Raw genomic sequence first — 72,089 nt, forward strand, 5'->3', positions numbered from 1 at the left:
ATTACCTTTTGAGGCTTTCCCTCCTTATGGAGGGTGTCAATGATGGTTTTCTGCACAACTGTCAGGTCAGCAGTCTTCCCCATGATTGTGATTCCTACTGAACCGGACTGAGAGACCATTTAAAGGCTCAGGAATCCTTTGCAGGTGTTATGGCTTAATTAGCTGATTAGAGTGGGACACTTTGAGCCTAGAATATTGCACCTTTTCACAATATTCTAATTTTCTGAGACTGTGGATTTGGGGTTTTCATGAGCTGTAAGCCATAATCATCACAATTATGACAAATCACGGCTTGAACTATCTTGCTTTGCATGTAATGAGTCTATCTCATATATTAGTTTCCCCTTTTAAGTTGCATTACTGAAATAAATGAACTTTTGCACGATATTCTAATTTTTCGAGTTTCACCTGTATGAGAGAACAGTGAGTCCTTCCTTCTCATTAGGTGGCCAAAGTATTTGAGTACTTTGGCTACCTAATGAGAAGGAAGGACTCATTGGAGAAGAGTTTAATGCTGGGAAAGATTGAGGGCAATAGAAGAACGGGACGACAGAGAATGAGGTGGCTGGATGGAGTCACTGAAGCAGTAGGCGTGAGCTTAAATGGACTCCAGAAGATGGTAGAGGACAGGAAGGCCTGGAGCAGGCGTGTCAAACTCAATTTCATTGAGGGCCGCATCAGCATTGAGGTTGCCCTCAAGGGGCCGGTTGGGTATGGCCAGGGTGGGCGTGGCCTACTGGGTGGGCATGGCTAGAGTGCGTATGGCCTACTGGGTGGGCATGGCCAGCTCTACATTGTTCGCATCAAGGGTGCCTATGTGGGCCTGGGTAGAAGTGGGACAGATCTGAGGGTCTCTGGCAGGAGGAGGGTCTCTGGGCCAAGGCAGTGGGGGCCATTCCCTCACTTTTTCCAGGATGGCTTCGCGGGCAACATGAAACCACTTCGCGGGCCAGATCCGGCCCCCGGGCCTTGTTTTTGACATGTCTGGCCTAGAGGAACATTGTCCATAGGGTCGTGATGGGTCGCACACGCAGCTAACAACAACATAAGAGAACATAGCAATAACTTACACCTTGTTTATATGTTTTACTTCTGTATCTTGAATATTTTTTCAAAATAAAACATCTCCACAACCCTTATCGGAGTAGGAAAACTTAAATTGTCTAGAAATCATACTTTTAATGGATCTTTTGAGCTCACGTCAATCAAACTGGGTATGGTTTAAAAAGAACCTGTGATAAACTGATGATAGTGGCTGAATCAGCTCTGACCTGAGTTCTGTGTATGAAAACAAATTTTAGCTGCTAAAGGAAGGGATTTGCTCACAAACACCAAGATTTTGCAAGGAACAGCCAACATTCTGGATGCAGCAATCAGGCATCTCAATGGAGCCTTCCAAAGAAAAGCAGAGACGTAAAAGGTAGAACAGCCAGAAAAAGGGCTGGGTCTAGATACTTGGCCCAATACCAGAATAGAAATACTGAGGCAACAGCAAGAGGTGTCAGATAAACTCTAATAAAGGTTGTTTATTCACCTAAAAGATGGCTGAAGAATAATGTGATAATTGTGTTTGATATTTTGGAATATTTGAAACAAGAGGAGTCCTTTGACTCTTTGGAGTTAGCAAAAACTACAAGCAGGATTAGAATAGAATAGGATAGAATAGAATAACAGAGTTGGGAAGGTCATCTAGTCCAACCCCGTGCCCAAGCAGGCGACCCTACACCATTTCTGATAGATGACAGTCCAGTCTCTTCTTGAAAGCTTCTAGTGATGAATCCCTCACAACATCTGAAGGCAAGCTGTTCCATTGGTTGATTGTTCTGTCAGAAAATTTCTCATTTCTAGGTTGAATCTCTCCTTGATCATTTTCCATCCATTATTCCTTGTCTGGCCTTCAGGTGCTTTGGAAAATGACTCCCTTCTGTCTGTGACAGCCTCTCAAGTATCGGAAGACTGCTATCATGTCTCCCCTGGTCCTTCCCTTCACTAGACTAGCCATGCCCAGTTCCTGTAACCGTTCTTCATATATTTTAGCCACCAGTCCCCCAATCATTTTTGTTGCTCTTCTGTGCACTCTTTCTAGTCTCAACATCTTTTTTTTAGCGTGGAGACCAAAATTGGATGCAGTATTCTACGTTGTTGTCTTAGTACCTCAAGTGATCTTGATTCCGTTAATGCAATTTAGGATTAAATTGGCTTTTTTGGCTGCCCCCACACACTCTTAGCTCATGTTTAATCGATTGTCCACTAAGACTCCAAGATCCCTCTCACAGTTACTACTATTAAGCCTGGTTTCACCTTGTTCTGGTTTGCACCAGAAAGGTAAATTATGCATGCATATCTAAGAAAGTCTAATATTTATTTGGACTCAACTGGTCGTTGAATGCGATTTTAAATACCGTATTTATTGGCGTATAACACGCACTTTTTCTTCCTGAAAATAGGGGGCAAATGATGTGTGCGTGCTATACACCAATATAATTTACGTTTTTCCCCCTGAAATTTCCTTTTTAAAATGAGGTGCATGTTATACGCCGGTGCGTGTTTTACGCCGATAAATACGGTAATTATATGTAGTCCTCAATTTACAGCAATTCATTTAGTGATTGTTCAACATTACAGCATCACTGAAAAAAGTGACTTATGACCATTTTTCACATTTACGGCTGTTGCAGCATCCCCGTGGTCAACTGATCAAACTTCAGATGCTTGGCAACTGACTCATATTTATGACGGTTGCAGTGTCCTGAGGTCATGTGATCACCTTTTGTGACCTCCTGACAAGCAAAATCAATGGGATAGCCAGCTTAGCAACAGTGTTACTAACTTAATTGCAATGATTCACTTAACACAAGAAAAGTCGTAAAACGGATCAAAACACACTTAACAACTGTCTCGCTTAGCAATGGGAATTGTGAGCTCGGTTGCAGTCATAAACCAAGGACTACCTGTATTTCTATTGAAGCTCTTCCCACACTTGCATTATTGATATAGTTTCTCCCATGTGTGGATCCTTCTATAGAAAGTGAGAGCATTACTCCTTGCAAAACTCTTTCCACATGCCATGCACTCACGTGTTTTTCCCCTCTATATGGAACCTTTTATGGGAATTGAGATCACAACTCTTTCTAAAGCCTTCTCCACATTGCACATTTATATGGCTTCTCTCCTGTGTGGATCCTCTTGTGGGAATTAAGATGACTGCTATGAGTAAAGCTCCTTCCACACTGCATGCATTGATATGGTTTCCCCCCTGTGTGGATCCTCTTGTGGGAATTAAGATGACTGATACAAGTAAAGGTCTTTCCACACTCCACACATTTATAAGGTCTTTCTCCTTTGTGGTTCATTTGATGTCTTATAAGAGAATAGTTATAGCTGAAGGACTTTCCACACTCCGTGCATTGATATGGCTTCTCTCCTATGTGGTTCCTCTTATGGCAGGCAAGATTACTACTGTTCCTAAAATCCTTCCCACACTCCATGCATTGATATGGCTTCTCTCCTGTGTGGATCCTCTTGTGGCAGGCAAGATTACTACTCTTCCTAAAATCCTTCCCACACTCCATGCATTGATATGGCTTCTCTCCTGTGTGGACTCTCTTGTGGGAATTAAGATGACTGGTACAAGTAAACGTCTTTCCACACTCCACACATTTATAAGGTCTTTCTCCTTTGTGATTCATTTGATGTCTTATAAGAGAATAGTTATAGACGAAGGACTTTCCACACTCCATGCATTGATATGGCTTCTCTCCTGTGTGGATCCACTTATGGCAGGCAAGATTACTACTCTTCCTAAAATCCTTCCCACACTCCATGCATTGATATGGCTTCTCTCCTGTGTGGATCCTCTTGTGGGAATTAAGATGACTGGTACAAGTAAACGTCTTTCCACACTCCACACATTTATAAGGTCTTTCTCCTTTGTGATTCATTTGATGTCTTATAAGAGAATAGTTATAGACGAAGGACTTTCCACACTCCATGCATTGATATGGCTTCTCTCCTGTGTGGTTCCTCTTATGGCAGGGAAGATTACTACTGTTCCTAAAATCCTTCCCACACTCCATGCATTGATATGGCTTCTCTCCTGTGTGGATCCTCTTGTGGGAATTAAGATTACTCCTACGAGTAAAGGTCTTTCCACACTCCCTGCAGGTATATGGTTTCTCTTCTGAATGTGTCCTCTTATGCAAAATGAGATGATCAGATTTATTAAAGCTCTTTACACATTCCCTGCATTTATTTTTTTCTTCTCCCATATCAATGCTTGTATGGCTAGGAAGCCAACTGACCTGAGGAATGACTTTTTTAATTCCACTTTGTGATTTCTTTGTTTCATCACTCTTTGGGTGCATCTGATCTGCAAACTTCCCTTTTACCTCTTTTGATTGGATCGCTTGGCATTCTTCCTTGCAATTCTTATTCTCTTGCCCATGAAAGCCTTGAAAAAAGAAAAATGAAAACTGTAGCAAGAACAGGAGAACAATCAAATCTTTTCTTCTGAAATTTAGTCAAGAAATCATCAATACATTTAGCCTCTTTTGTTGGCAAACATGAAGATTCCAAACTAAGATTTTAGCAAAGACCAAGTGGATCTTTCCAAATGGATCCCTACTGATCCTCCTATATCACAATTGGACTATATCACAACAAATGTAAGAGACAACCCTGATTTAATATTTGACCTGGGACTATTGCATGGTGTCACAAACTCCTGAAGTGCATTGGACGCTGTATCGTGCTGGGTAAGAAACATACCCACCAGCTTCCAAACGTCAGTGAAATTCTCATATTCATTTCTCTGCAGAGCAGAATCTTTCAAAGCCAAGGGGAATTTCTGGATGGCAATAGCTCCCCATCCTCAACTTAGGCTGATGGCAAACTCAGTAAACAAACATCTCTGAGAAGGGAACATCCCTCTCAGGGCTCATCCATCCTTGGTTATAGCAGCTCATGCGCATTGGGGAGTCAATGACCACGAGTGAATACCAAACCCTGGTAGACAGAACCTTGATCAAAAGAGGCCACACCATCCCTATATGCAGCCTGTCCCTCAGATTTTTGCAAATATCTTCCGTGGCCTGGAAATGACTATTTTGTATTTTATGAGCAGAAAGCATTTAAAAAAAAATCATTTCCGTTAAGTAGGGAGGCTAGGCAGGTTTTCAGTTTTAATTTCAATAAATTTCCTTCTTCCATAAAGTCAGTTTGGCCAGGCTAGAGACTGGGTGACTGGGAGTACTAGTTCTGCCTTAGGCATGAATGCTGGCTGGGTAACTTTGGGGCACTCTCCCTCAGTTCAACCCAGGTCACAAGGTTGTTGTTGTGGGGAAAACAGCAGGAGCAAGGAATATTGGGATTGTCCGCTGCCTTTATTATTTACAAACAATAAAGACAGGATATAAATAAGCAATGTTTGTTACTAGAAATATCACCTAAGCCCCCCACCCAATGACCTCTCTACCTTTCTGAGCACAGATAGGGATTCTTACCCAGAGAAGCCAGATTCCTGGAATTCTCCAGCATGACTTCTCCGTGGAGTGCTTTTTGGGCAGGATCCAGCTGAGACCACTCCTCTGTGGAAAAAAACACGGCCACTTCCTCAAAAGATACAACATCCTGAAGAAGAAAAGAATTGTCCTTATTAACAGATAATCCCAGAATAATTTGATAGTTTTCTTCCACTAACTACAAGGGAAGAGCTTGTAATAATATATGTCTAGGGAGATTCTCAATCTGGTCATGATTGTCCCAAAGATGCTTTTCAAAAGGGAAAAAACAGTATATTTCTTTATAATGTTATGTGAAAATGACCCTGGGAGATAGAAGGAAGAGCCCCAATGCTCACAATTCTCTGGTCAATGAAATCTGAGAGTGAAGGGGTGGGGGTTGGGGCCGGAAAAAGCGTCTTGCAAAGCTTGAAAAAGTGTCTGAATTTTCTCCTCCTTACCTGAAGTAGTGGTTCAGCCAATCCTTCAGCTCCACCACAAAGAGGAGGTGACTCTAAAAATTCCAAGGACACCTTTCTACTCTCTGTGAGGCATAGAAAAATGGTGGATGCACATTTGTTAAAGAGAGAAATTGCAATGAAGTACAGCAAAGAATCAGCTAAATGTTGAAATTTCACATCACACAGAAAAAGCATTTGTTACCTAGCGTGGTACCCTGACTTCGACCTTTCTGGAAGCTCTCCTGGAACAGTAGCTCATGAGAAGATCTGAATGAATCTTTCCCTGCCTTGGGATACTCAGTTACAGCTTCCAAGGATTTCTGGATATGATGTTATACGAGAAACAAAGAAAGAGCACAGAATTATCACATTGCACCTTCAAACTAGCAGACCACAATGTCCATTGCCAAAAGCCCAAAACGGAACGAAAGAATTGCCCCCAATGCATCCTCTGGAGGAATAGAACAAATGGCCTTAGGAGTTAATAATCCCAGAAAATTCTGCCAGAAAAGAATTGACAAATACAGAGTGATTCTCTTTAGAGCTGCTAAGGCTACATTCTCAAACCTGCAACTCTTCTTGAATTTTTTCTTCCTTCTGACTCAGCAAGAAGCCTTCGGCCAGGGCCACCGCCTGGGAACTGGTCTCTGCTCCACACTCCCGCACCCATTTTCCCATCTCTGGGGGAAGGACAGCCAGGAACTGCTCCAGGAGCACCAGGTCCAGCATCTGGGCCTTTGTGTGTCTTTCTGGTTGCAGCCATTGACAGCAAAGGCGGTGAAGCTGACTGCAAACATCTCGGGGACCCCTCCCCTCCTGGAACTGCACATTTCTGAAGTGACAGCATTGGAGCTCTGAACTGTTGGCTTCCTCTTCTTGGCTCTTCTGCCCAGGAATTGCCCCATTCTTCCCACAGCTCCAAGACTGAGCAGCTGGGGGGCCTTTTCCAGCTCCTGCATCTGCTGAGCACTGTCCCTTCATCTTCTCTCTGGTCTCTAATCCAACTCCAAAATGGACTGATGGAACTGCACAGGTCTTCCTAATCACAAGAGGTCTGGCCGAATCTCCTAAAGGCCATTCAGCCCCTCTTCCCACACAAGATGCTTAGAACTCCAAAGGAACCACGAAAGATTTCCAACTTATATCTCTGAAATGGAAAACAAAAGAAAATTCCAAAGATACAGTGTTACCAACTTAACTGAGGACACACAAAAACCGTAATAAGAAATTCTTATGAATAATATCTGGGAAGAGGGGGAAACATTAGTAAGTAGGTTGACCTGTCTGTGTGTGGAAAAAATTCTGTTGGTGGATCAACTTCTATCAAGGACTAAACATTATAAATTTAAAATATGTTTTTGATTTCTTATTCCTACTTATTTATTCAAATAATTTTGATGGCTGCTTGCAGCGTGAAAACCAACCTCTGTAAAATCCAGATCATATAAATGTCTCAGGTGACAATCAGCCATTGAGGTGAGTGGCTTTCTAAATTGATTTAATAGGTAAATCAATCACTATTTGAATTTTCCATAAAGCTTTAGCCAGCAGAACCCCATTAAACTCCTGGCCCAAACTGCTGTGGCTCCCTGAGAAATCACAATCAACAAACCACCATTCAATGCAAACAGAATAATACCGGAATCAATAAACCAGCTATGGCTTAACATGATGTTTTCATTCAGGCATCACCTGGAAAGAGGTTCCCCACTTTTAGCCTAATCCTGAATGGCTCCGACCTCTCTGGCGATCCTGATTTTCTTCCCGGAGGCAACACAGCGCGTCCGGAGCTTTGATTTTTTTTCCGCTGGCTGGCCCGTGTATGTACAGGTGGGGCAGGGGAACATGGGACCCCGAACTCCCCCCTTTCCACGATTCCGAACCTGATGAAGTTTTGCTTGTCTCCACGTGCACGGTCCAGCCCACTTACCGAACTCCGGAGTCAGGTTTTGATCTCCATCCGTGCAAGGCTCCCTTGCAGCCTCTTGGACTCCTGGTTTTAAGGTTCACCGTAAGGCTTGCAGCGAGGGAGGCGGAGTTGGGAGACCACCCTTGGACTCTGCAAGAAGGGCTGAAGCACTTTCAGCCTTTTCTGCAAAATACTATACGCCTCTCTCCACCTGGGGAAAGAGCGCATGCTCAGTTCCCTTCTGTAGCTGGGGCGGGTGAGTGCTGCGCTGCCTTTCAAAAAGCTTCTCCAGGCGCCCCCTGGTGGATCCTGCGCGCAACGCTAGATGGACACTAAGGGCTTAGGGGAGATTATCATGTTCCATGTGGGCCTGGGATGATGAGATGAAGGAAAGAGTCCCTTTAACATTGTCTTTGTCCAGCAGGCAGCAATTTCTAGACTTTCCTTTTTTTAAAAAAAATGTCCAAGAACCATCTTGTGAATATTGACAAAATCTCTGTGGCAGCTGAAAAGAAACAGGAGCCTCTCTTTGAAGCCCAGGTTGTGTGATGTGGTTGTTGGCAAACTCAGTCCTGAAGTGAGGGAAGATAAAGGAGCTGGCAGAGTCACAAAATAGGGAGTAAGGGTTAGGAAAATTAAGATTTGTAGTGATTTTTTTTAAAATTTAATGAGTTCTTGCCCCTGGGTGGTTCAAAATAGCAAGTGGCGGCAGCAAAAAATGAGAATAATCCTGAAGAAATTATCTTGCCTGGAAAAAAAAGAGGCATCAAAAGACAACAAGTTCCAAAATGGAGAGAAAGTTCAAACTCATGGAAGTTTTAGAAATTTTACCTCAAAACAAGGGACCATGATGGAGAAATGAGTGGGAGAATGGTGTCTCATAGGGGACTGGAGAAAAGGTGGAATTACAAAATGCAGGTGTGGGAAGAATCCAGAGAAAGAAATATTTTGGGAAATATTAAAAAGGCAGAATATATTTCCCCAAAGGATCTTAAAGGCAGAAACCAACACCTTCCCACCCCACCAAGTCTCTTTGCCCCAAACAGAAACCAGAAATGCAGATGTGATAATCTTGTCAGAAAGATTGGAGCCAGGAAGCTTGGATTAGAAAGACAAAGATCCCTAGAATCAACAATCTGTCACACACACACACCCCAAAAAATAAATCCAACAGTCATCAGCCACAGCCTCAGGGAAGCAGAATATGACCTTTGGGACATAATAGGATTAATCCACCACCATCAGCATACCAGAAAGCTACACTCAGACTCAGGTCAAAGTTCATGCCAAAGGAACAACTCTAAACAAAAGCTCAAGAAGGTATAAAAACCCACCAGTCCCTACTTCATGTAAGCTTTCCTGGAGCTATCTTTCTGTCTGTCTCTCCTCTTCAATAAAACTACAAACTTCTTTCTAAAGCAGTCTCCATTTTCTATTCCCGGCTTGGACTGGACCCTGATGAAGATTTTTCTTTCAACACAGGAATGCAAGAAAAAAAAGGCTTCATTTTGGTTTTCATTAGGGTATTCAGCTTAGGAAATATGAGTGAGACAATGTAAGTCAACTGGACTAAACAGAGTACTAATCTTCTAGTGAAAAGAACTGAAAACTCCCACAGTTTGAAGGGATTCGTCTGCATTGAGAAGTGACAGTGCAAGAACAAGGAGATTTATCTACATTTATGAAATAAAGAAATTGGGAAATAGAATTAAGAAGCAATTTTTAAAAAATGGAAATAACATCTCTCTCTTGCCAAAAGCCTGGCAAGAGCCCATTTTTCTCAGTGTTCTGTAAAGGGAAAAATTGATGTAGTGGCTACAAAACCAAAATTGATGTCCTTTCACAAGTTTGATCCAGAACCATCAATGAGCAGTGCGTCAAGACTGACTTGCACTTTCACCTACATTTTTGCTTCACTTGCAGGGAGGCGGGGGAAACGGATGGAGTGCAAGGGTCAGGGATGGTCCAAGTAATGGCTTGCTTCTGTGAAACATTGCTGGCATTTCAAGGACACACCGAGCAGATGTCCCAGGGTGGCTGGCTGCTTCCCATAACAATATGAACAGGAATGATTGGTGGACGTTATGGACTGTGAGTTGCCCATAGGGAAAAGGGAGGAAATAACTATGCTTGCTTTTGCACGGGAAACCCAGAGCTGGTTTTGCTTCTTCTGTGCCAATGTGGGGTTTTTTCAGTAAAGTTTTATACTCTTGGAAAAATAATGTTCCAGGAGTTTCTTTTTCTGGATTTGCCAGCTGGTCAGTTGACACAGTGCTTGAATAAATAGCTTCAAACTAGTTCGAGTCTCTGAAAACCTGAAGTATTCCCCCCCCTTCAAATCCTTCCAAAAGTTTTCCTGTGTTTTTAATTTTTAATAGACTAGAAAGAATTTTAAAAGGTCACATGAATACCAGTGACATTTAATTTTATTCATTTCCTCCATTGCCACTGATTTTCACTCACTTGGCAAAAATCAAAATCAGGATTTAAGATTCACATTCTTGTTTGGAACAGAAATACGATTTATGTGTGCATACCTAAGTAGGTCTCGTATTTATCTGGATTATTACCAGTGGTGGGATTCAGCCGGTTCGCAACCCTTCGGCAGAACCGGTAGCTAATTTTTTTGTTGCCCAGGCCCAGAATGGACTTCCGGAAGCGACATCCACACAGAGAACCGGTTGTTCACATAGTTGAATCCTACCACTGATTATTACTCAAGTGGACTTTTGCATCAGATTTCAGACGACTGTTTCTACTAACCCTCTTGGTATGCTCCCTCTATTGATATGATTTATCCTGTACAGTGTGCTTCCTTTTATGAAAACTTAAGTCTTTTTCCACACTCCGTGCACTGATATACTTTCTCCCCTGTGTGGATCCTTTCATGGGCAGTTAAGAGCATTACTCTCACTAAAGCTCTTCCCACACTCAGTGGATGGCTTTTCCCATGTGGATCCTCTTATGGGAAGTAAGATAACAATTCCACCTAAAACACTTTCCACAATCTCTGCATACACATGGCTTCTCCCCCGTGTGGCTTTTGATGAGAAGTAAGAGTGTTACTCGTTCTCAAGCTCTTTCTACACTCCATCATTGATATGGGTTCTCCCCTGTGTGGATCCTTTTATGAGCAGAGTATTACTCTCACTAAAGCTATTCCCACATTCATTACATTGATATGGTTTTTCGCCTGTGTGCATCCTTTTATGGGAGATCAGGTCACAATTCCTCCTTAAAGCACTTTCCACAATTCCTGCATTGATATATGCAGTACTGGCTGCATTCACACAATGTGACAGATGAGGCTACAATGGAGTTGGGTCATTTGCAGTTCAACATGTGGGAACCTGGCCCAGGGTCATTGTATAATGTTGCTCTTCCTAAATGGAAACATATCACAGGCAAACATAAAAAGTGGAAAGAACCTGGTTGGTCATGTGTGCAGTTTGGAGCTTTCACATGGGACAGAGACCCTGATTTCTCAGGGATTTTCCATCTGAGTGGATATGGCTGATTTCAGAACGGCTATCTAGGCCAGGGGTAGGCAACCTTGGCTCTTTTATGACTCGTGGACGTCAACTCCCAGAATTCCTGAGCCAGCATGGGGGAACTATGGCGCCCTCATGACTTGTGGACTTCAACTCCCAGAATTCCTGAGCCAGCATGGCTCAGCTTGGAAACCTCTCCCTTTCCCCTCAGCATGGCTGGCTCAGGAATTCTGGGAGTTGAAGTCCACGAGTCATGAAAGAGCTAAGGTGGCCTAGCCCTGGTCTAGAAGTTCTAAGCCCACCAGCTCCCACTACACCCTGCTGATAAAGAAAACTGGATTGGAAACCTACTTGGCACAATTGACCTTTAGCTGGCAGAAGCTGTGAACTGTCAGCCTGAGGGAGGCCGAAAAGCATTCCACATTGTTAGCCCTGAAGGAAGACTGTGGGTGCCCTTTCCTCAGTGAGATAGCCAAAGGTGATGATGAAGTTGGTGGACCACCAATCCATGGTGCTCTGGATGCTTGCCACCTTTTCCCAATTGATAAGAGATCACATAGGTCATGGAAAAAGTCCTCACACAGAGTTCATTTCTAGGAATATTGGTCAAGAGGCCAACCATCCTGACTGGAAACGTGCCTATTTGCAGATAGGGGGATGAATGGCTACATTCCAGCCCTTTTGTCTCTTCAATAGATGAGTCATTTTTTCCAGTTCCTAGAAATTCAAAGTCAAAGCACAATAGGAGCTTGTATATCCTGAAGCTCCTGGTCATGGTAAAGAAGGCAGCCAGAGAAATTTGAATGTTTCTTCTGTCCTCTCCAAAGTTCAGCTGCTAGACATGGTCCCAAGGCCTCCTCAGATTCAGGCTGCTTACTAAGGCTGTCTTCTCTGGCCCTCTGCCCACGGATAGAATACACCTTTGAGCCGGTTCTGCAAAGCCACGCCAGGGGTCTAGAGGCATCATGGAAGAGTCCCAATCTTGGGTCATGTGTCCGAGTCCTAGTTGCCACAGTTTTCCTCTCTATTCTACAAAATCAACATGGCCCAACCAAATGTCTCCCCACACCGGCTGTCCCAGTGAGAAAAAGACTCGACTTGTAAGAATGAGGACGTAAGCATCTGCACACATTCACAGGAATAAAAATCACCATTCGTTGTAGATTTTTGTAATAAGCCGCAGTCAAACCATCCGTACCTGGCGCTTTGTCCACCTTCAATTCCTTAATTGCTATAAGAATTTCTTCTTCTGTTATCAATTGATTAATCCCCTCTTTTTGTTCTTGCGTAAGAACCGGGATGCTAGCATTCTCCAAATATATATCAATGTCTTTTTCATTAATCTTCTCCTTAGCATATAATTTAGAATAAAAATCCACAAAAGCATCCTTAATAAGATCCTGTTGAAACACAACCCTTCCCTTATGCTCAATTTTATCTATATTAGAAGCCCTTTGCTTTTTCCTCAGTCTATAAGCTAACCATCTACCTGGTTTATTAGCATTGCAAAAGGTGTTGTGCCTGGCAAACCGCAAATTGGTTGCCACTTGGTCAGCCATTAATTTGTCAAATTGTCCTTTTAATAGCTTAATAACCTCCTTAGTCTTCACATCTGCTGGATTTAAAATCAAAGCCTTTTCTTTTTCCTTAATTTCATTCTCCAATTCTTTCCTCCTGGCTTCCAAAATACGTCTATGTTTATTATTCATATATATCAACACCCCTCTCATATAGGCCTTGCTAGCATCCCAAACCATGTCCATAGAAGTGTCTTTGTTCATATTAATTTCAAAAAAATCCTTCATCCGCTGTTTACATTCTTCCACATTTTTCTGATTTCTAAACAAATTCTCATTTACGCGCCACGAGCGCCTATCTCTATTCTCCTTATTAATCTCTAGCCAGACTGGACTGTGATCAGAAATAGTTCTTGCACATATCTTCACCTTTTTAATCCTTGAAAAAAAGTCATTAGTCAGCAAAATAAAATCGATCCTGGAAAAAGATTGATGTCTGTCAGAAAAAAAAGTATAATCCTTTTCATGCAAATGTATTTCACGCCAAATATCTCGCAGTTCCAAGTCATCCTTCATTTCAAAAAAGGATTTAGGCAGTCTAGCATAATTAATTTATATTTCATTTCTAACTCTCTTTCTGTGCAAACCCAAATCTCCCCCCTCCCCCATTCTGCCATTCCCGAGGAAAGGAAATAAACATGGGAGTTTATTGCCTCCATTTCCTCTCCTTAGATGTAACCTTTTGTTTATCTACCCTGCCTGCTGCCCATCACAATAAGATCGATGAGAGGCATTCTCTCTCTCTGATCTTAGGAGCAACTAAGAAAGGGGGTGGGGGAATTCTGGTTTGTGTCTCCGGATCGAATGTGAAGGGGAGGGAGTGATGTGCTACGAATGGACTGATGGTTCTCCTTTTCCCACGTGGGGTTTGCCACCTGAAACTTGACTGATCCGGAGCTGACCAAATGAACTGAGGGGTGGGGTTTTGCTCGGGGACACTTTAAAAATATCGATCTGTGAGGAGATTTTTCAAATCCTGTCTATGATACCTTCTATCTTCTATGTCTTAATAAAAGTTCCTGCTTGGACAATCTTGCCTCCAAGAGTCTTTCTTTCTTAAGATGTGGATTGGAGTGGGTTTTGACATAGACCTTGGTTAAGGAACGGAATTTGGATGACAATTTCAATCACTAAGTGATGCAGTCGTAAAGCGTGGCATCGCATAAGCCTATCCCAGTGTGGGGAAGGTGCCAGCGCTTTACCTGCTGTCCATTAATAAAAAAACAACAACAGAGGAAATCCCACAGAAGACATACTAGGGTTTGTAAGAGTAAAAAATATTGTTGTATACCAGTACAAATAACAATATATTTGCTGTAGAAATACTGTAATATAACATAGATGGACAATAATATATAATAACAGCATATTATAGAGAACATTGTATAGTACAAATGTATTAAAAATCGATTATAAAAAAACAAACATAGAAAGAACTTACAAATTGTACAAGTGAAACTCGAAAAATTAGAATATCGTGCAAAAGTTCATTTATTTCAGTAATGCAACTTAAAAGGGGAAACTAATATATGAGATAGACTTATTACATGCAAAGCAAGATAGTTCAAGTGATTTGTCATAATTGTGATGATTATGGCGTACAGCTCATGAAAACCCCAAATCCACAATCTCAGAAAATGAGAATATTACATGCAATCAATAAAACAAGGAGTGTACATAGAACAATATCGGACCTCTGAAAAGTATAAGCATGCATATGTACTCAGTACTTGGTTTGGGCCCCTTTTGCAGCAACTACTGCCTCAATGCGGCGTGGCATGGAAGCTATCAGCCTGTGGCAGTGCTGAGCTGTTATGGAAGACCAGGATGCTTCAATAGCAGCCTTCAGCTCTTCTGCATTGTTCACTCTCATGTCTCTCATCTTTCTCTTGGCAATGCCCCATAGATTCTTTATGGGGTTCAGGTCAGGTGAGTTTGCTGGCCAATCAAGCGCAGTAATCCCACGGTCATTGAACCAGGTTTTGGTGCTTTTGACAGTGTGGGCAGGTGCCAAGTCCTGCTGGAAAATGAAGTCAGCATCCCCATAAAGCTCGTTTGCGGAAGGAAGCATGAAGTGCTCCAAAATCTGGTAGACGGCTGCATTGACCCTGGACTTAATGAAGCACAGTGGACCAACACCAGCAGATGACATGGCTCCCCAAATCAACACAGACTGTGGAAACTTCACACTGGACTTCAAGCATCTTGCAGTGTGTGCCTCTCCATTCTTAATCCAGACTCTGGGTCCTTGGTTTCCAAATGAGATGCAAACGTTGCTCTCATCAAAAAAGAGGACTTTGGACCACTGAGCAACAGACCAAGTCTGTTTTCTTTAGCCCAGGTAAGATGCTTCTGACGTTGTTTGTTGTTCAGGAGCGGCTTGACAAGAGGAATACAACATTTAAAGCCCATGTCCAGGATCGTCTGTGTGTGGTGGCTCTTGATGCACTGACTCCAGCCTCAGTCCACTCCTTGTGAAAGTCCCCAACACTTTTGAATGGCCTTTTCCTGACAATCCTCTCCAGGCTGCAGTCATCCCTGCTGCTTGTGCATCTTTTTCTTCCACACGTTTCCCTTCCACATAACTTTCTATTAACGTGCTTTGATACAGCACTTTGGGAACATCCAACTTCTTTTGCAATTACCTTTTGAGGCTTTCCCTCCTTATGGAGGGTGTCAATGATGGTTTTCTGCACAACTGTCAGGTCAGCAGTCTTCCCCATGATTGTGATTCCTACTGAACCAGACTGAGAGACCATTTAAAGGCTCAGGAACCCTTTGCAGGTGTTATGGCTTAATTAGTTGATTAGAGTGGGACACTTTGAGCCTAGAATATTGCACCTTTTCACAATATTCTTTTTCTGAGATTGTGGCTTTGGGGTTTTCAGGAGCTGTACGCCATAATCATCACAATTATGACAAATCACTTGAACTATCTTGCTTTGCATGTAATGAGTCTATCTCATATATTAGTTTCCCCTTTTAAGTTGCATTACTGAAATAAATGAACTTTTGCACGATATTCTAATTTTTCGAGTTTCACCTGTAGGTTTCACTTTTGTGTTTTGGATATTTTTTCCAAAATAAGACGTCCCCACAACCCTTATAGGAAGACAGAAAACCTGAACTGTCTAGAATCCAGTACTTTTGATGGATGTTTTCAGCTCAAGTCAATCAAACTGGGTATGGTTTAAAAAGAACCCATGACAAATTGGTAGCAGTGGTGGGATCGGCTCCAAGTCAAGGGATTCATTATGTACTGTACTATGCATGAGAACAAATTTTAGCTGCTAAAGGAAGAGATTTTGGCCCTCACAGACGGTAAGAGTTTGCAAGGAACAGCCAACATTCTGGATGCAGCAGTCTTCTCACTGGAGCTTTTCAAAGACAAGCAGGGATATAAAAGGTAGAACAGACAGAAAAAGGACTTGGCCCAGATACTTGGCCCAATACCAGAACAGAAATACTGAGGCAACAGCAAGAGGTATCAGATAACCCAGACGTGTCAAACACAAGGCCCGGGGGCCAGATCCGGCCCACGAAGTGGTTTCATGTGGCCCGCGAAGCCATCCTGGAAACAATGAGGGAACGGCCCCCACTTCCTTGGGCCTGGCCCAGAGACCCTCCTTCTGCCAGAGACCCTCAGATCTGTCCACTCCAGCCCAGGCCCCCATAGGCACCCTTGATGCGAACAATGTAGAGCTGGCCATGCCTACCCAGTAGGCCATATGCACTCTAGCCACGCCCACCCAGTAGGCCACACCCACTCAGGCCACACCCACCCAGCCCCCTGAGGGCAACCGCAATGCTGATGCAGCCCTCAATGAAATTGAGTTTGACACCCCTGAGATAACCTCTAATAAAGTTGTGGATTGTTTTTTTTTTTTACCTAAAAGTTGGTTGAAGAATAATGCCAGAACTGTGTTTGATATTTCGGAATATCTGAAACAATGAAAAACAATCAGGAATATTTGTACATCAGAGAAGGCCTTTTGACTATTTGAACTTAGCAAAAACTACAAGCAGGATTAGGGATGCACTAGAACGGCAATTTATGCATGCATATCTAAGCTGTCTCGCTTAGCGACAGCTTTGGGCTCAATTTGCAGTCATAAATCACACGTATTTCTATTGAAGCTCCTTCTCACACCTCCTTTGCTGATAAGGTTTCTCCTGTGTGTGAATATGGAGGTAAGGGCATAATTCCACCTAAAGCCCTTTCCACGCTCCATGCACTGAGGTGGTTTTTTCCCCTTGTATGGATCCTTTTATGGGAAATGAGATCACAACTCTTTCTAAAGCCCTCTCCACATTGCACACATGTATGCGGTTTCTCAACTGTGTGGATCCTTTTGTGGGAATTAAGACTACCGCTACAAGCAAAGGTCTTTCCACACTCCATGCACTGGTATGGTCTTTCTCCTGTGTGGATCCTTTTATGGGTGGTAAGAGCAGACTTCCACCTAAAAACCTTTCCACACTCCATACATGGATACGGCTTCTCTCCTGTGTGGACCCTCTTGTGGGAATTAAGAGTACTGCCGCAAGTAAAGGTCTTTCCACACTCTATGCATTTATAAGGTCTTTCTCCTTTATGAATCCTTTGATGTCTTACAAGAGAGCTGTAATAACAGAAAGTCTTTCCACACTCCATGCATTGACACGTCTTCCCTGATACGTGGAACCTCTTGTGAGAATTACGATTGGTACAAGTAAAAGTCTTTCCATATTCCATGCATATATATGCTCTTCCCCCTATATCGATTCTTGTATGGTTAGGAAGCCAACCGAACCCAGGAAAGCTTCTTTTAATTCCACTTTGTGATCGGCTTGTCTCATCACTCTTTGGTTGCATCTGATCTGCAAACTTCTCTTTTCCCTCTTTTGAATGGATCGCTTGGCATTGTTCCTTGTAATTCTTATTCTCTTGCCCATGAAAGCCTTGAAAGAAAAAAGAAAGAAAGAAAAAAGAAAGCTGTAGCAAGAATAGGGGGAACAATTAAACCTTTTCTTCTGAAATTTAGCCAAAGAATCATCAATATCTTTTTGAGCTGTTTTGTTGGCAAATATGAAGATTCCAAACTAAGATTTTAGAAAAAGGCTCATTTCCAAGTGGATCTCTAATGATCCCCATATAAAGGGACTGGATCACATCACAACAAATGTAAAACACAACCCTGATCAAATCTTTGACCTGGGACTATTCCATGGTGCCACAAACACCCGAAGTGCATTGGACACTGCATCATGCTGGGTCAGCGACATACCCACCAGCTCCCCAACTTCGATGAAAGTCTCATCTCCACTTCTCTGCAGAGCAGAATCTTTCAAAGCCAAGAGGAATTCCTGGATGGCAATAGCTCCCCACCCTCAGCTTAGCATGATGGCAAACTCAGTACACAAGTGGACACATCTCTAAGAAGGGAACATCCCTCTCAGGGCTCATCCAGTCCTGGTTATAGCAGCTTTGTTATAGCCCATTGGGGAGCCAATGACCAAGTTCACGAGTGATTACCAAACCCTGGTAGACAGAACCTTGGTCAACAGAGGCCACACCACCCCTATGTGTAGCCTGTCCCTCAGATTTTTGCTAATATCTTCCATGGCATGGAAATGACGTTTTTTTTGTATATTATGAGCAGAAAGCATTTTTAAAAATATCCCTTATGTAAAAAAAGGGAGGATATGAAGTTTTCTAATTTTTCTTCCAATAAATTTCCTTCTTCCATAAAGTCAGTTTGGTCAACTGGTTAAGGCACCAGGCTAGAGACTGGCTGACTGTGAGAACTAGTTCTGACTTTACCCTGAATGCTGGCTGGGTGACTTTGGGCCAGTGTCAGAATCCATTTATATCACATTCATAAATGTATGTTTAAAACATTATTCCCCCCCCCCCCCCCGGATTCTGCCATCTCCCGAGGAAGGAGGAGCGGATGTGGATTCAGCCTGCCTTAGGTTATTTCAAAGACCAAGGGAAACCTTTTGAACTGGGGGAACAAAGGGGCGGGTTAGGGAAGAAGGCATCTGGCCTGTGTCTCCATGTGAATCTGTAAAGAAAGAAGGCAATAACCGTTAAGATCTGAAGTTCCCACGAAAGGGATGACATGAAGTAAATGATGGGGGGCTGACCAAATGGGGTTGAGGGAAGGGGGGTTGAACCGGGAACTGTTTATAGTTTCAATCTGTAAAACAATAACAGGTCCTGTCTTGTATTTCCACAACCAAACATGTCCTAGTAAAAATTCCTTTTGGACTAGAACTGACTCCAAGAGTTTTTGTTTTCCTAAGACGTGGACTGGGGTGGGTCCTGACAGCCAGTCTCCCTCAACTCAACCCAGGTCATAGGGTTGTAGTTGTAGGGAAAACAGCAGGAGGAAGGAGTATTGGGTATGTTCGCTGCCTTTATTATATACTTGAGTATAAGCCGACTCGAGTACAAGCCGAGACCCCTAATTTTACCCAAAAAACTGGAAAAAGTTATTGACTCGAGTATAAGCTGAGGCTGGGAAATGCAGCAGCTCACGGTAAATTTCAAAAATAAAAATACAGGTAGATAAAAATAAAATTGCTTTAATTGAGGCATGTGGAAAAGAGGGTCAACAAAAACAATATATTATCAGTATATTCAACAAAAACAATATATAACATTAAAGTATTAACAATAACTTTAAATGTACAAAAACCTTAACTCAATAAGCAACCAAGCTAAAACACAAGCATCAAAATCCTTCAAAACTGGATTCCTCCTCCTCATCTGTATGTCCAAACAGAGCTTCAGCTGTAGCTGGTGTGAGGTTATCATCATATACATTGTCACAGAGTTCGCTGTCATCACTCTCACAGCTGTCGTCCTCATACAAAGCACTGTCTTCACTGCCATCCATAGCATTACTTATGCCACATTTCTTGAAGGCGTGCTTCACCATGTCCTCTGGAATCTCTTCCCATGCATCACGAACCCACTTTGCTATCAGTTCTATGTCAGGCTTCATCATATTTCCACCTTTTGTTAGTTGGGCTTGACCAGATGACCTCCATTCGCACCACATCTTTCGCACACGGTCTTTGAAAGGTTTATTTAAACACACATTTAAGGGCTGTAATACAGATGTAAGCCCACCTGGAATAACGGCTAAAGTAACTTGAGAAGACTTTGCCAATATTTTTATGTCATCAGATGTGTGGGCTCTGAACATATCCCAAACTAGCAATGATGGTTTTTTCTTTAAGGCTGCTCCTGGTCGTCCGTTCCAAAATTCTTCCAGCCACTTTTTTGTTCCATCTTCATCCATCCAGCCTTTAACATGTGCGCGCACTGTAATTCGTGGTGGGAAATTGACCTTTTTAGGCAAGGTCTTTCTTTTAAAAATAATGACAGGCTGCAGCTTAGTTCCATTAGCCAAACATGACAGAACGACTGTAAAATGGTTTTTCTCATTATCTGTGGTTCTGAGTAAAACAGTTTTGTCTCCCAAACTTGCCACGGTTCTGTTGCTTGGAAGATCAAAGGTCATAGGTATTTCATCCATATTCCCAATATCTCCCAGGTCATAGTTATGGATCTTTCTTTGTTTTATGATGAATGAATGGAATGACATCACTTTTTCATCAAGGTCTTTTGGCAACTTCTGTGAAATCTTTGTTCTTTGCTGCAAACATAGGCCATACCTATTCATGAAGCCAGTACACCATCCTGCTGACGCAACAAAATTTTCAATGCCTGGTGCTTTTAATTTGTCATCTTTAGCCATTTGAAGGGCACGTAAGCGAATTCCCATGCGTGTTACGCAGTAACCATTTTGACGACACTCCATAACCCATTTATGCAATTCAGTCTCTAGAGCCCCATATGAAGTTGTTAAACCACGTCGAGCTTTTTTTGCCTTTGGAATCTTTTCCAAGTCAGCTTTCATTTTCCGCCACTCCCTCACTTGTTTTTCATGAACACCAAATTCCCTACTTGCAATACTGTTATTGCTTTTTTCTGCTCTTGACACAACCTTTAGTTTGAAAGCAGCTTCGTATGACCTGCGTTTTTGTTTTGGTGCAGGATTAGAAGTACTGGGATCCATTTCTAACAGGGAAAAAAAACTTTTAAAAAAATGCCATACCATAAAATAAAAATATACCGTAAACCCAACTCTAAAAATACTGTAACTAGAGTACAATCAAAATAAAGCTCTATCTGCTCCCCCCCCCAAAAAAAATATAATTTGACAATATGTATGTGTATATTATGTCATATCTGCAAAGAACTTTTATGTCTGAAGAAAAGAACTGCGGTGTCTTCAAGCAATGCTTTGCAATTGTGACATACAAAAATAAACAATCATTTATTGTAACTGCTTTGGAGTGTGAGCAGCATTTCTGGGATTTAGCAGTGGAAGCTTCAGCTATTTCCACAACCACCTAACCAATTTTACCATAATTAAAATTAAATTCCTTTCAGGAGTGCGATGGGACTGTATACACATAAACACGAATAGAAAACCGGTACTTTTTTACATACAGCTATCTATCTATATATTTATTTTTTTATTTTAATCTACACACACACACACACACACACACACACACACACACACACACACACACATGCATATACCGTATATATATTGCTCGTTTGCGTCCGGGGTTCATGCTAGTCCAGGGGTCGGCAAGCTGAAACAGTGAAAGAGCCACTCGGAACTGGTTCCCTCACAAAAGAAAAAACTGGGAGCCGCAAAAAAGAGTGCACATGCGTACGCATGCGCAAAACAAGAGGCTGATCAGCAGCCGGGTGTATGCGTCCTCCTGGGAGCTCTGGCAACTCCGTAAGGCCAGCCCCAAATTTCACAAGTGGAAATTGAGGGAGATTGCCAGGAACACGAGATCAGTGTTTCTCAGCCCGCGCTTATCTCGCCCTTCTTGCAGTCTCCTTCTCTCTGTTTCAGCTTGCTTTCGGCTACTTTTCTTTTGGGGGATCCAGCCTCTGCCGCCCCCTTCTATCAACAGCTAGATGCCCCGAAAGAAAAGCAGCCGAAGGTAGCAGCTCTGCAAGTCTCCGCCAAGAGAATGGGGCGGCGGAGGCTGGATCCCCCAAAAGACGTCTTTGCTGAGATGAGAGAACGGGGTGGCAAGCCGCCGAGAGAATGGGGCGGTGGAGTGCTCCGCCGAGAGAATGGGGCGGCTTGCTGTTCTCTCGGTGCAGCACGGCAGAGGCTGGATCTCGCGAAAGAAGTCTCTGCCGAGAGAATGGGCGGCAAGCCTCCACCACCCCATTCTCTCAGCAGAGCGCTCCACCGCCCCATTCTCTCGGCAGCTTGCCACCCCGTTCTCTCATCTCAGCAGAGACGTCTTTCGGGGGATCCAGCCTCTGCCATGCTGCACCGAGAGAACAGCAAGCCGCCCCATTCTCTCGGCGGAGCACTCCACCACCCCATTCTCTCATCTCGGTGGAGACTTCTTTCGGGGGATCCAGCCTCTGTCGCCCCCTTTTCTCAGCTGGGCTCTGCCGAGACGAGAGAATGGGGCAGCAAGCCGCTGAGAGAATGGGGCAGTGGAGCGCTCCGCCGAGAGAATGGGGTGGCTTGCTGTTGGCGCGGTGCGGCGTGGCAGAGGCTGGATCCCCCGAAAGAAGTCTCTGCCGAGAGAATGGGTGGCAAGCCTCCACCATCCCATTCTCTCGGCGGAGCGCTCCACCGCCCCATTCTCTCGTTTCAGCGGAGACTTCTTTTGGGGGATCCAGCCTCTGCCGCCCCCTTCTCTCAGCTGCCTGGGCAGCTGAGAGAAGGGGGCGGCAGAGGCTGCATCCCCCGAAAGAAGTCTCCGCCGAGAAAATGGGCGGCAAGCCTCCACCGCCCCATTCTCCCAGTGGAGCGCTCCACTGCCGCATTCTCTCGGCGGCTTGCCGCCCCATTCTCTCGTCTCGGCAGAGCCCAGCTGAGAGAAGGGGGCGGCAGAGGCTGGATCCCCCAAAAGAAGTCTCCACCGAAAGAATGGGCAGCAAGCCTCCACTGCCCCATACTTGGCGGAGCGCTCCACTGCCTCATTCTCTCGTCTCAGCGGAGACTTCTTTCGGGGGATCCAGCCTCTGTCACCCCCTTCTCTCAGCTGGGCAGATGAGAGAAAGGGGCGGCAGAGGCTGGATCCCCCGAAAGAAGTCTTCGCCGAGAAAATGGGTGGCAAGCTTCCACCGCCCCATTCTCTCAGCGGAGGCTTGCAGAGGTGACGGCGGAGCTGCACGTGCAGCTCTCCAAACCGCCGTCGCCCGTTTGGACAACTGCTGCCTTATCAAACATGGATGAAGGCAGCAGCTGTCCAAACAGGGCGGTGGAGGTTTGGGGAGTTGCACACGCAGCTCTCCAGCCCGCCGCTCTCCAAACCTCTACCACCTCGGTTGGAGAGCTGTTGCCTTCGTCAAACATGGATGAAGGCAGCAGTTCTGCAAACGGGGCGCTGGAGGTTTGAAGAGCGGCGGGTTGGAGAGCTGCGCGCGCAGCTCTCCAAACCGCCGCCGCCCGTTTGGAGAGCTGCTGCCTTCGTCCATGTTTGACGAAAGCAGCAGCTCTCCAAACTGGGGGGTGGAAGTTCTTTTTTTTTTGTTCACTGGAGTATAAGCCGAAGTGGATTTTTCAGCCCAAAAAGTGGGCTGAAAAATTTGGCTTATACTCAAGTATATACGGTATAAAAAATAAAGGCTTGTTATAAATAAGTGATATATTTTTAATCAAAAGTAACATCTATGTTTCCGAGCACAGATAGGGATTCTTACCCAGATTCCTGGAATTCTCCGGCATGACTTCTCCGTGGAGCGCTTTTTGGTCAATATCCTGTTGAGACCTCTCTTCCTTGGAGAAATACACGGCCACTTCCTCAAAAGACACAACAATGATTTTTTAAAATCAGAAATAACATCTAAGCCCCCCATCCCATGACTTCTGTATGTTCCTGAGCACAGATAGTGATTCCTACCCAGAGAAGCCAGATTCCTGGAATTCTCCAGCATGACTTCTCTGTGGAGAGCTTTTTGGGCACGATCCAGTTGAGACCACTCCTCCTTGGAGAAATACACGGCCACTTCCTCAAAAGATACAACATCCTGAACAAGGAAACAAGTTTTATTAACAGATAATCCCAAGAATAATCTGACCGTCTTCTTCCACTAATTTAAGGAAAGAGATCCAGTGAACAAAATGGGAATCTTTTGCAGAATTCAGAATGAGATCTCACTGCTTTTGGCTGATGACATAACTGAAGTACATTGGATCAAGTTGGTGGTGTTTGGAATGCCTTTCAGTGTTGCCAAGTAAAACAGTTTTTTTTTGGTCAATTGGTAGTTCGGTCTTAAATCCACTACTTATCAGTGGCTCAAATTCTTCCTAGAGTGGGCAATGCAAAATACTGGCAAAGCCTACCTGACATTTTTGCCAATGGCTTACTTTATCCAATGAGGGACCAACGGGCCCTAACTCCACACCTTGATGAAGGTGTTGGGAGAGCTTGTAATAGTGTATGTTTATGGAAATTCTCAATCACCAGGTCATGGTTGTCCCAAATATGTTTTTCAAAAGACAAAAAAGATACATTGTTTTTGTAATGGTATGTGAAAATGACCCTGGGAGACAGAAGGAAGATCTCCACCTGAGACAATTTCTGGTCAATGAAATCTGACCCTGTAGCAGGTTGGTGGAAAAAGTTTATTAGAAGAGACAGGTAGGATAAGCTGTGTGTATGTTTTCAATGACCTGATCTAAAATGTGAGTTGCTTAGAAATAGCAATATTATACACTGAACTCCAGAATAAAATGAAATCCATCCAAGATTCATGGATATTTATCAATGTTTCTCCTCCTACCTGAGGCAGAGGTTCAAGCACTCTTTCAGCTCCACCAGAAAGAGGAGGGGATCCTAAAAAAAACACAAGGACAGCTTTCTATTCTCTGTGAGAAAGAAAACGGTGGAAGCTTACTTGTTAAATAGATAGATTACAATCAGGAGGAGCAAAAGAATCATCTGGATGTCCAAACCTCACATCACGTGGAAGGCGCTTCTCTTACCTGGCAGGGTGTCTTGACTTTGATCTTTCTGGAAGCTTTTCATGAACTGCAGCTCTTGAGAGGGTTTGGAAGAATCTTTCCTCTCCTTGGGATACTCAGTCACAGCTTCCAAGGATTTCTAGACATGACGTGGCACGATAAAGAAGGGATGAGCACAGAGATAGAAATGAATTATCAATATTAAACCCTCAATCTAGCAGACCCATGTCCGTCACTATAGTTGGAAAGTGAAAATGGAACCATTGCCCAAATACAGCCTCTGGAAGAAGAATGAATCAACTGGCCTTAGGAGTTCACAATCCCTCAAAAGTGCTAGAGAGGCAATTCAGACAGCTCCTCTTTCGAGTTGCAAGGATTGCATTCTCGCACCTGCAAACCTTCTTGCATCTTTTCCTCCTCCTGGTTCAGCAAGAAGCCTTCGGCCAAGGCCACCGCCTGGGAACTGGTTTCCGCTCCACACTCCTGCACCCATTTCCCCATCTCTGGTGGAAGGACAGTTAGGAACTGCTCCAGGAGCACCAGGTCCAGCATCTGGGCCTTTGTGTGTCTTTCTGGCTGAAGCCACTGATGGCAAAGGCGGTGAAGCTGAGTGCAAACATCTCGGGGACCCCTCCCCTCGTGGAACTGCACTTTTCTGAAATGAATGCGTTTGACTTCTGATCTGTTAGCTTCCTCTTCTTGGCTCTTCTGCCCAGAACTTGCCTCATTCTTCCCAAAGCACCAAGGTTGATCAAGTGGAGGGCCTTTTCCAATACCTGCATCTGCTGGGCTTTGTCCCTCCATCTTCTCTCTGGTCTCTAATCTAGCTCCAAAATGGACTGATCTTGCCAGTTCTTACTAATCACAGGAGGTCTGGTCAAATCTCCTAAGGCCAATCAGCCCTCTTCCCTCACAAGATATTTCAGTCTTCAGAGGAAGCAGCTTACATATCTGAAATAGAAAACACAGTGTGTTCAATAGGGTGATAAATATGAATACTGAGCATTCTCCTATTCCCTCAAAACAAATAAATTCAAATAAGAAACCCGCAAACATTTAGAAGTGTTATGTGCTCCTGGCTACTTTCCTTCAGGCAAGCTCGCCTGACCAATAACCAGACAAGACACAGTGAAGGCCTTTTGTTTTGTTTATTGCAATAAGCAGAAGAGAAGTTTTCAAAGCTTGGTTTTCTTCAAAGTTCCAATCCAAAATATTCCCTGTCCCGGCCGCCACATCCCTCCTCTTTCCCCATTGGCTGAGGTACTATGAAGTTATACTCTTTCCTTTCGCTTCTTACACATTTCCTGCTAACCTTTTAAATTGTATTTACATATGCAATAATTAGAAAAATTAGACATTTAAATGCTTATTTTGAACTCTGTGGATATTTATGTCCCCCCTTTTAGAACAATAGGTTCTTTCCTGTTTTTCGATCCAGTGTGCCTTTCCTCTTATCTTGTTCAGCTTGTTTTCCTGTTTTTCAATTTAACATGCCTTTCCTGGCTAGCCATTTCCTCTTACAGCTGGTTTTTTTAATAGTTTGTCTTCTTCCTTTTCCCCACTCTAAGACCCAGCTAATTTTTTGCCTACTATCTTACTTCAGGTTATCCTTTCCTGACTACCATCCATTGTACTTGTTTTTCTATTCAATTAGTTTCCACTGTATTGTAGGTTTAACTATCTCTGAAGATTCATCATATTGAAACATACTTATCAGAAGGAAGGAGTAAGCTCTTAGGAAGACTGACTCCTGCAGGAAATTCAGGAGAGCCATTATGGATAAGCTTCTATCAAGGACTCAAAATATTGGATAAATACATGTAGAAAAAGTTTCAGATTTCTATTGCCTACTTATTTATTCAAATAATTTCAGTGGCTGCTTGCAAAGTTAAAAAACAACAACTTCTGCTCCATCCAACTCATAAATGAGTGGCTATCTAAATCAATGCAATAATTAAATCAACATTTGAACTTCCAATCTGGCCTCTGGGGAATCTCCAGAAGTAAAACATTACTCAACGCACACAGAACTAATACCTGGGTGAATAAACCATCTACGCTTTTAACGTGATGTTTTGATTCAGGCAACTCCTTGTAATGTAACTTCTGGCCAGGAATCAAGGCTGACTTCGAGGCAGAAATCTCCCTTTTGCAAAGCCGACCTCTCCTCCCCTTCCTCCCCACCTGCAGAGGCTTTCCAGAGGAAACAGAGGTTAGTTACATGACTCTCTCTTTCCTAGCGATCCAGATTTTATTTTATTTTTTTTTCTTCCTAAGGGCAGAGCGGTGGGCCCGGAGTTTTGCTTTCTCCCCTGCTTATCAAATCATGCATGCAAAGAGGCGGCGGCGGAACACGGGACCCCGGTATCCTCGCAACTCCGAAACCGATGGAAGTTTTGTATGTACCCGTGCACGGCTCGAGCGCGAGAGAAATGCCCCCACCTCCAACTCACTGAACTCCAGAGTCAGGTCTGCATCTCCATCCGTGCAAGGCTCCCTTGCAGCTTCTTGGGACTCCTGGAAAGGCTCACAGCAGATGGGGGGGTGGGAGGAAAAAAAAAAGCAAAATCGGACGCCGGAGAAAGGACGTACCCACGAACAGCGCTGCAAAAACCCTCTTGAGGTCGGGACAGAGCTTGGCGCATGCTCACTTCCTTCAGAAGCTGGGTGAGTGAAGGCTGCCCAGCTCTTCCAGCTGCTACCGAGGGAGCCCCCTGGTGGATTTTGCGCCCAGTGCCAGAGGACCTGGAAAGGGGTGGGCATAATGTTGCATGGGGGCCTGGGATGATTTTTATTTATTTATTTTTATTTTAATTCCATTTATATCCCGCCCTTCTCCGAAGACTCAGGGCGGCTTACAAGCTTAGCAGTAATGATGATGAGCATTGGAGTAGCAGAAGGAAAAAGTCCCACTTATATTGCCTGTCCAGAAAGCAGGTGGTCTCTCCGGCAGGCGGCAGTTTCTAGATTTTCCTCCGTTTAATTGTCTTAAGAACCATCTGTGATTTTGTGAACGTTGAGAAAATCTCTGTGGAGGCTCGAAAGTCGCTTTCCTCAAGAGCAGCTTCTCAGTAGAGATTCCCAGAGGCCTCAAAAAAGAGCAAAATCCTGTCAGAAGTGGCGGGGTGGTCAAAAGACAAGAAATAGGAGCTTCTCTTTGAAACACAGCTTTGTGTCTTGTGGTGGGCAAACTCAGCCCTGAAGAGAGCAGGGATGGGAAATGGTGGATTAGGAAAATTTGGATTGATTTTTTTCTTTTTATTACAGCTGTCTTGTTAAATTCGTGCCTCTGGATGGCTAAGGAGTGGTGGAAACACCAAAAGCCAACCTGCAATAATAAAAGCAATCCTGAGGAAAAAAATGTGATGAAAAAGTAGCATCAAAAGAAAACAAGTTCCAAAATGGAGAAAAAGCTCAAACTTGTGGACCTTTTGGAAATTTTACCTCAGAACAAGGGGCCGTGATGGAGAAATGAAAAATGGGAGAACAAAATCTCAAATGTGACTAGAGAAAAAGTAGAATTTCAAAATAAAAGAAGGCAAATACTGAATAATAGATCAAAAATAATCAAAATAATAAAGATCAAATAACATGTTTTTGCTGTTATTCTTTTTTATGAGTTGTGTTGGTTGTGCTTTGTTGGGGTAAATGGTCAGGCATGTTTTGGTAAAGTTGCATGGATATCCATTTTGCTGGAAAAAACAATAGTTGGAAACTGATCAAAGAGAGAAGCAACCTGGAATTAAGGAGAAGTTCCTAACGGTGAGGACTATTAACCAGCAGAACAATTTGCCTTCAGAAATCATGGACACTCCATCACTGGAGGTTTTTAAGAAGAGACTGGACAGTCACTTATCTGAGATGGTATAGTTTTTCTTGCTTGAGTGGGGAGCTGGATTAGAAGACCTCCAAAGTCCCTTCCAGATTCTATTCTATTCTATGTACAGAAGCTCTGTTTCCTACAGTGAGTTTGTGCTCCTCTAAATAAAGTTCTTACAGTTTCTCTTGTCAGAGGTTGGATTATTGCTTTGGTAGCAGCCATTTGGTTAGTGTGGTTGGGTTTTTTTTGTACACTTCTAGTTTGCCATTGTGGTTTTTCTGATCAGGGTGTCCAGGAAGGGTAGTGAGTTGTTGCTTTCCTCTTCTCTGGTAAGTCGGATTCCTTTGAAGATGTTGTTGATGGTTTTGTGCATTTTTTCTAATTGGCCTATATATCTGATCCATATTTTGGGTTGTTTGTGGAAATGCTATTGCTTCAGGACTTATAGAAGAGGATGTAGTGCAACTTCTGAGATAACCACAAAATTGTTATCTAATCAATTTTATTTAAATCAAATCTAAACTTTTCCCCAGCCCTTGTCATAATGTAGAAAAGTATAATATGGCCCTAATGCTTTAGGTGAGAATGACCCTGGGAGACAGAAAGATCTCTGTGGTGTGTGTGTGGTGTGTGTGTGGCATGAAATCGCTCAGCAGCCAAAGATCCAGGCAGCAGAGGGGAAAGAGAGCCATGGCCGCCCAGCTCCTCCGCGTGAGGACACATGTGGGGAGAAGTGCTGCCAGGCTCAGTAAGCTGCGGTCCGCCGGAAGAGGATAGAGGAGGAGGGCTGGCTAGGGACGGGCACATGCTACCCACAGGGGGAAATCTGACTAGCCCCAGCCTGGAGGGGGGAGGAGACGCTGAGGGAACCTGAAGGGAGGCACCCTGGTGTGCCTGGCTGGTTGGCAACAGGCTGGAGAGCGCCAGACAGTGGCACTGCCCCAGGACGAGTAGGTGGGGTGGGCCCTCCCGATATCCACGGGGAAAGAAGCGCCAGGGAGGCTGTGTGCCCAGCCCAGCCCAGCCCAGCCCTGGCACGCCACAGAAAGTGAGGCAGCAGCCCCAAGTGCGTCCGTGTGTGCATGCCACCGCCCTGCCAGGCAAGCAGCAGAAGAGTGCTGGTGGGCAGCAGAAAGCATGAGGAGCCCTGATCCCAACACAGCCCCTCCCCACTCTCCCCACCTCGGAAGAGCTGTGGGGCTCAGGAGCCTTCCCCCATAACACCCCCCCCCCCCACAGAAGAAAACCATTAGGAGACACTCTTCTGTTTTAACTTTTTTTCCTTGTCGCTTTTTGGAGTTTTCATCCTGCTTTTGTGAGACAGCAGCATTTGGGAGGGGGTGTAGCTGCCCCGTTTCCCCCCAAGCTATCTGCTGAGCAAGATGCCCTCGTGCCCACTGCCCCACCCACCAGAGACCCTCTGGAACTCCCCCAACCCTACCCAGCCCCCACAGACACCCCTCCCCAGGAGTAATATCGAGCTAGCCAAGCCCACACAGCAGGCCACGCCCCCTGCACCTGGCGATACATGTGGGTTTTGGGTTGCAGTTTGGGCACTCGGTCTCTAAAAGGTTCGCCACCACTGTTATATTCCATGCAGTTTTGGAATTATGGGCATTGGAATAGAAGCGCCCCTCTAGCATTGTTTATCTAAAAAGGTGGTGTCATCTCCACTAGGCAGCAGTTTCAAGATTTTCCTCTTTTCAACGTCTAAAAACTATCTGTGATCTTGTGAACAGTGAGAAAATCTCTGTGGAGATTCAGAAGGACCTTTCCTCAAGAGCAGCTTCTCTGAAGGGTTGTAGAAATACGAGGCGGCCTCCAAAATGACCAAAATCCTGTCAGAAATGGCAAGGCAGTCAAAAGACAAGAAATAAGAACCTCTTTCTGAAACCCAGCTTTTGTCTTGTAGTTGTTGGCAAACTCAGCCCTGAAATCATGGAAATATGTAGGGGCCATCATGGAATGAGAGGGTAGGAAAATTAAGATTTATACTGATGGTTATTTAGTAGTTCAAGTATTACAGCTGTCCTTCTCAAATGCATGCCTTTGAGTAGCTAAGGAGGGTTGGTTGGAAGCACCAAGAGGCAACCTGTAATAATTAGAATAATCCTGAAGAAAAGATCTTGATGAAAAAGAGGCATCAAAATAAAACAAGTCCCAAAATGGAGAAAAAGCTCACACTCATGGATGTTTTAGAAATTTTACCTCAAAACAAGGTGCCATGATGGAGAATGGGAGAATGTGTTTCATCTGTGACAGGAGAAAAAAATGGAATTACAAAATGAAGGAAGTCAAATATTGAAAAGCAAATACAAAGCTCAAATACCATGAGGCAAAATAAAAGACAATAGCTTTATTTAGATGTTGTATAGCAAGAAATAGGGTAGAAACTTTTTGAAATAAGACAGTACTTTTTTTCTTGCTAAAAGAAATGAAGATTTAACTGACTTGAAGAGATTAGTCTGCATTTGACTGTGCAAAACAAAGGGAGAGATTTAGCCACAATTAACAAAAGAAAGTGAAGGGGAGGAAACTTAAGAAGCAGGTTTTTTTTTAAATGGAGTTAACTTGTCCCTTGTCAAAAGCATTGTTCTTTTAAGCTTATTTCTTTACCTATGAAAGCTTCTTTAAATTACTACCTAATTTTGTCAGGCTTCCCTAATGAAAAAAATTGACAAAATTAACTATAATGGCCACAGAAACAAAATCGGTGCCTTGACTTACCACAATTTATCACACTTATGACAGTTGCAGCAGCCTCGTCATCTGATCAAACTTCAGGTGTTTAGCAACGGATTCATATTTACGACCATGGCAATGTCCCTAGGTCATGTCAGCACCTTTTCGCCCTTCTGACAAGCAATGTCAGTGGGGAACCCAGATTTAATTGACAATTGTGTTATTAACTTAACAGCAGTGATTCGCTTAACAACTGTGGCAAGCAAAGCTACTGTATAAAATGGGGCAAAACAGTTAACAATAGTCTCGTTTAGCAACAGAAATTTTGAGCTGCAGTCATAAGCCGAGAACTACCTGCATTTCTATTGAAGCTCTTCTGACACTTTCTGTATTGATGCAACTTCTCCTGTGAGTGGATCCCTCTATGCCATATAAGAGTGTAACTCCTTGCAAAGCTCTTTCAACACCCCATGCATTGATATGGGTTTTCTCCTGTGTGGATCCTCTTATGGGAATATAAGTAACTGCCATAGGTAAAGGTCTTTCCACATTCTGTGCATTGATATGGTTTCTCCTGTGTGGATCCTTTTATGGACAGTTGGTCTTCCCACATTCACTACATTGATATGGTTTTTCACCTGTGTGGATCTTCTTTTGTGGGAATTAAGATTACTGTTACGAACAAAGGTTTTTCCACACTCCATGCATTGATATAGCTTTTCTCCTGTATGAATAACCCTATGGTGAATCAGATACCTACTATTGCTAAACCTTTTCCCATACTCTATGCATTGATACGGCTTCTATCCTCTATGTATGCTTTTGTGGGCAGTAAGTTTACTATTGCACCTAAAGCCCTTTCCACATTCCACATATTTATATGGCTTCTCTCCTGTGTGGATCCTCGTGTGGCAATTTAGTTGATTGGTATTTATTTATTTATTTATTTTATTTTATTGGATTTGTATACCGCCCTATTCCCATAGGATTCAGGGCGGTTTACAGGGCAGTTAAAACCATGAATACAAAAAATAAAAACAATAAAAACAAATTAAATTCAAGCCCCAAGAGTGAATCTAAAACCCAGTTAAATTAACAACCCCACAGTCTGGACCAAATAGATCGAAGAGCCAAGTTTTCAGGTCCCGGCGAAATGAGCGAAGGACGGGGGCAGTCCTAAGTTCTGTCGGTAGTTGGTTCCATAGGGCAGGCGCACCCACAGAGAACGCCCTTCCCCTGGGAATAACCCGCCGGCATTCATTAACCGGCCGTACCCTGAGAAGGCCCTCCCTGTGGGGGCGCACAGGACGATGGGAAGATGATGCCGGCAGCAGGTGTTCCCTTAGATATTCCGGACCCAAGCCATTTAGGGCTTTATAGGTCATTACCAGCACCTTGAATCTCATCCGGAGGGCAACCGGAAGCCAATGCAGCTCATGTAGAAGAGGTGTTATATGGGAGTATCGGGAAGCTCCCATCAAAACTCGCGCGGCTGAATTCTGCACCAGTTGAAGCCTTCGGGTGGTCCTCAAGGGCAGCCCCATGTAGAGAGCGTTGCAGTAGTGTAACCGGGAGGTCATGAGCGCATGAGTGACTGTACATAGAGCATCTTGGTCCAGATAGGGACGCAACTCGAGCGCGAGAGAAATGCCCCCACCTCCAACTCACTGAACTCCAGAGTCAGGTCTGCATCTCCATCCATGCAAGGCTCCCTTGCAGCTTCTTGGGACTCCTGGAAAGGCTCACAGCAGATGGGGGGGTGGGAGGGAAAAAAAAAGCAAAATCGGACGCCGGAGAAAGGACGTACGCACGAACAGCGCTGCAAAAACCCTCTTGAGGTCGGGACAGAGCTTGGCGCATGCTCACTTCCTTCGGAAGCTGGGTGAGTGAAGGCTGCCCAGCTCTTCCAGCTGCTACCGAGGGAGCCCCCTGGTGGATTTTGCGCCCAGTGCCAGAGGACCTGGAAAGGGGTGGGCATAATGTTGCATGGGGGCCTGGGATGATTTTTATTTATTTATTTTTATTTTAATTCCATTTATATCCCGCCCTTCTCCGAAGACTCAGGGCGGCTTACAAGCTTAGCAGTAATGATGATGAGCATTGGAGTAGCAGAAGGAAAAAGTCCCACTTATATTGCCTGTCCAGAAAGCAGGTGGTCTCTCCGGCAGGCGGCAGTTTCTAGATTTTCCTCCGTTTAATGTCTTAAGAACCATCTGTGATTTTGTGAACGTTGAGAAAATCTCTGTGGAGGCTCGAAAGTCGCTTTCCTCAAGAGCAGCTTCTCAGTAGAGATTCCCAGAGGCCTCAAAAAAGAGCAAAATCCTGTCAGAAGTGGCGGGGTGGTCAAAAGACAAGAAATAGGAGCTTCTCTTTGAAACACAGCTTTGTGTCTTGTGGTGGTGGGCAAACTCAGCCCTGAAGAGAGCAGGGATGGGAAATGGTGGATTAGGAAAATTTGGATTGATTTTTTTCTTTTTATTAGAGCTGTCTTGTTAAATTCGTGCCTCTGGATGGCTAAGGAGTGGTGGAAACACCAAAAGCCAACCCGCAATAATAAAAGCAATCCTGAGGAAAAAAATGTGATGAAAAAGTAGCATCAAAAGAAAAACAAGTTCCAAAATGGAGAAAAAGCTCAAACTTGTGGACCTTTTGGAAATTTTACCTCAGAACAAGGGGCTGTGATGGAGAAATGAAAAATGGGAGAACAAAATCTCAAATGTGACTAGAGAAAAAGTAGAATTACAAAATAAAAGAAGGCAAATACTGAATAATAGATAAAAAATAATCAAAATAATAAAGATCAAATAACATGTTTTTGCTGTTATTCTTTTTTATGAGTTGTGTTGGTTGTGCTTTGTTGGGTTGAATGGTCAGGCATGTTTTGGTAAAGTTGCATGGATACCCATTTTGCTGGAAAAAACAATAGTTGGAAACTGATCAAAGAGAGAAGCAACCTGGAATTAAGGAGAAGTTCCTAACGGTGAGGACTATTAACCAGCAGAACAATTTGCCTTCAGAAATCATGGACACTCCATCACTGGAGGTTTTTAAGAAGAGACTGGACAGTCACTTATCTGAGATGGTATAGTTTTTCTTGCTTGAGTGGGGAGCTGGATTAGAAGACCTCCAAAGTCCCTTCCAGATTCTATTCTATTCTATGTACAGAAGCTCTGTTTCCTACAGTGAGTTTGTGCTCCTCTAAATAAAGTTCTTACAGTTTCTCTTGTCAGAGGTTGGATTATTGCTTTGGTAGCAGCCATTTGGTTAGTGTGGTTGGGTTTTTTTGTACACTTCTAGTTTGCCATTGTGGTTTTTCTGATCAGGGTGTCCAGGAAGGGTAGTGAGTTGTTGCTTTCCTCTTCTCTGGTAAGTTGGATTCCTTTGAAGATGTTGTTGATGGTTTTGTGCATTTTTTCTAATTGGCCTATATATCTGATCCATATTTTGGGTTGTTTGTGGAAATGCTATTGCTTCAGGACTTATAGCAGAGGATGTAGTGCAACTTCTGAGATAACCACAAAATTGTTATCTAATCAATTTTATTTAAATCAAATTTAAACTTTTCCCCAGCCCTTGTCATAATGTAGAAAAGTATAATATGGCCCTAATGCTTTAGGTGAGAATGACCCTGGGAGACAGAAAGATCTCTGTGGTGTGTGTGTGTGTGTGTGTGAGGCATGAAATTGCTCAGCAGCCATAGATCCAGGCAGCAGAGGGGAAAGACAGCCATGGCCGGCCGGCTCCTCCGTGTGAGGACGCATGTGGGGAGAGGCGCTGGCAGGCTCAGTAAGCTGCGGTCCGCCGGAAGAGGATAGAGGAGGAGGGCTGGCTAGGGATGGGCACATGCTACCCACAGGGGGAATCTGACCAGCCCCAGCCTGGAGGGGGGAGGAGAGGCTGAGGGAACCTGAAGGGAGGCACCCTGGTGCGCCTGGCTGGCTGGCAACAGGCTGGAGAGTGCCAGACAGTGGCACTGCCCCAGGACGAGTAGGTGGGGTGGGCCCTCCCGATATCCACGGGGAAAGAAGCGCCAGGGAGGCTGTGTGCCCAGCCCAGCCCAGCCCAGCCCTGGCACGCCACAGAAAGTGAGGCAGCAGCCCCAAGTCCGTCCGTGTGTGCATGCCACCGCCCTGCCAGGCAAGCAGCAGAAGAGTGCTGGTGGGCAGCAGAAGGCATGAGGAGCCCTGATCCCAACACAGCCCCTCCCCACTCTCCCCACCTCGGAAGAGCTGTGGGGCTCAGGAGCCTTCCCCCATAACACCCCCCCACAGAAGAAAACCATTACGAGACACTCTTCTGTTTTAACTTTTTTTCCTTGTCGCTTTTTGGAGTTTTCATCCTGCTTTTGTGAGACAGCAGCATTTGGGAGGGGGTGTAGCTGCCCCGTTTCCCCCCAAGCTATCAGCTGAGCAAGATGCCCTCCTGCCCACTGCCCCACCCACCAGAGACCCTCCGCAACTCCCCCAACCCTACCCAGCCCCCACAGACACCCCTCCCCAGGAGTAATATCGAGCTAGCCACGCCCACACAGCAGGCCACGCCCCCTGCACCTGGCGATACATGTGGGTTTTGGGTTGCAGTTTGGGCACTCGGTCTCTAAAAGGTTCGCCACCACTGTTATATTCCATGCAGTTTTGGAATTATGGGCATTGGAATAGAAGCGCCCCTCTAGCATTGTTTATCTAAAAAGGTGGTGTCATCTCCACTAGGCAGCAGTTTCAAGATTTTCCTCTTTTCAACGTCTAAAAACTATCTGTGATCTTGTGAACAGTGAGAAAATCTCTGTGGAGATTCAGAAGGACCTTTCCTCAAGAGCAGCTTCTCTGAAGGGTTGTAGAAATACGAGGCGGCCTCCAAAATGACCAAAATCCTGTCAGAAATGGCAAGGCAGTCAAAAGACAAGAAATAAGAACCTCTTTCTGAAACCCAGCTTTTGTCTTGTAGTTGTTGGCAAACTCAGCCCTGAAATGATGGAAATATGTAGGGGCCATCATGGAACGAGAGGGTAGGAAAATTAAGATTTATACTGATGGTTATTTAGTAGTTCAAGTATTACAGCTGTCCTTCTCAAATGCATGCCTTTGAGTAGCTAAAGGAGGCACCAAGAGGCAACCTGTAATAATGAGAATAATCCTGAAGAAAAGATCTTGATGAAAAAGAGGCATGAAAATAAAACAAGTCCCAAAATGGAGAAAAAGCTCACACTCATGGATGTTTTAGAAATTTTACCTCAAAACAAGGTGCCATGATGGAGAATGGGAGAATGTGTTTCATCTGTGACAGGAGAAAAAAATGGAATTACAAAATGAAGGAAGTCAAATATTGAAAAGCAAATACAAAGCTCAAATACCATGAGGCAAAATAAAAGACAATAGCTTTATTGAGATGTTGTATAGCAAGAAATAGGGTAGAAACTTTTTGAAATAAGACAGTACTTTTTTTCTTGCTAAAAGAAATGAAGATTTAACTGATTTGAAGAGATTAGTCTGCATTTGACTGTGCAAAACAAAGGCAGAGATTTAGCCACAATTAACAAAAGAAAGTGAAGGGGAGGAAACTTAAGAAGCAGTTTTTTAAAAAAAAATGGAGTTAACTTGTCTCTTGTCAAAAGCATTGTTCTTTTTAGCTTATTTCTTTACCTATCAAAGCTTCTTTAAATTACTACCTAATTTTGTCAGGCTTCCGTAATGAAAAAATTTGACAAAATTAACTATAATGGCCACAGAAACAAAATTGGTGCCTTGACTTACCACAATTTATCACACTTATGACAGTTGCAGCAGCCTCGTCATCTGATCAAACTTCAGGTGTTTAGCAACGGACTCATATTTACGACCATGGCAATGTGCCTAGGTCATGTCAGCACCTTTTCGCCCTTCTGACAAGCAATGTCAGTGGGGAACCCAGATTTAATTGACAATTGTGTTATTAACTTAACAGCAGTGATTCGCTTAACAACTGTGGCAAGCAAAGCTACTGTATAAAATGGGGCAAAACAGTTAACAATAGTCTCGTTTAGCAACAGAAATTTTGAGCTGCAGTCATAAGCCGAGAACTACCTGCATTTCTATTGAAGCTCTTCTGACACTTTCTGTATTGATGCAACTTCTCCTGTGAGTGGATCCCTCTATGCCAAATAAGAGTGTAACTCCTTGCAAAGCTCTTTCAACACCCCACGCATTGATATGGGTTTTCTCCTGTGTGGATCCTCTTATGGGAATATAAGTAACTGCCATAGGTAAAGGTCTTTCCACATTCTGTGCATTGATATGGTTTCTCCTGTGTGGATCCTTTTATGGACAGTTAGAGATTTACTCTCAGTAAAGGTCTTCCCACATTCACTACATTGATATGGTTTTTCACCTGTGTGGATCTTCTTTTGTGGGAATTTTTTATTTTTATTTTATTTTATTTTATTTTAATTCCATTTATATCCCGCCCTTCTCCGAAAACTCAGGGCGGCTTACAAGCTTAGCAGTAGCCTTCATTCAATGTATATGCCTGCTTATTAGGGCTTTCACACACACACCCCAAGCGGCATTATTACAAAGTCAGCTTATTGCCCCCAACAATCTGGGTCCTCATTTTACCTACCTCGGAAGGATGGAAGGCTGAGTCAACCTTGAGCCTGGTGGGATGCGGACCTGCACTAATTGCAGTAAGATTACTGTTACGAACAAAGGTTTTTCCACACTCCATGCATTGATATAGCTTTTCTCCTGTAGGAATAACCCTATGGTGAATCAGATACCTACTATTACTAAACCTTTCCCCATACTCCATGCATTGATATGGCTTCTCTCCTCTATGGATGCTTTTGTGGGCAGTAAGTTTACTATTGCACCTAAAGCCCTTTCCACATTCCACATATTTATATGGCTTCTCTCCTGTGTGGATCCTCTTGTGGCAATTTAGTTGATTGGTATTTATTTATTTATTTATTTTATTTTATTGGATTTGTATACCGCCCTATTCCCATAGGACTCAGGGCGGTTTACAGGGCAGTTAAAACCATGAATACAAAAAATAAAAACAATTAAAACAAATTAAATTCAAGCCCCAAGAGTGAATCTAAAACCCAGTTAAATTAACAACCCCACAGTCTGGACCAAATAGATCGAAGAGCCAAGTTTTCAGGTCCTGGCGAAATGAGCGAAGGACGGGGGCAGTCCTAAGTTCTGTGGGTAGTTGGTTCCATAGGGCAGGCGCACCCACAGAGAACGCCCTTCCCCTGGGAATAACCCGCCGGCATTCATTAACCGGCGGTACCCTGAGAAGGCCCTCCCTGTGGGGGCGCACAGGACGATGGGAAGATGATGCCGGCAGCAGGTGTTCCCTTAGATATTCCGGACCCAAGCCATTTAGGGCTTTATAGGTCATTACCAGCACCTTGAATCTCACCCGGAGGGCAACCGGAAGCCAATGCAGCTCACGGAGAAGAGGTGTTACATGGGAGTATCGGGAAGCTCCCATCAAAACTCGCGCGGCTGAATTCTGCACCAGTTGAAGCCTTCGGGTGGTCCTCAAGGGCAGCCCCATGTAGAGAGCGTTGCAGTAGTGTAACCGGGAGGTCACGAGCGCATGAGTGACTGTACGTAGAGCATCTCGGTCCAGATAGGGACGCAACTCGAGCGCGAGAGAAATGCCCCCACCTCCAACTCACTGAACTCCAGAGTCAGGTCTGCATCTCCATCCGTGCAAGGCTCCCTTGCAGCTTCTTGGGACTCCTGGAAAGGCTCACAGCAGATGGGGGGGTGGGAGGGAATAAAAAAAGCAAAATTGGACGCCGGAGAAAGGACGTACCCACGAACAGCGCTGCAAAAACCCTGTTGAGGTCGGGACAGAGCTTGGCGCATGCTCACTTCCTTCGGAAGCTGGGTGAGTGAAGGCTGCCCAGCTCTTCCAGCTGCTACCGAGGGAGCCCCCTGGTGGATTTTGCGCCCAGTGCCAGAGGACCTGGAAAGGGGTGGGCATAATGTTGCATGGGGGCCTGGGATGATTTTTATTTATTTATTTTTATTTTAATTCCATTTATATCCCGCCCTTCTCCGAAGACTCAGGGCGGCTTACAAGCTTAGCAGTAATGATGATGAGCATTGGAGTAGCAGAAGGAAAAAGTCCCACTTATATTGCCTGTCCAGAATGCAGGTGGTCTCTCCGGCAGGCGGCAGTTTCTAGATTTTCCTCCGTTTAATGTCTTAAGAACCATCTGTGATTTTGTGAACGTTGAGAAAATCTCTGTGGAGCTCGAAAGTCGCTTTCCTCAAGAGCAGCTTCTCAGTAGAGATTCCCAGAGGCCTCAAAAAAGAGCAAAATCCTGTCAGAAGTGGCGGGGTGGTCAAAAGACAAGAAATAGGAGCTTCTCTTTGAAACACAGCTTTGTGTCTTGTGGTGGTGGGCAAACTCAGCCCTGAAGAGAGCAGGGATGGGAAATGGTGGATTAGGAAAATTTGGATTGATTTTTTTCTTTTTATTACAGCTGTCTTGTTAAATTCGTGCCTCTGGATGGCTAAGGAGTTGTGGAAACACCAAAAGCCAACCTGCAATAATAAAAGCAATCCTGAGGAAAAAAATGTGATGAAAAAGTAGCATCAAAAGAAAACAAGTTCCAAAATGGAGAAAAAGCTCAAACTTGTGGACCTTTTGGAAATTTTACCTCAGAACAAGGGCCGTGATGGAGAAATGAAAAATGGGAGAACAAAATCTCAAATGTGACTAGAGAAAAAGTAGAATTTCAAAATAAAAGAAGGCAAATACTGAATAATAGATAAAAAATAATCAAAATAATAAAGATCAAATAACATGTTTTTGCTGTTATTCTTTTTTATGAGTTGTGTTGGTTGTGCTTTGTTGGGGTAAATGGTCAGGCATGTTTTGGTAAAGTTGCATGGATATCCATTTTGCTGGAAAAAACAATAGTTGGAAACTGATCAAAGAGAGAAGCAACCTGGAATTAAGGAGAAGTTCCTAACGGTGAGGACTATTAACCAGCAGAACAATTTGCCGGACTCCTTTGAAGATGTTGTTGATGGTTTTGTGCATTTTTTCTAATTGGCCTATATATCTGATCCATATTTTGGGTTGTTTGTGGAAATGCTATTGCTTCAGGACTTATAGCAGAGGATGTAGTGCAACTTCTGAGATAACCACAAAATTGTTATCTAATCAATTTTATTTAAATCAAATTTAAACTTTTCCCCAGCCCTTGTCATAATATAGAAAAGTATAATATGGCCCTAATGCTTTAGGTGAGAATGACCCTGTGGTGTGTGTGTGGTGTGTGTGTGGCATGAAATCGCTCAGCAGCCAAAGATCCAGGCAGCAGAGGGGAAAGAGAGCCATGGCCGCCCAGCTCCTCCGCGTGAGGACACATGTGGGGAGAAGTGCTGCCAGGCTCAGTAAGCTGCGGTCCGCCGGAAGAGGATAGAGGAGGAGGGCTGGCTAGGGACGGGCACATGCTACCCACAGGGGGAATCTGACCAGCCCCAGCCTGGAGGGGGGAGGAGAGGCTGAGGGAACCTGAAGGGAGGCACCCTGGTGTGCCTGGCTGATTGGCAACAGGCTGGAGAGCGCCAGACAGTGGCACTGCCCCAGGACGAGTAGGTGGGGTGGGCCCTCCCGATATCCACGGGGAAAGAAGCGCCAGGGAGGCTGTGTGCCCAGCCCAGCCCAGCCCAGCCCTGGCACGCCACAGAAAGTGAGGCAGCAGCCCCAAGTGCGTCCGTGTGTGCATGCCACCGCCCTGCCAGGCAAGCAGCAGAAGAGTGCTGGTGGGCAGCAGAAGGCATGAGGAGCCCTGATCCCAACACAGCCCCTCCCCACTCTCCCCACCTCGGAAGAGCTGTGGGGCTCAGGAGCCTTCCCCCATAACACCCCCCCCCCACAGAAGAAAACCATTACGAGACACTCTTCTGTTTTAACTTTTTTTCTTTGTCGCTTTTTGGAGTTTTCATCCTGCTTTTGTGAGACAGCAGCATTTGGGAGTGGGTGTAGCTGCCCCGTTTCCCCCCAAGCTATCTGCTGAGCAAGATGCCCTCCTGCCCACTGCCCCACCCACAAGAGACCCTCTGGAACTCCCCCAACCCTACCCAGCCCCCACAGACACCCCTCCCCAGGAGTAATATCGAGCTAGCCACGCCCACACAGCAGGCCACGCCCCCTGCACCTGGCGATACATGTGGGTTTTGGGTTGCAGTTTGGGCACTCGGTCTCTAAAAGGTTCGCCACCACTGTTATATTCCATGCAGTTTTGGAATTATGGGCATTGGAATAGAAGCGCCCCTCTAGCATTGTTTATCTAAAAAGGTGGTGTCATCTCCACTAGGCAGCAGTTTCAAGATTTTCCTCTTTTCAACGTCTAAAAACTATCTGTGATCTTGTGAACAGTGAGAAAATCTCTGTGGAGATTCAGAAGGACCTTTCCTCAAGAGCAGCTTCCCTGAAGGGTTGTAGAAATACGAGGCGGCCTCCAAAATGACCAAAATCCTGTCAGAAATGGCAAGGCAGTCAAAAGACAAGAAATAAGAACCTCTTTCTGAAACCCAGCTTTTGTCTTGTAGTTGTTGGCAAACTCAGCCCTGAAATGATGGAAATATGTAGGGGCCATCATGGAACGAGAGGGTAGGAAAATTAAGATTTATACTGATGGTTATTTAGTAGTTCAAGTATTACAGCTGTCCTTCTCAAATGCATGCCTTTGAGTTGCTAAAGGAGGCACCAAGAGGCAACCTGTAATAATTAGAATAATCCTGAAGAAAAGATCTTTTTTTTTTTTTTTTTTTTTTTTATTGAAAAGTTTTACAATACAATTTTCCATTAAAAACCCCCATCCCCCTCCACCCTCCCCTCCCTACCTCCCCCCTACCTCTTCCCTCCCCCCTTCCCTCCCCCCTTCCCCCCTCCCTCTTCCCTCCCCTCCCTCCCCCCCGCCCCCCTCCCCCCCCCCGGACTTCCCAGAGCTAAATACAAGGTATATATATATAAAAGCAATCATAAGCAACCATATACTAACAACCATAAATTCTAAAATCCATCACTCTCTAACTTATATAAGAACAAACAAAACTTAACATTATTAAATATATATAAAAAAAAAATAGGAAAAGAAAAGAAAAAACTCGAAAGAAGACTTATTCGAATGCTAAATAAAACTTCTTAACCCTATACTTATTCTGGATAAACTCAATCCACTTTCTCCATTCCAAAATATAACGTTCTTGCGAGTAATCTTTCAAATAAGCCGATATCTTCGCCATCTCTGCCAGGTCGGAAACCTTTAAAGTCCATTCTTCTATAGTCGGCAGCTCCTCTTTCTTCCAATATTGTCCTATCAAAAGTCTTGCTGCCGTGACTAAATTCAGCATCAACTTGGAGTCCACCACTGTAGCATCAACAATTATTCCCAACAAAAAAAATTGCGGACAAAACTTTATCCTCCTTTTAAAGATCTTCTGTATATTCCAATCCTGAAGAAAAGATCTTGATGAAAAAGAGGCATCAAAATAAAACAAGTCCAAAATGGAGAAAAAGCTCACACTCATGGATGTTTTAGAAATTTTACCTCAAAACAAGGTGCCATGATGGAGAATGGGAGAATGTGTTTCATCTGTGACAGGAGAAAAAAATGGAATTACAAAATGAAGGAAGTCAAATATTGAAAAGCAAATACAAAGCTCAAATACCATGAGGCAAAATAAAAGACAATAGCTTTATTGAGATGTTGTATAGCAAGAAATACGGTAGAAACTTTTTGAAATAAGACAGTACTTTTTTTCTTGCTGAAAGAAATGAAGATTTAACTGACTTGAAGAGATTAGTCTGCATTTGACTGTGCAAAACAAAGGCAGAGATTTAGCCACAATTAACAAAAGAAAGTGAAGGGGAGGAAACTTAAGAAGCAGGTTTTTTTTAAAAAAAATGGAGTTAACTTGTCTCTTGTCAAAAGCATTGTTCTTTTTAGCTTATTTCTTTACCTATCAAAGCCCAGCCCAGCCCTGGCACGCCACAGAAAGTGAGGCAGCAGCCCCACGTGCGTCCCTGTGTGCGAGCATGCCACCGCCCTGCCAGGCAAGCAGCAGAAGAGTGCTGGTGGGCAGCAGAAGGCATGAGGAGACCTGATCCCAACGCAGCCCCTCCCCACTCTCCCCACCTCGGAAGAGCTGTGGGGCTCAGGAGCCTTCCCCCATAACACCCCCCCACAGAAGAAAACCATTACGAGACACTCTTCTGTTTTAACTTTTTTTCCTTGTCGCTTTTTGGAGTTTTCATCCTGCTTTTGTGAGACAGCAGCATTTGGGAGGGGGTGTAGCTGCCCCGTTTCCCCCCAAGCTATCAGCTGAGCAAGATGCCCTCCTGCCCACTGCCCCACCCACCAGAGACCCTCCGCAACTCCCCCAACCCTACCCAGCCCCCACAGACACCCCTCCCCAGGAGTAATATCGAGCTAGCCACGCCCACACAGCAGGCCACGCCCCCTGCACCTGGCGATACATGTGGGTTTTGGGTTGCAGTTTGGGCACTCGGTCTCTAAAAGGTTCGCCACCACTGTTATATTCCATGCAGTTTTGGAATTATGGGCATTGGAATAGAAGCGCCCCTCTAGCATTGTTTATCTAAAAAGGTGGTGTCATCTCCACTAGGCAGCAGTTTCAAGATTTTCCTCTTTTCAACGTCTAAAAACTATCTGTGATCTTGTGAACAGTGAGAAAATCTCTGTGGAGATTCAGAAGGACCTTTCCTCAAGAGCAGCTTCTCTGAAGGGTTGTAGAAATACGAGGCGGCCTCCAAAATGACCAAAATCCTGTCAGAAATGGCAAGGCAGTCAAAAGACAAGAAATAAGAACCTCTTTCTGAAACCCAGCTTTTGTCTTGTAGTTGTTGGCAAACTCAGCCCTGAAATGATGGAAATATGTAGGGGCCATCATGGAACGAGAGGGTAGGAAAATTAAGATTTATACTGATGGTTATTTAGTAGTTCAAGTATTACAGCTGTCCTTCTCAAATGCATGCCTTTGAGTAGCTAAAGGAGGCACCAAGAGGCAACCTGTAATAATGAGAATAATCCTGAAGAAAAGATCTTGATGAAAAAGAGGCATGAAAATAAAACAAGTCCCAAAATGGAGAAAAAGCTCACACTCATGGATGTTTTAGAAATTTTACCTCAAAACAAGGTGCCATGATGGAGAATGGGAGAATGTGTTTCATCTGTGACAGGAGAAAAAAATGGAATTACAAAATGAAGGAAGTCAAATATTGAAAAGCAAATACAAAGCTCAAATACCATGAGGCAAAATAAAAGACAATAGCTTTATTGAGATGTTGTATAGCAAGAAATAGGGTAGAAACTTTTTGAAATAAGACAGTACTTTTTTTCTTGCTAAAAGAAATGAAGATTTAACTGATTTGAAGAGATTAGTCTGCATTTGACTGTGCAAAACAAAGGCAGAGATTTAGCCACAATTAACAAAAGAAAGTGAAGGGGAGGAAACTTAAGAAGCAGTTTTTTAAAAAAAAATGGAGTTAACTTGTCTCTTGTCAAAAGCATTGTTCTTTTTAGCTTATTTCTTTACCTATCAAAGCTTCTTTAAATTACTACCTAATTTTGTCAGGCTTCCGTAATGAAAAAAATTGACAAAATTAACTATAATGGCCAGAGAAACAAAATCGGTGCCTTGACTTACCACAATTTATCACACTTATGACAGTTGCAGCAGCCTCGTCATCTGATCAAACTTCAGGTGTTTAGCAACGGACTCATATTTACGACCATGGCAATGTCCCTAGGTCATGTCAGCACCTTTTCGCCCTTCTGACAAGCAATGTCAGTGGGGAACCCAGATTTAATTGACAATTGTGTTATTAACTTAACAGCAGTGATTCGCTTAACAACTGTGGCAAGCAAAGCTACTGTATAAAATGGGGCAAAACAGTTAACAATAGTCTCGTTTAGCAACAGAAATTTTGAGCTGCAGTCATAAGCCGAGAACTACCTGCATTTCTATTGAAGCTCTTCTGACACTTTCTGTATTGATGCAACTTCTCCTGTGAGTGGATCCCTCTATGCCAAATAAGAGTGTAACTCCTTGCAAAGCACTTTCAACACCCCACGCATTGATATGGGTTTTCTCCTGTGTGGATCCTCTTATGGGAATATAAGTAACTGCCATAGGTAAAGGTCTTTCCACATTCTGTGCATTGATATGGTTTCTCCTGTGTGGATCCTTTTATGGACAGTTAGAGATTTACTCTCAGTAAAGTCTTCCCACATTCACTACATTGATATGGTTTTTCACCTGTGTGGATCTTCTTTTGTGGGAATTAAGATTACTGTTACGAACAAAGGTTTTTCCACACTCCATGCATTGATAAAGCTTTTCTCCTGCATGAATAACCCTATGGTGAATCAGATACCTACTATTGCTAAACCTTTTCCCATACTCCATGCATTGATACGGTTTCTCTCCTCTATGGATGCTTTTGTGGGCAGTAAGTTTACTATTGCACCTAAAGCCCTTTCCACATTCCACATATTTATATGGCTTCTCTCCTGTGTGGATCCTCTTGTGGCAATTTAGTTGATTGGTATTTATTTATTTATTTTATTTTATTGGATTTGTATACCGCCCTATTCCCATAGGACTCAGGGCGGTTTACAGGGCAGTTAAAACCATGAATACAAAAAATAAAAACAATTAAAACAAATTAAATTCAAGCCCCAAGAGTGAATCTAAAACCCAGTTAAATTAACAACCCCACAGTCTGGACCAAATAGATCGAAGAGCCAAGTTTTCAGGTCCCGGCGAAATGAGCGAAGGTCGGGGGCAGTCCTAAGTTCTGTGGGTAGTTGGTTCCATAGGGCAGGCGCACCCACAGAGAACGCCCTTCCCCTGGGAATAACCCGCCGGCATTCATTAACCGGCGGTACCCTGAGAAGGCCCTCCCTGTGGGGGCGCACAGGACGATGGGAAGATGATGCCGGCAGCAGGTGTTCCCTTAGATATTCCGGACCCAAGCCATTTAGGGCTTTATAGGTCATTACCAGCACCTTGAATCTCATCCGGAGGGCAACCGGAAACCAATGCAGCTCACGGAGAAGAGGTGTTACATGGGAGTATCGGGAAGCTCCCATTAAAACTCGCGCGGCTGAATTCTGCACCAGTTGAAGCCTTCGGGTGGTCCTCAAGGGCAGCCCCATGTAGAGAGCGTTGCAGTAGTGTAACCGGGAGGTCACGAGCGCATGAGTGACTGTACGTAGAGCATCTCGGTCCAGATAGGCACGCAACTAGAGCGCGAGAGAAATGCCCCCACCTCCAACTCACTGAACTCCAGAGTCAGGTCTGCATCTCCATCCGTGCAAGGCTCCCTTGCAGCTTCTTGGGACTCCTGGAAAGGCTCACAGCAGATGGGGGGGTGGGAGGGAATAAAAAAAGCAAAATTGGACACCGGAGAAAGGACGTACCCACGAACAGCGCTGCAAAAACCCTCTTGAGGTCGGGACAGAGCTTGGCGCATGCTCACTTCCTTCGGAAGCTGGGTGAGTGAAGGCTGCCCAGCTCTTCCAGCTGCTACCGAGGGAGCCCCCTGGTGGATTTTGCGCCCAGTGCCAGAGGACCTGGAAAGGGGTGGGCATAATGTTGCATGGGGGCCTGGGATGATTTTTATTTATTTATTTTTATTTTAATTCCATTTATATCCCGCCCTTCTCCGAAGACTCAGGGCGGCTTACAAGCTTAGAAGTAATGATGATGAGCATTGGAGTAGCAGAAGGAAAAAGTCCCACTTATATTGCCTGTCCAGAAAGCAGGTGGTCTCTCTGGCAGGCGGCAGTTTCTAGATTTTCCTCCATTTAATGTCTTAAGAACCATCTGTGATTTTGTGAACGTTGAGAAAATCTCTGTGGAGGCTCGAAAGTCGCTTTCCTCAAGAGCAGCTTCTCAGTAGAGATTCCCAGAGGCCTCAAAAAAGAGCAAAATCCTGTCAGAAGTGGCGGGGTGGTCAAAAGACAAGAAATAGGAGCTTCTCTTTGAAACACAGCTTTGTGTCTTGTGGTGGTGGGCAAACTCAGCCCTGAAGAGAGCAGGGATGGGAAATGGTGGATTAGGAAAATTTGGATTGATTTTTTTCTTTTTATTACAGCTGTCTTGTTAAATTCGTGCCTCTGGATGGCTAAGGAGTTGTGGAAACACCAAAAGCCAACCTGCAATAATAAAAGCAATCCTGAGGAAAAAAATGTGATGAAAAAGTAGCATCAAAAGAAAACAAGTTCCAAAATGGAGAAAAAGCTCAAACCTGTGGACCTTTTGGAAATTTTACCTCAGAACAAGGGGCCGTGATGGAGAAATGAAAAATGGGAGAACAAAATCTCAAATGTGACTAGAGAAAAAGTAGAATTTCAAAATAAAAGAAGGCAAATACTGAATAATAGATCAAAAATAATCAAAATAATAAAGATCAAATAACATGTTTTTGCTGTTATTCTTTTTTATGAGTTGTGTTGGTTGTGCTTTGTTGGGGTAAATGGTCAGGCATGTTTTGGTAAAGTTGCATGGATATCCATTTTGCTGGAAAAAAACAATAGTTGGAAACTGATCAAAGAGAGAAGCAACCTGGAATTAAGGAGAAGTTCCTAACGGTGAGGACTATTAACCAGCAGAACAATTTGCCTTCAGAAATCATGGACACTCCATCACTGGAGGTTTTTAAGAAGAGACTGGACAGTCACTTATCTGAGATGGTATAGTTTTTCTTGCTTGAGTGGGGAGCTGGATTAGAAGACCTCCAAAGTCCCTTCCAGATTCTATTCTATTCTATGTACAGAAGCTCTGTTTCCTACAGTGAGTTTGTGCTCCTCTAAATAAAGTTCTTACAGTTTCTCTTGTCAGAGGTTGGATTATTGCTTTGGTAGCAGCCATTTGGTTAGTGTGGTTGGGTTTTTTTGTACACTTCTAGTTTGCCATTGTGGTTTTTCTGATCAGGGTGTCCAGGAAGGGTAGTGAGTTGTTGCTTTCCTCTTCTCTGGTAAGTCGGATTCCTTTGAAGATGTTGTTGATGGTTTTGTGCATTTTTTCTAATTGGCCTATATATCTGATCCATATTTTGGGTTGTTTGTGGAAATGCTATTGCTTCAGGACTTATAGCAGAGGATGTAGTGCAACTTCTGAGATAACCACAAAATTGTTATCTAATCAATTTTATTTAAATCAAATTTAAACTTTTCCCCAGCCCTTGTCATAATGTAGAAAAGTATAATATGGCCCTAATGCTTTAGGTGAGAATGACCCTGGGAGACAGAAAGATCTCTGTAGTGTGTGTGTGGTGTGTGTGTGGCATGAAATCGCTCAGCAGCCAAAGATCCAGGCAGCAGAGGGGAAAGAGAGCCATGGCCGCCCAGCTCCTCCGCGTGAGGACACATGTGGGGAGAAGTGCTGCCAGGCTCAGTAAGCTGCGGTCCGCCGGAAGAGGATAGAGGAGGAGGGCTGGCTAGGGACGGGCACATGCTACCCACAGGGGGAAATCTGACCAGCCCCAGCCTGGAGGGGGGAGGAGACGCTGAGGGAACCTGAAGGGAGGCACCCTGGTGTGCCTGGCTGGTTGGCAACAGGCTGGAGAGCGCCAGACAGTGGCACTGCCCCAGGACGAGTAGGTGGGGTGGGCCCTCCCGATATCCACGGGGAAAGAAGCGCCAGGGAGGCTGTGTGCCCAGCCCAGCCCAGCCCAGCCCTGGCACGCCACAGAAAGTGAGGCAGCAGCCCCAAGTGCGTCCGTGTGTGCATGCCACCGCCCTGCCAGGCAAGCAGCAGAAGAGTGCTGGTGGGCAGCAGAAGGCATGAGGAGCCCTGATCCCAACGCAGCCCCTCCCCACCCTCCCCACCTCGGAAGAGCTGTGGGGCTCAGGATACTTCCCCCATAACACCCCCCCCCCACAGAAGAAAACCATTACGAGACACTCTTCTGTTTTAACTTTTTTTCCTTGTCGCTTTTTGGAGTTTTCATCCTGCTTTTGTGAGACAGCAGCATTTGGGAGGGGGTGTAGCTGCCCCCTTTCCCCCCAAGCTATCAGCTGAGCAAGATGCCCTCCTGCCCACTGCCCCACCCACCAGAGACCCTCTGGAACTCCCCCAACCCTACCCAGCCCCCACAGACACCCCTCCCCAGGAGTAATATCGAGCTAGCCAAGCCCACACAGCAGGCCACGCCCCCTGCACCTGGCGATACATGTGGGTTTTGGGTTGCAGTTTGGGCACTCGGTCTCTAAAAGGTTCGCCACCACTGTTATATTCCATGCAGTTTTGGAATTATGGGCATTGGAATAGAAGCGCCCCTCTAGCATTGTTTATCTAAAAAGGTGGTGTCATCTCCACTAGGCAGCAGTTTCAAGATTTTCCTCTTTTCAACGTCTAAAAACTATCTGTGATCTTGTGAACAGTGAGAAAATCTCTGTGGAGATTCAGAAGGACCTTTCCTCAAGAGCAGCTTCTCTGAAGGGTTGTAGAAATACGAGGCGGCCTCCAAAATGACCAAAATCCTGTCAGAAATGGCAAGGCAGTCAAAAGACAAGAAATAAGAACCTCTTTCTGAAACCCAGCTTTTGTCTTGTAGTTGTTGGCAAACTCAGCCCTGAAATGATGGAAATATGTAGGGGCCATCATGGAACGAGAGGGTAGGAAAATTAAGATTTATACTGATGGTTATTTAGTAGTTCAAGTATTACAGCTTTCCTTCTCAAATGCATGCCTTTGAGTAGCTAAAGGAGGCACCAAGAGGCAACCTGTAATAATTAGAATAATCCTGAAGAAAAGATCTTGATGAAAAAGAGGCATCAAAATAAAACAAGTCCCAAAATGGAGAAAAAGCTCACACTCATGGATGTTTTAGAAATTTTACCTCAAAACAAGGTGCCATGATGGAGAATGGGAGAATGTGTTTCATCTGTGACAGGAGAAAAAAATGGAATTACAAAATGAAGGAAGTCAAATATTGAAAAGCAAATACAAAGCTCAAATACCATGAGGCAAAATAAAAGACAATAGCTTTATTGAGATGTTGTATAGCAAGAAATAGGGTAGAAACTTTTTGAAATAAGACAGTACTTTTTTTCTTGCTAAAAGAAATGAAGATTTAACTGATTTGAAGAGATTAGTCTGCATTTGACTGTGCAAAACAAAGGCAGAGATTTAGCCACAATTAACAAAACAAAGTGAAGGGGAGGAAACTTAAGAAGGTTTTTTTTTAAAAAAAATGGAGTTAACTTGTCTCTTGTCAAAAGCATTGTTCTTTTTAGCTTATTTCTTTACCTATCAAAGCTTCTTTAAATTACTACCTAATTTTGTCAGGCTTCCGTAATGAAAAAAATTGACAAAATTAACTATAATGGCCACAGAAACAAAATCGGTGCCTTGACTTACCACAATTTATCACACTTATGACAGTTGCAGCAGCCTCGTCATCTGATCAAACTTCAGGTGTTTAGCAACGGACTCATATTTACGACCATGGCAATGTCCCTAGGTCATGTCAGCACCTTTTCGCCCTTCTGACAAGCAATGTCAGTGGGGAACCCAGATTTAATTGACAATTGTGTTATTAACTTAACAGCAGTGATTCGCTTAACAACTGTGGCAAGCAAAGCTACTGTATAAAATGGGGCAAAACAGTTAACAATAGTCTCGTTTAGCAACATAAATTTTGAGCTGCAGTCATAAGCCGAGAACTACCTGCATTTCTACTGAAGCTCTTCTGACACTTTCTGTATTGATGCAACTTCTCCTGTGAGTGGATCCCTCTATGCCAAATAAGAGTGTAACTCCTTGCAAAGCTCTTTCAACACCCCACGCATTGATATGGGTTTTCTCCTGTGTGGATCCTCTTATGGGAATATAAGAAACTGCCATAGGTAAAGGTCTTTCCACATTCTGTGCATTGATATGGTTTCTCCTGTGTGGATCCTTTTATGGACAGTTGGTCTTCCCACATTCACTACATTGATATGGTTTTTCACCTGTGTGGATCTTCTTTTGTGGGAATTTTTTATTTTTATTTTATTTTATTTTATTTTAATTCCATTTATATCCCGCCCTTCTCCGAAGACTCAGGGCGGCTTACAAGCTTAGCAGTAGCCTTCATTCAATGTATATGCCTGCTTATTAGGGCTTTCACACACACACCCCAAGCGGCATTATTACAAAGTCAGCTTATTGCCCCCAACAATCTGGGTCCTCATTTTACCTACCTCGGAAGGATGGAAGGCTGAGTCAACCTTGAGCCTGGTGGGATGCGGACCTGCACTAATTGCAGTAAGATTACTGTTACGAACAAAGGTTTTTCCACACTCCATGCATTGATATAGCTTTTCTCCTGTAGGAATAACCCTATGGTGAATCAGATACCTACTATTACTAAACCTTTCCCCATACTCCATGCATTGATATGGCTTCTCTCCTCTATGGATGCTTTTGTGGGCAGTAAGTTTACTATTGCACCTAAAGCCCTTTCCACATTCCACATATTTATATGGCTTCTCTCCTGTGTGGATCCTCTTGTGGCAATTTAGTTGATTGGTATTTATTTATTTATTTATTTATTTTATTTTATTGGATTTGTATACCGCCCTATTCCCATAGGACTCAGGGCGGTTTACAGGGCAGTTAAAACCATGAATACAAAAAATAAAAACAATTAAAACAAATTAAATTCAAGCCCCAAGAGTGAATCTAAAACCCAGTTAAATTAACAACCCCACAGTCTGGACCAAATAGATCGAAGAGCCAAGTTTTCAGGTCCCGGCGAAATGAGCGAAGGTCGGGGGCAGTCCTAAGTTCTGTGGGTAGTTGGTTCCATAGGGCAGGCGCACCCACAGAGAACGCCCTTCCCCTGGGAATAACCCGCCGGCATTCATTAACCGGCGGTACCCTGAGAAGGCCCTCCCTGTGGGGGCGCACAGGACGATGGGAAGATGATGCCGGCAGCAGGTGTTCCCTTAGATATTCCGGACCCAAGCCATTTAGGGCTTTATAGGTCATTACCAGCACTTTGAATCTCACCCGGAGGGCAACCGGAAGCCAATGCAGCTCACGGAGAAGAGGTGTTACATGGGAGTATCGGGAAGCTCCCATCAAAACTCGCGCGGCTGAATTCTGCACCAGTTGAAGCCTTCGGGTGGTCCTCAAGGGCAGCCCCATGTAGAGAGCGTTGCAGTAGTGTAACCGGGAGGTCATGAGCGCATGAGTGACTGTACGTAGAGCATCTCGGTCCAGATAGGGACGGAACTCGAGCGCGAGAGAAATGCCCCCACCTCCAACTCACTGAACTCCAGAGTCAGGTCTGCATCTCCATCCGTGCAAGGCTCCCTTGCAGCTTCTTGGGACTCCTGGAAAGGCTCACAGCAGATGGGGGGGTGGGAGGGGTAAAAAAAGCAAAATCGGACGCCGGAGAAAGGACGTACGCACGAACAGCGCTGCAAAAACCCTCTTGAGGTCGGGACAGAGCTTGGCGCATGCTCACTTCCTTCGGAAGCTGGGTGAGTGAAGGCTGCCCAGCTCTTCCAGCTGCTACCGTGGGAGCCCCCTGGTGGATTTTGCGCCCAGTGCCAGAGGACCTGGAAAGGGGTGGGCATAATGTTGCATGGGGGCCTGGGATGATTTTTATTTATTTATTTTTATTTTAATTCCATTTATATCCCGCCCTTCTCCGAAGACTCAGGGCGGCTTACAAGCTTAGAAGTAATGATGATGAGCATTGGAGTAGCAGAAGGAAAAAGTCCCACTTATATTGCCTGTCCAGAAAGCAGGTGGTCTCTCTGGCAGGCGGCAGTTTCTAGATTTTCCTCCGTTTAATGTCTTAAGAACCATCTGTGATTTTGTGAACGTTGAGAAAATCTCTGTGGAGGCTCGAAAGTCGCTTTCCTCAAGAGCAGCTTCTCAGTAGAGATTCCCAGAGGCCTCAAAAAAGAGCAAAATCCTGTCAGAAGTGGCGGGGTGGTCAAAAGACAAGAAATAGGAGCTTCTCTTTGAAACACAGCTTTGTGTCTTGTGGTGATGGGCAAACTCAGCCCTGAAGAGAGCAGGGATGGGAAATGGTGGATTAGGAAAATTTGGATTGATTTTTTTCTTTTTATTACAGCTGTCTTGTTAAATTCGTGCCTCTGGATGGCTAAGGAGTGGTGGAAACACCAAAAGCCAACCCGCAATAATAAAAGCAATCCTGAGGAAAAAAATGTGATGAAAAAGTAGCATCAAAAGAAAAACAAGTTCCAAAATGGAGAAAAAGCTCAAACTTGTGGACCTTTTGGAAATTTTACCTCAGAACAAGGGGCTGTGATGGAGAAATGAAAAATGGGAGAACAAAATCTCAAATGTGACTAGAGAAAAAGTAGAATTTCAAAATAAAAGAAGGCAAATACTGAATAATAGATCAAAAATAATCAAAATAATAAAGATCAAATAACATGTTTTTGCTGTTATTCTTTTTTATGAGTTGTGTTGGTTGTGCTTTGTTGGGTTGAATGGTCAGGCATGTTTTGGTAAAGTTGCATGGATACCCATTTTGCTGGAAAAAACAATAGTTGGAAACTGATCAAAGAGAGAAGCAACCTGGAATTAAGGAGAAGTTCCTAACGGTGAGGACTATTAACCAGCAGAACAATTTGCCTTCAGAAATCATGGACACTCCATCACTGGAGGTTTTTAAGAAGAGACTGGACAGTCACTTATCTGAGATGGTATAGTTTCTCTTGCTTGAGTGGGGAGCTGGATTAGAAGACCTCCAAAGTTCCTTCCAGATTCTATTCTATTCTATGTACAGAAGCTCTGTTTCCTACAGTGAGTTTGTGCTCCTCTAAATAAAGTTCTTACAGTTTCTCTTGTCAGAGGTTGGATTATTGTTTTGGTAGCGGCCATTTGGTTAGTGTGGTTGGGTTTTTTTGTACACTTCTAGTTTGCCATTGTGGTTTTTCTGATCAGGGTGTCCAGGAAGGGTAGTGAGTTGTTGCTTTCCTCTTCTCTGGTAAGTCGGATTCCTTTGAAGATGTTGTTGATGGTTTTGTGCATTTTTTCTAATTGGTCTATATATCTGATCCATATTTTGGGTTGTTTGTGGAAATGCTATTGCTTCAGGACTTATAGCAGAGGATGTAGTGCAACTTCTGAGATAACCACAAAATTGTTATCTAATCAATTTTATTTAAATCAAATCTAAACTTTTCCCCAGCCCTTGTCATAATGTAGAAAGTATAATATGGCCCTAATGCTTTAGGTGAGAATGACCCTGGGAGACAGAAAGATCTCTGTGGTGTGTGTGTGTGTGTGTGAGGCATGAAATTGCTCAGCAGCCATAGATCCAGGCAGCAGAGGGGAAAGACAGCCATGGCCGGCCGGCTCCTCCGCGTGAGGACGCATGTGGGGAGAGGCGCTGCCAGGCTCAGTAAGCTGCGGTCCGCCGGAAGAGGATAGAGGAGGAGGGCTGGCTAGGGACGGGCACATGCTACTCACAGGGGGAATCTGACCAGCCCCAGCCTGGAGGGGGGAGGAGAGGCTGAGGGAACCTGAAGGGAGGCACCCTGGTGTGCCTGGCTGGCTGGCAACAGGCTGGAGAGCGCCAGACAGTGGCACTGCCCCAGGACGAGTAGGTGGGGTGGGCCCTCCCGATATCCACGGGGAAAGAAGCGCCAGGGAGGCTGTGTGCCCAGCCCAGCCCAGCCCAGCCCTGGCACGCCACAGAAAGTGAGGCAGCAGCCCCAAGTGCGTCCGTGTGTGCATGCCACCGCCCTGCCAGGCAAGCAGCAGAAGAGTGCAGGTGGGCAGCAGAAGGCACGAGGAGCCCTGATCCCAACACAGCCCCTCCCCACTCTCCCCCCCTCGGAAGAGCTGTGGGGCTCAGGAGCCTTCCCCCATAAACCGCCACCCCCAGGGAAGAAAACCATTACGAGACACTCTTCTGTTTTAACTTTTTTTCCTTGTCGCTTTTTGGAGTTTTCATCCTGCTTTTGTGAGACAGCAGCATTTGGGAGGGGGTGTAGCTGCCCCGTTTCCCCCCAAGCTATCAGCTGAGCAAGATGCCCTCCTGCCCACTGCCCCACCCACCAGAGACCCTCTGGAACTCCCCCAACCCTACCCAGCCCCCACAGACACCCCTCCCCAGGAGTAATATCGAGCTAGCCACGCCCACACAGCAGGCCACGCCCCCTGCACCTGGCGATACATGTGGGTTTTGGGTTGCAGTTTGGGCACTCGGTCTCTAAAAGGTTCGCCACCACTGTTATATTCCATGCAGTTTTGGAATTATGGGCATTGGAATAGAAGCGCCCCTCTAGCATTGTTTATCTAAAAAGGTGGTGTCATCTCCACTAGGCAGCAGTTTCAAGATTTTCCTCTTTTCAACGTCTAAAAACTATCTGTGATCTTGTGAACAGTGAGAAAATCTCTGTGGAGATTCAGAAGGACCTTTCCTTAAGAGCAGCTTCTCTGAAGGGTTGTAGAAATACGAGGCGGCCTCCAAAATGACCAAAATCCTGTCAGAAATGGCAAGGCAGTCAAAAGACAAGAAATAAGAACCTCTTTCTGAAACCCAGCTTTTGTCTTGTAGTTGTTGGCAAACTCAGCCCTGAAATGATGGAAATATGTAGGGGCCATCATGGAATGAGAGGGTAGGAAAATAAAGATTTATACTGATGGTTATTTAATAGTTCAAGTATTACAGCTGTCCTTCTCAAATGCATGCCTTTGAGTAGCTAAGGAGGGTTGGTTGGAAGCACCAAGAGGCAACCTGTAATAATTAGAATAATCCTGAAGAAAAGATCTTGATGAAAAAGAGGCATCAAAATAAAAAAAGTCCCAAAATGGAGAAAAAGCTCACACTCATGGATGTTTTAGAAATTTTACCTCAAAACAAGGTGCCATGATGGAGAATGGGAGAATGTGTTTCATCTGTGACAGGAGAAAAAAATGGAATTACAAAATGAAGGAAGTCAAATACTGAAAAGCAAATACAAAGCTCAAATACCATGAGGCAAAATAAAAGACAATAGCTTTATTGAGATGTTGTATAGCAAGAAATACGGTAGAAACTTTTTGAAATAAGACAGTACTTTTTTTCTTGCTAAAAGAAATGAAGATTTAACTGATTTGAAGAGATTAGTCTGCATTTGACTGTGCAAAACAAAGGCAGAGATTTAGCCACAATTAACAAAAGAAAGTGAAGGGGAGGAAACTTAAGAAGCAGGTTTTTTTTAAAAAAAAAATGGAGTTAACTTGTCTCTTGTCAAAAGCATTGTTCTTTTTAGCTTATTTCTTTACCTATGAAAGCTTCTTTAAATTACTACCTAATTTTGTCAGGCTTCACTAATGAAAAAAATTGACAAAATTAACTATAATGGCCACAGAAACAAAATCGGTGCCTTGACTTACCACAATTTATCACACTTATGACAGTTGCAGCAGCCTCGTCATCTGATCAAACTTCAGGTGTTTAGCAACGGACTCATATTTACGACCATGGCAATGTCCCTAGGTCATGTCAGCACCTTTTCGCCCTTCTGACAAGCAATGTCAGTGGGGAACCCAGATTTAATTGACAATTGTGTTATTAACTTAACAGCAGTGATTCGCTTAACAACTGTGGCAAGCAAAGCTACTGTATAAAATGGGGCAAAACAGTTAACAATAGTCTCGTTTAGCAACAGAAATTTTGAGCTGCAGTCATAAGCCGAGAACTACCTGCATTTCTATTGAAGCTCTTCTGACACTTTCTGTATTGATGCAACTTCTCCTGTGAGTGGATCCCTCTATGCCAAATAAGAGTGTAACTCCTTGCAAAGCACTTTCAACACCCCACGCATTGATATGGGTTTTCTCCTGTGTGGATCCTCTTATGGGAATATAAGTAACTGCCATAGGTAAAGGTCTTTCCACATTCTGTGCATTGATATGGTTTCTCCTGTGTGGATCCTTTTATGGACAGTTAGAGATTTACTCTCAGTAAAGTCTTCCCACATTCACTACATTGATATGGTTTTTCACCTGTGTGGATCTTCTTTTGTGGGAATTAAGATTACTGTTACGAACAAAGGTTTTTCCACACTCCATGCATTGATAAAGCTTTTCTCCTGCATGAATAACCCTATGGTGAATCAGATACCTACTATTGCTAAACCTTTTCCCATACTCCATGCATTGATACGGTTTCTCTCCTCTATGGATGCTTTTGTGGGCAGTAAGTTTACTATTGCACCTAAAGCCCTTTCCACATTCCACATATTTATAAGGCTTCTCTCCTGTGTGGATCCTCTTGTGGCAATTTAGTTGATTGGTATTTATTTATTTTATTTTATTTTATTGGATTTGTATACCGCCCTATTCCCATAGGACTCAGGGCGGTTTACAGGGCAGTTAAAACCATGAATACAAAAAATAAAAACAATAAAAACAAATTAAATTCAAGCCCCAAGAGTGAATCTAAAACCCAGTTAAATTAACAACCCCACAGTCTGGATCAAATAGATCGAAGAGCCAAGTTTTCAGGTCCCGGCGAAATGAGCGAAGGACGGGGGCAGTCCTAAGTTCTGTGGGTAGTTGGTTCCATAGGGCAGGCGCACCCACAGAGAACGCCCTTCCCCTGGGAATAACCCGCCGGCATTCATTAACCGGCGGTACCCTGAGAAGGCCCTCCCTGTGGGGGCGCACAGGACGATGGGAAGATGATGCCGGCAGCAGGTGTTCCCTTAGATATTCCGGACCCAAGCCATTTAGGGCTTTATAGGTCATTACCAGCACCTTGAATCTCATCCGGAGGGCAACCGGAAGCCAATGCAGCTCACGGAGAAGAGGTGTTATATGGGAGTATCGGGAAGCTCCCATCAAAACTCGCGCGGCTGAATTCTGCACCAGTTGAAGCCTTCGGGTGGTCCTCAAGGGCAGCCCCATGTAGAGAGCGTTGCAGTAGTGTAACCGGGAGGTCATGAGCGCATGAGTGACTGTACGTAGAGCATCTCGGTCCAGATAGGGACGCAACTCGAGCGCGAGAGAAATGCCCCCACCTCCAACTCACTGAACTCCAGAGTCAGGTCTGCATCTCCATCCGTGCAAGGCTCCCTTGCAGCTTCTTGGGACTCCTGGAAAGGCTCACAGCAGATGGGGGGGTGGGAGGGAATAAAAAAGCAAAATCGGACGCCGGAGAAAGGACGTACGCACGAACAGCGCTGCAAAAACCCTCTTGAGGTCGGGACAGAGCTTGGCGCATGCTCACTTCCTTCGGAAGCTGGGTGAGTGAAGGCTGCCCAGCTCTTCCAGCTGCTACCGTGGGAGCCCCCTGGTGGATTTTGCGCCCAGTGCCAGAGGACCTGGAAAGGGGTGGGCATAATGTTGCATGGGGGCCTGGGATGATTTTTATTTATTTATTTTTATTTTAATTCCATTTATATCCCGCCCTTCTCCGAAGACTCAGGGCGGCTTACAAGCTTAGAAGTAATGATGATGAGCATTGGAGTAGCAGAAGGAAAAAGTCCCACTTATATTGCCTGTCCAGAAAGCAGGTGATCTCTCCGGCAGGCGGCAGTTTCTAGATTTTCCTCCGTTTAATGTCTTAAGAACCATCTGTGATTTTGTGAACGTTGAGAAAATCTCTGTGGAGGCTCGAAAGTCGCTTTCCTCAAGAGCAGCTTCTCAGTAGAGATTCCCAGAGGCCTCAAAAAAGAGCAAAATCCTGTCAGAAGTGGCGGGGTGGTCAAAAGACAAGAAATAGGAGCTTCTCTTTGAAACACAGCTTTGTGTCTTGTGGTGGTGGGCAAACTCAGCCCTGAAGAGAGCAGGGATGGGAAATGGTGGATTAGGAAAATTTGGATTGATTTTTTTCTTTTTATTACAGCTGTCTTGTTAAATTCGTGCCTCTGGATGGCTAAGGAGTTGTGGAAACACCAAAAGCCAACCCGCAATAATAAAAGCAATCCTGAGGAAAAAAATGTGATGAAAAAGTAGCATCAAAAGAAAACAAGTTCCAAAATGGAGAAAAAGCTCAAACTTGTGGACCTTTTGGAAATTTTACCTCAGAACAAGGGGCCGTGATGGAGAAATGAAAAATGGGAGAACAAAATCTCAAATGTGACTAGAGAAAAAGTAGAATTTCAAAATAAAAGAAGGCAAATACTGAATAATAGATCAAAAATAATCAAAATAATAAAGATCAAATAACATGTTTTTGCTGTTATTCTTTTTTATGAGTTGTGTTGGTTGTGCTTTGTTGGGGTAAATGGTCAGGCATGTTTTGGTAAAGTTGCATGGATATCCATTTTGCTGGAAAAAACAATAGTTGGAAACTGATCAAAGAGAGAAGCAACCTGGAATTAAGGAGAAGTTCCTAACGGTGAGGACTATTAACCAGCAGAACAATTTGCCTTCAGAAATCATGGACACTCCATCACTGGAGGTTTTTAAGAAGAGACTGGACAGTCACTTATCTGAGATGGTATAGTTTTTCTTGCTTGAGTGGGGAGCTGGATTAGAAGACCTCCAAAGTCCCTTCCAGATTCTATTCTATTCTATGTACAGAAACTCTGTTTCCTACAGTGAGTTTGTGCTCCTCTAAATAAAGTTCTTACAGTTTCTCTTGTCAGAGGTTGGATTATTGTTTTGGTAGCGGCCATTTGGTTAGTGTGGTTGGGTTTTTTTGTACACTTCTAGTTTGCCATTGTGGTTTTTCTGATCAGGGTGTCCAGGAAGGGTAGTGAGTTGTTGCTTTCCTCTTCTCTGGTAAGTCGGATTCCTTTGAAGATGTTGTTGATGGTTTTGTGCATTTTTTCTAATTGGTCTATATATCTGATCCATATTTTGGGTTGTTTGTGGAAATGCTATTGCTTCAGGACTTATAGCAGAGGATGTAGTGCAACTTCTGAGATAACCACAAAATTGTTATCTAATCAATTTTATTTAAATCAAATTTAAACTTTTCCCCAGCCCTTGTCATAATGTAGAAAAGTATAATATGGCCCTAATGCTTTAGGTGAGAATGACCCTGGGAGACAGAAAGATCTCTGTGGTGTGTGTGTGTGTGTGTGTGAGGCATGAAATTGCTCAGCAGCCATAGATCCAGGCAGCAGAGGGGAAAGACAGCCATGGCCGGCCGGCTCCTCCGTGTGAGGACGCATGTGGGGAGAGGCGCTGGCAGGCTCAGTAAGCTGCGGTCCGCCGGAAGAGGATAGAGGAGGAGGGCTGGCTAGGGACGGGCACATGCTACCCACAGGGGGAATCTGACCAGCCCCAGCCTGGAGGGGGGAGGAGAGGCTGAGGGAACCTGAAGGGAGGCACCCTGGTGCGCCTGGCTGGCTGGCAACAGGCTGGAGAGTGCCAGACAGTGGCACTGCCCCAGGACGAGTAGGTGGGGTGGGCCCTCCCGATATCCACGGGGAAAGAAGCGCCAGGGAGGCTGTGTGCCCAGCCCAGCCCAGCCCAGCCCTGGCACGCCACAGAAAGTGAGGCAGCAGCCCCACGTGCGTCCCTGTGTGCGAGCATGCCACCGCCCTGCCAGGCAAGCAGCAGAAGAGTGCTGGTGGGCAGCAGAAGGCATGAGGAGACCTGATCCCAACGCAGCCCCTCCCCACTCTCCCCACCTCGGAAGAGCTGTGGGGCTCAGGAGCCTTCCCCCATAACACCCCCCCACAGAAGAAAACCATTACGAGACACTCTTCTGTTTTAACTTTTTTTCCTTGTCGCTTTTTGGAGTTTTCATCCTGCTTTTGTGAGACAGCAGCATTTGGGAGGGGGTGTAGCTGCCCCGTTTCCCCCCAAGCTATCAGCTGAGCAAGATGCCCTCCTGCCCACTGCCCCACCCACCAGAGACCCTCCGCAACTCCCCCAACCCTACCCAGCCCCCACAGACACCCCTCCCCAGGAGTAATATCGAGCTAGCCACGCCCACACAGCAGGCCACGCCCCCTGCACCTGGCGATACATGTGGGTTTTGGGTTGCAGTTTGGGCACTCGGTCTCTAAAAGGTTCGCCACCACTGTTATATTCCATGCAGTTTTGGAATTATGGGCATTGGAATAGAAGCGCCCCTCTAGCATTGTTTATCTAAAAAGGTGGTGTCATCTCCACTAGGCAGCAGTTTCAAGATTTTCCTCTTTTCAACGTCTAAAAACTATCTGTGATCTTGTGAACAGTGAGAAAATCTCTGTGGAGATTCAGAAGGACCTTTCCTCAAGAGCAGCTTCTCTGAAGGGTTGTAGAAATACGAGGCGGCCTCCAAAATGACCAAAATCCTGTCAGAAATGGCAAGGCAGTCAAAAGACAAGAAATAAGAACCTCTTTCTGAAACCCAGCTTTTGTCTTGTAGTTGTTGGCAAACTCAGCCCTGAAATGATGGAAATATGTAGGGGCCATCATGGAACGAGAGGGTAGGAAAATTAAGATTTATACTGATGGTTATTTAGTAGTTCAAGTATTACAGCTGTCCTTCTCAAATGCATGCCTTTGAGTAGCTAAAGGAGGCACCAAGAGGCAACCTGTAATAATGAGAATAATCCTGAAGAAAAGATCTTGATGAAAAAGAGGCATGAAAATAAAACAAGTCCCAAAATGGAGAAAAAGCTCACACTCATGGATGTTTTAGAAATTTTACCTCAAAACAAGGTGCCATGATGGAGAATGGGAGAATGTGTTTCATCTGTGACAGGAGAAAAAAATGGAATTACAAAATGAAGGAAGTCAAATATTGAAAAGCAAATACAAAGCTCAAATACCATGAGGCAAAATAAAAGACAATAGCTTTATTGAGATGTTGTATAGCAAGAAATAGGGTAGAAACTTTTTGAAATAAGACAGTACTTTTTTTCTTGCTAAAAGAAATGAAGATTTAACTGATTTGAAGAGATTAGTCTGCATTTGACTGTGCAAAACAAAGGCAGAGATTTAGCCACAATTAACAAAAGAAAGTGAAGGGGAGGAAACTTAAGAAGCAGTTTTTTAAAAAAAAATGGAGTTAACTTGTCTCTTGTCAAAAGCATTGTTCTTTTTAGCTTATTTCTTTACCTATCAAAGCTTCTTTAAATTACTACCTAATTTTGTCAGGCTTCCCTAATGAAAAAAATTGACAAAATTAACTATAATGGCCACAGAAACAAAATCGGTGCCTTGACTTACCACAATTTATCACACTTATGACAGTTGCAGCAGCCTCGTCATCTGATCAAACTTCAGGTGTTTAGCAACGGACTCATATTTACGACCATGGCAATGTCCCTAGGTCATGTCAGCACCTTTTCGCCCTTCTGACAAGCAATGTCAGTGGGGAACCCAGATTTAATTGACAATTGTGTTATTAACTTAACAGCAGTGATTCGCTTAACAACTGTGGCAAGCAAAGCTACTGTATAAAATGGGGCAAAACAGTTAACAATAGTCTCGTTTAGCAACAGAAATTTTGAGCTGCAGTCATAAGCCGAGAACTACCTGCATTTCTATTGAAGCTCTTCTGACACTTTCTGTATTGATGCAACTTCTCCTGTGAGTGGATCCCTCTATGCCATATAAGAGTGTAACTCCTTGCAAAGCTCTTTCAACACCCCACACATTGATATGGGTTTTCTCCTGTGTGGATCCTCTTATGGGAATATAAGTAACTGCCATAGGTAAAGGTCTTTCCACATTCTGTGCATTGATATGGTTTCTCCTGTGTGGATCGTTTTATGGACAGTTGGTCTTCCCACATTCACTACATTGATATGGTTTTTCACCTGTGTGGATCTTCTTTTGTGGGAATTAAGATTACTGTTACGAACAAAGGTTTTTCCACACTCCATGCATTGATATAGCTTTTCTCCTGTATGAATAACCCTATGGTGAATCAGATACCTACTATTGCTAAACCTTTTCCCATACTCTATGCATTGATACGGCTTCTCTCCTCTATGTATGCTTTTGTGGGCAGTAAGTTTACTATTGCACCTAAAGCCCTTTCCACATTCCACATATTTATATGGCTTCTCTCCTGTGTGGATCCTCTTGTGGCAATTTAGTTGATTGGTATTTATTTATTTATTTTATTTTATTGGATTTGTATACCGCCCTATTCCCATAGCATTCAGGGCCTTTACAGGGCAGTTAAAACCATGAATACAAAAAATAAAAACAATAAAAACAAATTAAATTCAAGCCCCAAGAGTGAATCTAAAACCCAGTTAAATTAACAACCCCACAGTCTGGATCAAATAGATCGAAGAGCCAAGTTTTCAGGTCCCGGCGAAATGAGCGAAGGACGGGGGCAGTCCTAAGTTCTGTGGGTAGTTGGTTCCATAGGGCAGGCGCACCCACAGAGAACGCCCTTCCCCTGGGAATAACCCGCCGGCATTCATTAACCGGCGGTACCCTGAGAAGGCCCTCCCTGTGGGGGCGCACAGGACGATGGGAAGATGATGCCGGCAGCAGGTGTTCCCTTAGATATTCCGGACCCAAGCCATTTAGGGCTTTATAGGTCATTACCAGCACCTTGAATCTCATCCGGAGGGCAACCGGAAGCCAATGCAGCTCACGGAGAAGAGGTGTTATATGGGAGTATCGGGAAGCTCCCATCAAAACTCGCGCGGCTGAATTCTGCACCAGTTGAAGCCTTCGGGTGGTCCTCAAGGGCAGCCCCATGTAGAGAGCGTTGCAGTAGTGTAACCGGGAGGTCATGAGCGCATGAGTGACTGTACGTAGAGCATCTCGGTCCAGATAGGGACGCAACTCGAGCGCGAGAGAAATGCCCCCACCTCCAACTCACTGAACTCCAGAGTCAGGTCTGCATCTCCATCCGTGCAAGGCTCCCTTGCAGCTTCTTGGGACTCCTGGAAAGGCTCACAGCAGATGGGGGGGTGGGAGGGAATAAAAAAGCAAAATCGGACGCCGGAGAAAGGACGTACGCACGAACAGCGCTGCAAAAACCCTCTTGAGGTCGGGACAGAGCTTGGCGCATGCTCACTTCCTTCGGAAGCTGGGTGAGTGAAGGCTGCCCAGCTCTTCCAGCTGCTACCGTGGGAGCCCCCTGGTGGATTTTGCGCCCAGTGCCAGAGGACCTGGAAAGGGGTGGGCATAATGTTGCATGGGGGCCTGGGATGATTTTTATTTATTTATTTTTATTTTAATTCCATTTATATCCCGCCCTTCTCCGAAGACTCAGGGCGGCTTACAAGCTTAGAAGTAATGATGATGAGCATTGGAGTAGCAGAAGGAAAAAGTCCCACTTATATTGCCTGTCCAGAAAGCAGGTGATCTCTCCGGCAGGCGGCAGTTTCTAGATTTTCCTCCGTTTAATGTCTTAAGAACCATCTGTGATTTTGTGAACGTTGAGAAAATCTCTGTGGAGGCTCGAAAGTCGCTTTCCTCAAGAGCAGCTTCTCAGTAGAGATTCCCAGAGGCCTCAAAAAAGAGCAAAATCCTGTCAGAAGTGGCGGGGTGGTCAAAAGACAAGAAATAGGAGCTTCTCTTTGAAACACAGCTTTGTGTCTTGTGGTGGTGGGCAAACTCAGCCCTGAAGAGAGCAGGGATGGGAAATGGTGGATTAGGAAAATTTGGATTGATTTTTTTCTTTTTATTACAGCTGTCTTGTTAAATTCGTGCCTCTGGATGGCTAAGGAGTTGTGGAAACACCAAAAGCCAACCCGCAATAATAAAAGCAATCCTGAGGAAAAAAATGTGATGAAAAAGTAGCATCAAAAGAAAACAAGTTCCAAAATGGAGAAAAAGCTCAAACTTGTGGACCTTTTGGAAATTTTACCTCAGAACAAGGGGCCGTGATGGAGAAATGAAAAATGGGAGAACAAAATCTCAAATGTGACTAGAGAAAAAGTAGAATTTCAAAATAAAAGAAGGCAAATACTGAATAATAGATCAAAAATAATCAAAATAATAAAGATCAAATAACATGTTTTTGCTGTTATTCTTTTTTATGAGTTGTGTTGGTTGTGCTTTGTTGGGGTAAATGGTCAGGCATGTTTTGGTAAAGTTGCATGGATATCCATTTTGCTGGAAAAAACAATAGTTGGAAACTGATCAAAGAGAGAAGCAACCTGGAATTAAGGAGAAGTTCCTAACGGTGAGGACTATTAACCAGCAGAACAATTTGCCTTCAGAAATCATGGACACTCCATCACTGGAGGTTTTTAAGAAGAGACTGGACAGTCACTTATCTGAGATGGTATAGTTTTTCTTGCTTGAGTGGGGAGCTGGATTAGAAGACCTCCAAAGTCCCTTCCAGATTCTATTCTATTCTATGTACAGAAACTCTGTTTCCTACAGTGAGTTTGTGCTCCTCTAAATAAAGTTCTTACAGTTTCTCTTGTCAGAGGTTGGATTATTGTTTTGGTAGCGGCCATTTGGTTAGTGTGGTTGGTTTTTTTTGTACACTTCTAGTTTGCCATTGTGGTTTTTCTGATCAGGGTGTCCAGGAAGGGTAGTGAGTTGTTGCTTTCCTCTTCTCTGGTAAGTCGGATTCCTTTGAAGATGTTGTTGATGGTTTTGTGCATTTTTTCTAATTGGTCTATATATCTGATCCATATTTTGGGTTGTTTGTGGAAATGCTATTGCTTCAGGACTTATAGCAGAGGATGTAGTGCAACTTCTGAGATAACCACAAAATTGTTATCTAATCAATTTTATTTAAATCAAATCTAAACTTTTCCCCAGCCCTTGTCATAATGTAGAAAGTATAATATGGCCCTAATGCTTTAGGTGAGAATGTCCCTGGGAGACAGAAAGATCTCTGTGGTGTGTGTTTGTGTGTGTGAGGCATGAAATTGCTCAGCAGCCATAGATCCAGGCAGCAGAGGGGAAAGACAGCCATGGCCGGCCGGCTCCTCCGCGTGAGGACGCATGTGGGGAGAGGCGCTGCCAGGCTCAGTAAGCTGCGGTCCGCCGGAAGAGGATAGAGGAGGAGGGCTGGCTAGGGACAGGCACATGCTACCCACAGGGGGAATCTGACCAGCCCCAGCCTGGACGGGGGAGGAGAGGCTGAGGGAACCTGAAGGGAGGCACCCTGGTGTGCCTGGCTGGCTGGCAACAGGCTGGAGAGTGCCAGACAGTGGCACTGCCCCAGGACGAGTAGGTGGGGTGGGCCCTCCCGATATCCACGGGGAAAGAAGCGCCAGGGAGGCTGTGTGCCCAGCCCAGCCCAGCCCAGCCCTGGCACGCCACAGAAAGTGAGGCAGCAGCCCCACGTGCGTCCCTGTGTGCGAGCATGCCACCGCCCTGCCAGGCAAGCAGCAGAAGAGTGCTGGTGGGCAGCAGAAGGCATGAGGAGACCTGATCCCAACGCAGCCCCTCCCCACTCTCCCCACCTCGGAAGAGCTGTGGGGCTCAGGAGCCTTCCCCCATAACACCCCCCCCACAGAAGAAAACCATTACGAGACACTCTTCTGTTTTAACTTTTTTTCCTTGTCGCTTTTTGGAGTTTTCATCCTGCTTTTGTGAGACAGCAGCATTTGGGAGGGGGTGTAGCTGCCCCGTTTCCCCCCAAGCTATCAGCTGTGCAAGATGCCCTCCTGCCCACTGCCCCACCCACAAGAGACCCTCTGGAACTCCCCCAACCCTACCCAGCCCCCACAGACACCCCTCCCCAGGAGTAATATCGAGCTAGCCATGCCCACACAGCAGGCCACGCCCCCTGCACCTGGCGATACATGTGGGTTTTGGGTTGCAGTTTGGGCACTCGGTCTCTAAAAGGTTCGCCACCACTGTTATATTCCATGCATTTTTGGAATTATGGGCATTGGAATAGAAGCGCCCCTCTAGCATTGTTTATCTAAAAAGGTGGTGTCATCTCCACTAGGCAGCAGTTTCAAGATTTTCCTCTTTTCAACGTCTAAAAACTATCTGTGATCTTGTGAACAGTGAGAAAATCTCTGTGGAGATTCAGAAGGACCTTTCCTCAAGAGCAGCTTCTCTGAAGGGTTGTAGAAATACGAGGCGGCCTCCAAAATGACCAAAATCCTGTCAGAAATGGCAAGGCAGTCAAAAGACAAGAAATAAGAACCTCTTTCTGAAACCCAGCTTTTGTCTTGTAGTTGTTGGCAAACTCAGCCCTGAAATGATGGAAATATGTAGGGGCCATCATGGAATGAGAGGGTAGGAAAATTAAGATTTATACTGATGGTTATTTAGTAGTTCAAGTATTACAGCTGTCCTTCTCAAATGCATGCCTTTGAGTTGCTAAAGGAGGCACCAAGAGGCAACCTGTAATAATGAGAATAATCCTGAAGAAAAGATCTTGATGAAAAAGAGGCATGAAAATAAAACAAGTCCCAAAATGGAGAAAAAGCTCACACTCATGGATGTTTTAGAAATTTTACCTCAAAACAAGGTGCCATGATGGAGAATGGGAGAATGTGTTTCATCTGTGACAGGAGAAAAAAATGGAATTACAAAATGAAGGAAGTCAAATATTGAAAAGCAAATACAAAGCTCAAATACCATGAGGCAAAATAAAAGACAATAGCTTTATTGAGATGTTGTATAGCAAGAAATAGGGTAGAAACTTTTTGAAATAAGACAGTACTTTTTTTCTTGCTAAAAGAAATGAAGATTTAACTGATTTGAAGAGATTAGTCTGCATTTGACTGTGCAAAACAAAGGCAGAGATTTAGCCACAATTAACAAAAGAAAGTGAAGGGGAGGAAACTTAAGAAGCAGTTTTTTTAAAAAAAAAATGGAGTTAACTTGTCTCTTGTCAAAAGCATTGTTCTTTTTAGCTTATTTCTTTACCTATCAAAGCTTCTTTAAATTACTACCTAATTTTGTCAGGCTTCCGTAATGAAAAAATTTGACAAAATTAACTATAATGGCCACAGAAACAAAATCGGTGCCTTGACTTACCACAATTTATCACACTTATGACAGTTGCAGCAGCCTCGTCATCTGATCAAACTTCAGGTGTTTAGCAACGGACTCATATTTACGACCATGGCAATGTGCCTAGGTCATGTCAGCACCTTTTCGCCCTTCTGACAAGCAATGTCAGTGGGGAACCCAGATTTAATTGACAATTGTGTTATTAACTTAACAGCAGTGATTCGCTTAACAACTGTGGCAAGCAAAGCTACTGTATAAAATGGGGCAAAACAGTTAACAATAGTCTCGTTTAGCAACAGAAATTTTGAGCTGCAGTCATAAGCCGAGAACTACCTGCATTTCTATTGAAGCTCTTCTGACACTTTCTGTATTGATGCAACTTCTCCTGTGAGTGGATCCCTCTATGCCAAATAAGAGTGTAACTCCTTGCAAAGCTCTTTCAACACCCCATGCATTGATATGGGTTTTCTCCTGTGTGGATCCTCTTATGGGAATATAAGAAACTGCCATAGGTAAAGGTCTTTCCACATTCTGTGCATTGATATGGTTTCTCCTGTGTGGATCCTTTTATGGACAGTTGGTCTTCCCACATTCACTACATTGATATGGTTTTTCACCTGTGTGGATCTTCTTTTGTGGGAATTAAGATTACTGTTACGAACAAAGGTTTTTCCACACTCCATGCATTGATATAGCTTTTCTCCTGTATGAATAACCCTATGGTGAATCAGATACCTACTATTGCTAAACCTTTTCCCATACTCTATGCATTGATACGGCTTCTATCCTCTATGTATGCTTTTGTGGGCAGTAAGTTTACTATTGCACCTAAAGCCCTTTCCACATTCCACATATTTATATGGCTTCTCTCCTGTGTGGATCCTCGTGTGGCAATTTAGTTGATTGGTATTTATTTATTTATTTATTTTATTTTATTGGATTTGTATACCGCCCTATTCCCATAGGATTCAGGGCGGTTTACAGGGCAGTTAAAACCATGAATACAAAAAATAAAAACAATAAAAACAAATTAAATTCAAGCCCCAAGAGTGAATCTAAAACCCACTTAAATTAACAACCCCACAGTCTGGACCAAATAGATCGAAGAGCCAAGTTTTCAGGTCCCGGCGAAATGAGCGAAGGACGGGGGCAGTCCTAAGTTCTGTCGGTAGTTGGTTCCATAGGGCAGGCGCACCCACAGAGAACGCCCTTCCCCTGGGAATAACCCGCCGGCATTCATTAACCGGCCGTACCCTGAGAAGGCCCTCCCTGTGGGGGCGCACAGGACGATGGGAAGATGATGCCGGCAGCAGGTGTTCCCTTAGATATTCCGGACCCAAGCCATTTAGGGCTTTATAGGTCATTACCAGCACCTTGAATCTCATCCGGAGGGCAACCGGAAGCCAATGCAGCTCATGTAGAAGAGGTGTTATATGGGAGTATCGGGAAGCTCCCATCAAAACTCGCGCGGCTGAATTCTGCACCAGTTGAAGCCTTCGGGTGGTCCTCAAGGGCAGCCCCATGTAGAGAGCGTTGCAGTAGTGTAACCGGGAGGTCATGAGCGCATGAGTGACTGTACGTAGAGCATCTTGGTCCAGATAGGGACGCAACTCGAGCGCGAGAGAAATGCCCCCACCTCCAACTCACTGAACTCCAGAGTCAGGTCTGCATCTCCATCCATGCAAGGCTCCCTTGCAGCTTCTTGGGACTCCTGGAAAGGCTCACAGCAGATGGGGGGGTGGGAGGGAAAAAAAAAGCAAAATCGGACGCCGGAGAAAGGACGTACGCACGAACAGCGCTGCAAAAACCCTCTTGAGGTCGGGACAGAGCTTGGCGCATGCTCACTTCCTTCGGAAGCTGGGTGAGTGAAGGCTGCCCAGCTCTTCCAGCTGCTACCGAGGGAGCCCCCTGGTGGATTTTGCGCCCAGTGCCAGAGGACCTGGAAAGGGGTGGGCATAATGTTGCATGGGGGCCTGGGATGATTTTTATTTATTTATTTTTATTTTAATTCCATTTATATCCCGCCCTTCTCCGAAGACTCAGGGCGGCTTACAAGCTTAGCAGTAATGATGATGAGCATTGGAGTAGCAGAAGGAAAAAGTCCCACTTATATTGCCTGTCCAGAATGCAGGTGGTCTCTCCGGCAGGCGGCAGTTTCTAGATTTTCCTCCGTTTAATGTCTTAAGAACCATCTGTGATTTTGTGAACGTTGAGAAAATCTCTGTGGAGGCTCGAAAGTCGCTTTCCTCAAGAGCAGCTTCTCAGTAGAGATTCCCAGAGGCCTCAAAAAAGAGCAAAATCCTGTCAGAAGTGGCGGGGTGGTCAAAAGACAAGAAATAGGAGCTTCTCTTTGAAACACAGCTTTGTGTCTTGTGGTGGTGGGCAAACTCAGCCCTGAAGAGAGCAGGGATGGGAAATGGTGGATTAGGAAAATTTGGATTGATTTTTTTCTTTTTATTACAGCTGTCTTGTTAAATTCGTGCCTCTGGATGGCTAAGGAGTTGTGGAAACACCAAAAGCCAACCCGCAATAATAAAAGCAATCCTGAGGAAAAAAATGTGATGAAAAAGTAGCATCAAAAGAAAACAAGTTCCAAAATGGAGAAAAAGCTCAAACTTGTGGACCTTTTGGAAATTTTACCTCAGAACAAGGGGCCGTGATGGAGAAATGAAAAATGGGAGAACAAAATCTCAAATGTGACTAGAGAAAAAGTAGAATTTCAAAATAAAAGAAGGCAAATACTGAATAATAGATCAAAAATAATCAAAATAATAAAGATCAAATAACATGTTTTTGCTGTTATTCTTTTTTATGAGTTGTGTTGGTTGTGCTTTGTTGGGGTAAATGGTCAGGCATGTTTTGGTAAAGTTGCATGGATATCCATTTTGCTGGAAAAAACAATAGTTGGAAACTGATCAAAGAGAGAAGCAACCTGGAATTAAGGAGAAGTTCCTAACGGTGAGGACTATTAACCAGCAGAACAATTTGCCTTCAGAAATCATGGACACTCCATCACTGGAGGTTTTTAAGAAGAGACTGGACAGTCACTTATCTGAGATGGTATAGTTTTTCTTGCTTGAGTGGGGAGCTGGATTAGAAGACCTCCAAAGTCCCTTCCAGATTCTATTCTATTCTATGTACAGAAACTCTGTTTCCTACAGTGAGTTTGTGCTCCTCTAAATAAAGTTCTTACAGTTTCTCTTGTCAGAGGTTGGATTATTGTTTTGGTAGCGGCCATTTGGTTAGTGTGGTTGGGTTTTTTTGTACACTTCTAGTTTGCCATTGTGGTTTTTCTGATCAGGGTGTCCAGGAAGGGTAGTGAGTTGTTGCTTTCCTCTTCTCTGGTAAGTCGGATTCCTTTGAAGATGTTGTTGATGGTTTTGTGCATTTTTTCTAATTGGTCTATATATCTGATCCATATTTTGGGTTGTTTGTGGAAATGCTATTGCTTCAGGACTTATAGCAGAGGATGTAGTGCAACTTCTGAGATAACCACAAAATTGTTATCTAATCAATTTTATTTAAATCAAATTTAAACTTTTCCCCAGCCCTTGTCATAATGTAGAAAAGTATAATATGGCCCTAATGCTTTAGGTGAGAATGACCCTGGGAGACAGAAAGATCTCTGTGGTGTGTGTGTGTGTGTGTGTGAGGCATGAAATTGCTCAGCAGCCATAGATCCAGGCAGCAGAGGGGAAAGACAGCCATGGCCGGCCGGCTCCTCCGTGTGAGGACGCATGTGGGGAGAGGCGCTGGCAGGCTCAGTAAGCTGCGGTCCGCCGGAAGAGGATAGAGGAGGAGGGCTGGCTAGGGACGGGCACATGCTACCCACAG

General features: G+C 44.3%; 1 protein-coding gene across 1 annotated transcript; it reads right to left on the bottom strand.

Annotated features, from left to right (window-relative positions):
• Positions 1-23,123: 23,123 nt before the first annotated feature.
• Positions 23,124-27,464, bottom strand: LOC310633334 (zinc finger protein 202-like; the record flags this gene model as incomplete). The annotated part of the gene is made up of 7 exons (XM_083351037.1): positions 27,396-27,464; positions 25,344-25,904; positions 24,975-25,092; positions 24,773-24,825; positions 23,890-24,016; positions 23,690-23,785; positions 23,124-23,359 (listed from the first exon to the last, which is right to left on the bottom strand). The coding sequence occupies exons 2-7, from the start codon at positions 25,755-25,757 to the stop codon at positions 23,124-23,126; spliced, it is 1,044 nt and encodes a 347-aa protein (XP_083207163.1). The 5' UTR covers positions 25,758-25,904; positions 27,396-27,464.
• Between the last annotated feature and the right edge of the window lie 44,625 nt (positions 27,465-72,089).

The sequence above is a fragment of the Vipera ursinii genome (genome assembly GCF_947247035.1).
Source record: "Vipera ursinii genome assembly, chromosome: 2".
NCBI lineage: Eukaryota > Metazoa > Chordata > Lepidosauria > Squamata > Viperidae > Vipera > Vipera ursinii.